The sequence below is a fragment of the Bombus vancouverensis genome, chromosome 8 (assembly GCF_051014615.1).
Source record: "Bombus vancouverensis nearcticus chromosome 8, iyBomVanc1_principal, whole genome shotgun sequence".
Classification (NCBI taxonomy): Eukaryota; Metazoa; Arthropoda; class Insecta; order Hymenoptera; family Apidae; genus Bombus; species Bombus vancouverensis.
The window spans coordinates 12,131,664-12,203,752 of NC_134918.1; the positions used below are offsets into that span (position 1 = coordinate 12,131,664).

Sequence of the window (72,089 nt, forward strand, 5' to 3'; positions counted from 1 at the left end):
TATAAATGTTTCTTACGTGATAGCTTAAACTTCCGTAAACTTATTTTCTGATATTTGTTTTTTATTAATTACTTATTTTATAGAGCTTAATATAATACCACAGAAAAAAAATAGAAATATTCAAAATGACAATATGAGAATAATACAAAGACGAGTATTCGAATAAAATCTTACGTAAAGTCTTAATTTCCTTTGTATTTTTCACTCTTATAGGAATAAATCGAAATCGATTCTCCACATAATTGCAAAGATAACATCATCAGAAAGGCGTGATGTTTAAATTCCGGAAGTATTAACTCTTACGTAAGCATGCCGCTAACGAGAAAATTCTATAAATAATTATGTATCGAGATGTAGTTTGCATGATATATGTTGTTGTAGCGCAACAGTGAGATCATAAAATCGAGTCTTTAGAAATAACTTAAGCGATCAACAACTGACGACGACCGTTTACAAACAGGAAAAACCCAGTGATGATCGAATTTTTTTTAATCAAAATGCCATTTCCTTCATTTCTTAAACTCAATGCAATTCATTATTTTATTGCCTACGAATCGCTAATCGGACATTTCAACGTCGCGCGTTACGCAGTAACCGATACGTAAGGGTTGGATCTTCTCTTTCCGCAAAATATGTGTTCATCACTTACTTATTTTCCGCACCTCCTCTATCTCGAGAAAATGCCAAGTCAGGAAATTCGAGTGTCTATCCCCAGCAACGTGCCTAACTTTAATCATTTCAACTACCAACTAAACACGAATTTTTAAGCAAATCTAAGTGCGCTCCTATTTTGTTTTTTTTTTTTTTTACGAAGTGTCGTTATATTTCGAAGTTCGTTTGCTGCATTAAGTTAGAGTTCGAAAGTTAGTCGATGGCGAGCGTGAACGATCGTACTGACACGAATGTGTATTGAATCAGCATGAATAATTTAATATGTAAAGCGTAGAGATTTGAATATTTATGCAGACAATTATAGGTATACAAATGGACTCCTGCTAATCGTCTTTATGTTCGTGTTCTTGTTCAAAATATGCGGACTTCTCAATTTTATCCGTTAATGCTCTCTTATCCAAAAAAGACATGATTCTCCGCTTTGAATTCTTTTATATATATTTTTTTTTATACCTACAAAATACATTACAAAAATTATATTGCATGTAATATATATAATAATAATATATATTATATATATATATATTTAAAATTATATTACCGCTCGAAAGTACCCAGAAAAATGTAATTAATATCGTTGCTTTTTATAAGATGTATTTTAATTATAGAACTACGGATAAATCAACTACAATAATTTAATTCCTTGTAACCATCACAGTTACACAGGATAACATGTTATGATCCGATTAAATTGTTTTTTGAAACTCAGTATGCTGTAATAAAACTATAGTTTGTAATCGTCAAAGCTCGTAGAAATATTTTATTGCTTGATAAATCTTTTATCTTCAACTTTTGATTTTCGATTTATAAATCAAAATTGCAGAATCTTTTAAACTGATAAAAACATTTCTACGACTTAAAAAGTTCTTTGATATCAATACAATCACTGATTTAAATAGTAACTACGTGTATATGTAACATGTACACATAATAAATAGTAAAATATGTTATTGTTATGCTATTTCGTGGATAATATAGGATTATAATTCGTAAAGCTTGAATAATAAAAACGAGGTTTCAGTGTGATTATTTTATCTAAATGTATATATTATGCGTCTGCTTAAAATGAATTTTATCTTTGTAATTTCATTATCTTTATTTTGTTTCAACATTCCAAGTTACGATTATAATTTCACCTGAACATATCTTAAGTGGAAGGAGAATTAATACCGTCTATATGAAATCATTATTGATTGTCGCAAACATACCTGATTGCTCCATTTTTTACCTTTAACTAACATACGAATAAGTGATAAAACAACTTATTCATTCGAAAAATGTTTTATCTATCGTATTTGTAAAAGAGACCCTATCACTGATAGAAAATATTTTCGAAAGGATTCATTGGTTGATTATAAAAAAAATGTAATTTAACTCGTAAGACAGTCGAAAAGTTCACTTTCAAATTTCACGCTATAGAAATAAATATATTTAATTGTGAGGCAAGAATAATTATTATTAATTAAAATTTATTGTAATTTAAATTATATTAATTACTGTTAATAGCACGCATACAATAAACATTTCTTTGTTTGAAATTTTGTTTCATTTAAAGTTTTTGTTTCGAGACGGTTGAGTTTAAACATACGTATTTATTTAAGAACTTGTCGAATTATTCGCATTCCACGAATTTTCATATTCGTCTTTAGGCCTTGAACGAAAAATTCTATTCTACATCTTCTTACGTATTTTTACACGTAGAATAACATCTCGTCCCATTTTACCATTCTTTGTATAACGTTATTAATCACTAATCATCATTATCTATCACTTAGTGTTAGCAATTAATTAATTTATTCTTAATGATTAAAAGTAGCCAAAATTTCTTTCATTTCTGAATGTAAATCAGTCTATTAATGTAATTACGTAAACACGATTATCGAGAGACAAAAATCTGAAGACAAATTTCTACTAATACCAATTTATGATATTATTGCCAATCCTAGTATTTCCTCATCACTAGTTTTACGTATAGTTACTTACGAATAACCATATAAATATTTAAACACTAACGAAGTCTATCTTTCATGAGGTGCTAAATTCCTGTAACTATTTGCCTGTAACTCGTAAATTAAAGTACATTGGGAAATTATTAAGTACATTGACGTTGACGAAATATTTCAACCCTATTAAAATCGGCAAGGTGTTCCCCATTCTAAATAATTACTAGGCTGCAAATATCTGATGTTCATGTAAATCTGAATTTTTGTGAACATAGTCAAAGAAATAGAATCTAAGTAGAAGGGTTTATTTAATCCAATAAATATTGTCACAAGTGCATATATTTTTATACTTATAAATTAAATTAAATATATCAATATCCGCAGTTTAGTAATTCCCAATTTTCCTTCTTCTAAGCAATTTCAAGACTATGGATATTTATGGAAATTCATGTTTCTATAAATATAATGTACAAAGTGGAAATTACGTGGAAAATTGTATTGTTTATTAAATATTGCAAAGCTTACTGTACTTCGTATATTTTATATATCTTCGCATGTTACGTGCATTCTGTGCATTTCTCTATCTTCAAATTTCCCATAAGTTCATAAAAATCCGCAGTCTAATAATGGGCAATCTTCTTCTCGCGAACTATCACTAATTACCCCATTTCCCCCATAAAGCAAATTCTTTGACATTCTCGCACGTCGAAACTGTATCAGTGCGGCGTGATTCATCCGCTTGAGCCACTTACGCAACGTTCGAAATCACGAAGTGGGTCGGCGAAGAGGTGACAGGAGGAAAAAGAGCGTCGCCAGGGAAAAGAGTTCAGGAGATCAGTGACATTAGAGAGGGTAGCTCGGTGGAGGGAATGATCGTTTCAATTGGGCGAAAAGACGAAGCTGATTTGAACGGAAGGAGATAGAAGGAAGGTGAAAGGGACGAGGCGAAATACAGACGATACGAGATCGGCTTGGTAGAGCAAGAGTCGATTCGCGTGGTTCCAGTGGCCCTCGGTACGCGCGATCGTCACGATGCTAAGGACGACTCGCTCGAACGACAACCGTCTTTTCGCGAGCACGTTCGATAGAACATATTAGGAGGACGGCCTCTATCTCCCCTCCCTCGAGTTACGACGTCAATTCTAGCGGGACACTAGCGAGTTGAATCGCGCGTCTCTGTCTCTATACACACCGGCTCGTATATATACCTGCGTAACGCCGAAAAAACCTGGCCAGTCGTGTACGACGCCTGTCACCGTTCCACGCGCGAGTTTTCCTGCGCCGCGTTTCCTCCTTGCTAATACGTTGACACTTTTTCAACGTTCGTGGACGATATCTTTCATTCTTCCTGCGAGAACCTCTCCAGCCAGATCATTGGAAAGAAGACGCTGATTAAAGAAACATCGAGGATTTCCTGTAATTTAGCAGGAATTTTGACAAATTCGAAGGAAAAAGATTTTTAGGGAGTCTACAGTTTACTAACAGTGTTAGTAAAAGTGGAATAGTTGGAAAGATTTTTTAAACGTAAGAATCAGAAAGTAAATTAAACTACGCTCGAAGAATTGGGGAATATAGAAAAAATTGAAGGTTATGGAATTGAGAGTTCCTGCGAGACGCATAAAAGGAAACGATAGAACAGATCGTTCACTGACAGTGGCGAAGTAAGTACAACGTCAGGACAACGTCTCGACGTTAACATCAACGCGGTCGCTTGAAAAGCCGAAATTCATCAGGTTTAACGCTTTCACGTTTCAAAATTTTCATCGAGCTGTACCCATCAACAACGCTGTCTTCTTCGTTGAATTGACAAATTTCTGCAGTTTTCTGTATACGTTTAACGCACGTTTCCTCGCAACGGTGACAGAGCGACTGCCGTATGAATTTTATTGCCCTTAAATCATCTTAAACCTAGAATAAACAAGTAATTAACGGTGATAATAAAATATCAATCATCGAAAGACGATCGAGAAGCTGGGTTGTGGAAACAGAAGCACACTTACAGTCGAGTTTCGTGTGTGAGGATCATCTAGCGCTGTATCAAAATAAATCATACTGCACGATAGTAGTCAAGACTCATCTAAGAATCGCCGATAAATCGTTATCTCCTACGAGATTACTATTGCGTGTTGAAAGATAAATAAGATACGGGAAGGAGGCCGAAATAATTCAAGTCTTCAGGAGGATCGAATCAGTGAAAAAACGATTCGAGGAAGAAGGATCTTTTCCAAGAGGCTCGTTCGAGAATGTGAATTGCAAGTTGATCAAAGATCGAACTTTTTTATTGATGTCCTTGACAGAACAATCGGAAGGCATCAGCAATTTCTCAAGAGAATTCGGAATTAACGACCGAGAATACAGGTAAGTACATTTATGTAGAATGTGTTAGCAACGTATTTCAAGCTAAAAAGAATCGTTTAAAGCAATATGTAAGTAGCTGTTGATAATTCGCGTTATGCGACGAAATAATCTCTGAACGAGCGATTCGTTTCGCGATTATCGAGAACGTTTATTGATAATCAGTGCGTTCCGATGGGCTGGATATCCCTAAATCGAAAATCAGACTTTCGAGCGTCACAATTTCGATAAGATTTGCCCCACACGAACGATTCGTTGTGCTTCCTATTCAAATCGTTTTTGAATCTTCACCTGAGGAGATTTTATGTAGAGATTACGACGAACGTATGTTAATTAATTTTCTATCGGTAGATCTCGAGATTTTTTTAATTTGTTTGTTTAAAGAGCCCAAGGTATATGAGATTGATCGAGAAAAAGATTGAATCCGTAGAGCTGAAGTACAATTATGTTTCTTTAAGTGTAATTGTTAAATGAGTTAAAAAGAGTAGGTTGTAAAGATAATATGTCTGTTCATTTACCATTTGAAAAGACAAGCGATTTTAGAGGGACATATTTAAGACTCTGGATTTATTTTTATGGATTCTGAAATGAATGCACGTTACGTAAACATTGCAACGTGTAGTCGTGAAATACATTTTCGCAATCGTTTGATATGGATTTTGAAGTGGCTTTGTTTATTTCCATAAGTTGGTATTCTTGTACACGTTTGAAATTTAACAAGAAAGATTAATTAAAATTGTTAAAAAAATCATTTCTACCTTTTCAATTATTTTCTAAAGTTTATATATAATATATCTATCACAAAGATTAGAATTTAAAATGAAATTATACATGCATTAATCTTTATCTGATGCAACTATCTTTAACGTACTAGAATTTAGAAAACCTCCAAATTATTTTAATTCTATTGAATATAAATATTAATTTGTTTTTTAGTAGAACGTATAGCTGCAATCGCCTGTTGAAATCTAAGTAAAATCGCTAATTATAAACTTGTATTTTATTAGGTATCTTTAAATGATAATTTGGAGAAAATGTTACAAATTTTTATTATTCCTTAAAAAATAGAAATATATATTATTATTATCATTATTATAAAATGCTAACATACTTTTTTTTTTATTAAAAATGCTAATATACTTTGCTTTAATATTACCAAGTTATTAGTTATTATATATGAGGTAAATTGCCTTAAAAACCAAAGTATCTCTTTTTCTAGAGACTATCGTTTTAGAGCATTTTTTATAGGAAATGTCTGTTTTTCGCCACAATGTGCGATAGAATATGTATCGCCGGAAGGCTCATTTTTGTGTTCATGTTAATTGCCGTAACAGAAATCTTGACGTTAACATGTTTTTCGCAATAATGTATGTAATTCAAAGTTCATCATCACGATTTCCTTAAACCACAAATCTTTTTGTTCACAATATACATGTGTGCATTTCCTGGAAACTACGCACCACATAAAATCGGGCAATTTCAGCGCTCGATACAAACGGCATTTAAAATTATGTAAAATTGTCGATAGTAGGAACGTATTATTTGTGAATTTTTGCAAATAATACATTACATCAAATGATATCTTGAATAATTGATGGCTTAATATGAAAAATATTTTGAATAAATAATTTAAGATAAATTCTATAACAACAAATAGAAAATTAATTAATTAATATAAACTATTTTTAATGACTCACAGTCTTCTTGCAGACTTATACATATGATTATTCTAACGTAACTAACTACAACTAACATAAATGAAATCTATATCTTCCAAGAAATGGTTAAGAATATTAAAAAAAATCTACTTTCTTCAAAAATAAGAAAAAGGTTGAAAGAACATAGTTTTCAATATACGTATAAAATGGTAAAAAAATGGCCATATTGCTTGATTATAGATTCATAAATTTTCAATTTGAGATACGAGTCGCGTGCCCGCCGTGTGTACCGGAAGTCAACTATCATTGCGTTCGTGCAATAGTGTATCAGGTGGACACTGAAATGTGAATTTATCGTGGAATGTGGTTAACAGGTGGAAAAATAGGAAACGATGTGTTCCAGGATAATTGAGATCTGCGCAATTACATATGTATATGCACGCGATAAGGACTTATGACGAGCAATTTTTAAATTTTATTACTACGCTGTGAGTTAACTCTTTCGCATAAGTGAACGAAATATCTTAACAGACTATGTCGTTCACGTGATACTTCGGACGAGATATCTCGGAGCCATACAATGTCATCTATATCATCGTACTGTCGGAAAATAATGGGATTTCATAAAAATGTTCAGAAATTTATAGATAATAAAAAAGAATAAGAAAAGATAACAATATTTTCTAAATAGAAAATTGTTACCTATTAATATTTTAACGAAAGGAGACAATTTCTTTCATATCCTTGCTTATAGATTCTCGCAAGCGCACACTACCACTTTCTATCATAAATCTGTAAGTGAAACTGTCCGCCTATAAATTTGCAATAAATAACGGAATATTCGTATGTAACAGCGTTACTAAAATATAATGAAAGTACTTTCGTACGAAATAGAACAGCTCTAAGCACAATAATAGCGCATTATGCAACATTTTACGACAAGAGGAAATCAATTCTAATGTGACCTTTCGTAAATCACGCTCGTGCGAATTTGCACAAAGCGGCCACGACAATTCGTGCAGACATTATCCTGAGATATCGACATTTTCAGTCCAGGATTCCAGATCTCATCGGATTAACCATACTCGTCGAACTCGGTATACCTAGAGCCTAATAGTAAGCATAATTTACGTTTAAGAAGCATTGTGGTTATTCGTGACTCCTTTCTGTCTCTTGCTCACATCTGAATATTTATTAGCTACATCGTGAACTGTTTTTGCATCCTTATGTTAGAAAATCCCACGTAGATTGTGTACCATGGAAGCATTCAAGGATATGTCTGAGTTGGAACGTTGTAATCGTACGTAGGATCGGTCGATTGCTTAACGAGTCTTGTCGATACCTCGATCTTGCGGGTTTAACGGATCACATCATTGTGATCACGGAAAAATAAATAGAAATAAATAGAAAAATGGATATTGTGAAATTCTCGTTACATTGTGGCATTCGTATCATCGTGGCATTAAAAAAGTGACCAGACAGATAAGAACGAAATAATTGCAAGGACTTGCGAAGTTTATGCTTCTTGTGCCTCGATTTTTCAACAACTGTCCTTCGTCGTAAAATTCTCTTTTCTTTTTCTGCTTTATTCAACCGACGATAATAATCGTTTACTAACCTTGCGCAAAGTAGGAAAAATGTTATCACAAATAATCTAAAATACGTAAATGCTGACATTAAGCTCTATTTTGTATCGAATGATCGAATTAAACCTTACGTCGTAGCATCGAATGTTATGCAACGCAATTCTGATCCATCTTATCCATTCTTATGGCATCTTAGCCATTTGCACCTGCTATTAACGCATATTAGTATGAGAAAAACGTGTATCTTTTTCTATAATACAATAACAATAAAAACCATTTTGTGAATGAATTATCTAATACAATGCGATAATAAATGTTGAATCATGTGTTATATTCACAATTCGCTTATGTTAATTGTTGTCGTTAATAAATGTAAATGTACGTTCTGCGATATTCAGATGCAAGTGTAACTATTGTGGAGCTGAGATATTGCGTCTAAAACATTTTGCAAATTTTTTTACATAATATCATGAAATTATTTTGTATAATGTTGATTCGAAATGGATAGCATACAATTTTCTTTCATTTAACTTTTAATCTATTTTCTCTCCTTTTCTCCGATTTATTTTGTAGCTGATCGTTGTTGATAACTTAACACTGTATGCAATTTCGTGTTTGTTGATACCGGTTCCTGAAACCAAGCCGAATTCTTTTGAATTTTTACAATTTTATAATCTTATCATGTCTATAATTATAATTAACATTTGTATATATTATACGTAATCGCATTTTTCAATGCCACTTCAAATATGCATTTTGAATTTGGTATCCACTTGAAGTCGCGTTACTTGAATCAATATAATTTTAAGTCGAATAGCTTGACTTATATGAACACAATTTTGAATTTAAATCACTTGAATTCAAGTCCCTTGAATCTAAGTAATTGGACTAATCTGAACAAACTATAGTTTTCAAGTTACATGAATTTTAGTAACTTTGAAATATATTATATTATTACTATTAAAATATTAAATAAATAAATAAATTTATTGAAATGCATTATAATATATCATAATAATGAATTCTTAATAAATATAATGGTGAATCCAAATATAAAAGTGAATAGTGAATCAGTAATGCAAAGTGAAATTCATACCAATAAAATTACTTGAAACCATATGGGTTCAAGCAACAAAGCGCTATGTGATATGAACGAGGCTTAAAGCTTTTTAAGATAATCGATCAGAGAATTAACAGACATAAATTTTTTTAAGTCATGGAAATAATCTAAATGATAAGTAAGAAATGGCGATCCATATCCGTATGGAAAATTTTTATCGATAAAAGTAAGACCTTCGCCGATTGCTACATTGGTGCCGTGCTTAAGTCTAACATAAGTACCTATGTACCACCTTAAAAATCATTTTGTTTTCAAACATCATCGTTATCAATGGCAATCAAATTAAACTTGAGACATTGTCATTGAGATCGTCATCATTTTTGATGTTGACATTTGTGACGTCATATGATAGGCAGTCGTATAGATTTTAATCATTGCTGGTTTGATTATCTATTTTAACGATATAAATATTGCTACCACGAAATTCAACTCACAGAGATTCTATCTTAATCACTCCTGTAGTATATGATCGATAAAATATCGAAGATTAGTAGCAAATGTATTAATTGTGATTCTAGAAAATACTTTTGGAAATCTGATGTGCTTTTTAATTAGGACAAATGCAGTAATGAGCGCAGATACATAAATATTGAAGTTAATTAATACGCGAAGTTTTAATCTATTTTATCGAAAGTATTATTTGCATAGTACTATGACGTATAATATATATAGTTAAGATTTTTAGATATTGGCACTGATATACTATGTATTATATAATGTTAAATATTTAATTTATCCTTTTGTACGGGTCATATGTGAACGCACTCCTAATCTTTTCGTGAAAGTTTTAGATAAAAATCTGCATACAGTTGAGGAAGTGTTCTTTCTCTTGTTTTATTCATGTTCGTTTTAGTTTTATAAGCATCTACAATATTCGTATACAAAAGGAGCACATATTTATACTATAGAATATAGTTTTTGGCGAATAGAATTCAAAAGTAGCAGTCTTAAGGTGCGGAGATCATTATTTTAAAAATTATGCGTGTATGTAGTAAAATGATATTGCGATATTAATCAGATAATTGTGTATATGTTGTTTTAGATTCACCATGGGGAAATGTACAAAGTCAGAACCTACAGAAAGTCCTATGCAGGAATTTAATAGCAGGTATGGATTAACTTTTATTCGCAATTTCATTCACGTTAATTAAATGTGCAATATCAAATTAAATTTATTTGTAGGTTTTATTAATTGTATCATTCCTATCGATAGACGTAGAACCTCTTTGATAATGTCATTAGTATTAATTTTCATTAAATTCATTAATTTCATAAGTGAATTTGAATTTTTATTGATAATTCTAATCTCAATAAAATTTTCGTTATCAATCATTATTAACGTAAGGCACTGTGTATTGTGTATGTTGCTACACGTTTATTTCTATATTTATGTCAATTATTTGTTGAAATTTGATGAAACCCTATTCTCCAATGATAAATAATCATTGATTAACTAGAATTAATTATAGAATCTTCATATTTAGATATTTCTTGCGTATGGTACTTGAAAAAAGAATTTACATTTACTTTCTTCTAATATATATAACCAAATATAAATAAATATAACCAAATTGAAAAATATAGGATCTTTCAAACAGATTATAAATGAGTAATGTACTCCAATTAGAATAAAAGGTTTTATTTGATAAATTTCTACGTCGTAAAATATTATACAATTGTCCACTTTAACCTCCCATGTTCTGAATTACTTTGAAAAATATATGATAGTATCAAGAGGCACGAAACAAGATAGTATCTTCGACACATAATGTAATGACGTATTTTTTCTGTGATTAGTACAAAAATAGCTACTGTCATGATCGGAGAATACAATGAGAAGGACGAACTATACAATCCCTTTGAACACCGTGATAAGAAAAATACCAATTCGTAAGTTATCTTTTCTTCATATCAGAACATAAAATCTAGTCATACTATTGACCAGTGAATTTCAAGATCGTTTACACTTCATTGTTACGATATAAGTAAATTCAATATATTTTATTTTAATTTAATTAGAGTATCTAATACTATACGAAATAGTACAAAATAACTGAAAAAGATAGTTTTATTAATTACCGTCTTGTTTGACTTCTTTTATAATGTCATTGGTTACTATTACTCTGGACCGGCAGTATACCGTTTAAGAAAAGAACTACCATTAGAAAAAGAAATCGCGAGAAATGTACAACATAATAAATATACAAATTGTTCTTGTTACAGAGACTTCGGTGCTCTAGCTCACCTATTAAAATCGTCTCTTGGCACCGGAATCCTTGCTATGCCAAATGCGGTTAAGAATGGCGGAGCGTTATTCGGTGGAATCGGTACTATAATAATCGGTATAATATGCGCGCATTGTGTCCACATACTGGTTCGTTCGTCCCACGTGCTATGCAAGAAAACGAAAACACCACAGATGACATTCGCCGAGACAGCGGAGGCTGCGTTTTTCAATGGACCGAAAACATTAAGGCCATTCGCGAACGCAAGTCGAATATTAGTAAATATTGCATTGTGTGCGACTTACTTGGGCGGTACGTGCGTCTATGTGGTATTCATATCGACCTCGATCAAACAGGTAAATCTTACACGCTGGTTTCCAACAGTTATTATAATAGCAGTCTGTTATATTGTGCAGTCGTAGAAAAAAACAATGGCAGTAGAAAACTATAAAACGAGTTTCCTTGTACTCACTTGTCATTCGTGATAGTTAAAGAAACAATAAGTACACAATACCCTGCTAACAAAGCAAATAATATACTTTGACCAAAGAGTCGTTCGATAAAAGATAGCCAGTTGTAGAAGTTCAGACAAATTTAAAACGCAAATAGACAGTAAAACACAATATTCCGCTAAAAATATTAATATGCCTCGATTATATTTCCGATATACAAATAGTTGAAGTGCTGGTGGAGCATTGATATCAATGAATTATATTTAAAAAATGCGACAGTTGAATCGAGTGTTGAAACAGCATGTCGGTGCTCGAAAGATACCGATAATTTGAATATCAGTCTGATAATGTCATTTCAGCGTTGAAACATTCGTTATCCACAATTTTAACTAACGAGTGGAAAATTCGCAACCTAACAATTTTATCTATCTACGTAAATTTGCTGCTGCGATCAATAGGATCTTCCTTTTTACTACTCATCTTTAACAAATTAATAAACGTGAAATTGTTCGTTCTTTTAATGAATAATGTTCATATTGGAGTATTTATTTATTAGCTCCGGCTATTATAATTTTGTCGTTTATTTCCCCAATTTGAAGAAATTTAAAATAATTTATTATGTTGGTATCGGTTATTGGCAACGTATACTATAAATAATTGGTTGTATCATAAAATAGTGTTATATTAATACATTTCCGCATTGATATATTAATATTATAGTAATTTTTTTTTGCAATGTAATTTTACATTAAAATATAGGAATTTGTTTATAGGAAAGGCGATATCAACAGTTGAATACTAACATGAAAAATTTTTTCGTGAATGCTGAGTTTCTGTTTTTAATATCTGCCAATTATACATGTACAGATTCAGGAAAGTATTTGAACAGTTAAAGAAACCTTATGAATTCCCTGTAAAAAGTATAAAATGCGACGTATCACGTTTCTTCCTTGTAATTTTCATATAGTTGATAGATATTTATTAAAAGTTTTCCATTCTATTTCCAAGTGGTCTGTGAATCACCGTATCGGTTACATTTACAAGCCATTAACGTGGAAGTTTACTTAAATATATGCACAATAATTCCTTGTTCAGACAACTAGTCATATTTCATTATTCATTGCCTAATAATTATTCATTGTGCTGTTTGTGAATATCTACGTATAAAAGCAATTCAAATTTTTGGTTTCAAAATATAATAGCAAAGATATTGCTATAATATATTGCTGTAATGGTTACTAAAAATTCCATTTTAGAATTCGAATTAACAAACATTATTTTTAACAACATAACATAGTAAGTACGATATTATGATTAAGTTATGTATCAAATTAATAATCTACCATTCTCTCTCTATGTTTACTGTTCTATAATCTACAAGCGAATAGAATCTGTAAATAATATTCATCTCCTTAACCACATCAAAATGTAGATTGTAAAACCACTCTAATCTGCGATCGTCTCGTTTCCTTTGTCCTCGTTCATCGTTGCACGTGCATCTTTCTCTTTTTTTCCTTGATCACAATTGAAAATCTGTGCCAACGCGTAGCCTCAAGACTCGTTCTGACTCGTTTAACCTGCAGGGTCCACCTTGTTTGCTTGTCCGTGAACAAAAATTACGGTCTGAATGGATTGTAACTAACTAATCGGATGATTCAACGCTAAATAAGACAGGACGTCCCATCAATTCTACTTTATCTGCAATATTTCATTTCTTTTCAGTTCAAATATCGTGATCCTCTTGTAAAATGTGAAATAAAAAACGAAAAGATTAATTACGAAAGCTCTATACGATCGTATAAAATAGTGACAATAGTTTATGCGAGTTACATTTTTTCCCTCAAACGATATGGAAATTTCTTATGGTAAAATTTGGATGAACAGCGGATTTTGAATGAAATATTTCTAGGATACAATTATCATAAAACTGAGTTTCTATTGAATTTTCGTATTTCCTAAATTTTATTACTTTTATAAGCTTTACACACATTTTAATTTGAATTTTCTATTTTAAATCATTTCAATTTTTATGAATGAATTTATTAAGATCTTAGTGCCTGACAAAATAGATGCTTCCTAGAAAAAATAAGTATTCTGAGCTCCAAGAGTCTCGAGACCTCACGAAGTTTCAAATTCGATTTTGACGAATTTGAAAATTCAATTTAAAATGACTCGTTTCTAATTTTTGCTCTTTGTAATAAAAGTTTTCTTACGAAATTATTGGTGGTTCTGTTTTAGGTTGTGGACTACCACACCGGCATGGACATATCTCTTCGCATGTACATACTCACGTTGATTCCTGCGGTGTTGCTGCTGGGACAAATTCGAAATTTGAAGTATCTGGTACCATTCTCCATTATGGCCAACCTTTCCATGTTGGTCGGTTTTGCGATAACTCTGTATTACATCTTCAGTGGAACTGAATCACCACAGAACATAAAGTTGATAGCACCGGTCGAACACTTGCCTATATTTTTCGCTACTGTGTTATTCGCCATCGAGGGCATCGGCGTTGTAAGTTTGAAACAATAACTAAACTCTAGTTGTTTGTTAAAATAGTCATAGCTGTAAATCATAGCATAAATATGAGATAGTATCGTTTGGAAAAATAAGTCTTTCCTTCTTATTACTATGTACGAAGGTTTTATGAATTAATTTCTAATTATACAAAATTTTAAAGATCCCATAGTTTAAACATTATTATATAATGAATAAAATATTTCTGCAACATTCTGGATATAATAATATTATTCTTATATGATATTTGCTCTTTTTGTTTTTAATACAGTTCAAAAATCTTAATACAGATTCGAAGTCCAGGACATTTAATTAAAATATGTAGCAAAGTTTTTTATCGTGATAAGTTAATTGAAATTGAAAGTTTTCAAATTTATTCATTTCATTTATAGTGGTATGAATTTTATAAATATAGAATTTTATAGATTTCGTAATGGTATAATAAAAAGATTAATTTCTTAGGTGATGCCTGTTGAAAACAGCATGCGGAATCCGCAACATTTTCTTGGTTGCCCGAGTGTCCTGAATATAACGATGACTATAGTGGTAGCTTTGTACGCTACACTGGGTGTATTCGGTTATTTGAAATACGGGGAAGCAGTTGACGCAACTATCACGCTGAACATACCAATAACAGAAATGTAAGTACGATTACGAATCAAATATTTATTAAGTTGCTTGTAATTGAATTCAAAAAGTAGATAACCTATTGTGTATACTGTATACGTATATGAAACATTACTATTTGTTATTTATCTTCAATTCAATAAAGATTTACGAATTAGAGTAAAATATTTAATTCTTAATAAAATAATCACGATTTTCTAAATTCAATTTAAAATTCACTTAATCAAATTTCTAAATAATTTTCAATTTATAAATGATTTATAACTGCTTCATGAAATATACGTAATTATTCACGAGGAAAGAATTTATGATTGTATTCTTGGAGTTTAATATTATACATATGGATAGCTTTCGAGGTATCTACAATTCGCAGAATTTTTCATAGAGGATACTTTATCATAATTTTATACACAATATTTAAATGTTCTTAAATGCTCTTAAATGGAAATAAAATTTGTATAAGCCAATATATTGTTTTACAGCCCAGGACAGATGGTGAAACTACTTATCGCTCTAGCGGTTTTGTTTACCTACGGATTGCAATTTACCGTGCCAATCGATATAATATGGAGATTAATGAAAGAGAAATTCAGTCATAAATATGAAAGAATATCTGAAACAGCGATAAGAATGTTCATAGCTTTGTTTACAAGTAAGTTGCTTTCATTTCCAAACAATTATAATCTGAGAAGACTCGAATTAATTTCCTACAAACGGATTTTGAGGAAAATGACGGAAACGATAATAAATTCTAAGGTCAATTGTTAAGAAAGAATATTTGTAACATTAGTTTCCTCTACTTTTCAATTTATTACGATACATATGTACACGATTTTTTACTAGTTATATAGTTACAAGACGCAATATGTTCTTCCTTCTCTTACTTATTTTTACTCGTAGAACATGTCGACACTGTTTGACAGGAAGAGCCTAAGATGCAATTAAATCACAAATTGCTGTCATTTTCCATGTGGTTTTTTCTCGCAACAAATTGTTCTTATTAAGCAGAGTCACGATAAAAGGATTAACGTTTTGATATTGCCGAGATAACAAGCTGTGATTACCCTTCTGGTTATTACCGGTTTACGCCACTGAGTGTGTACCAGACATGTGTGTTATTTTCCTAAGGAAGTAAGAGAGGAACGTGAATTGCAATAGAAAGACGTAGACCGGGTTAGGGGAATACTTGTTGGCTTCGTAACCGCATGACTCACTGTTAACCGTTCAATGACTCGTTCGCATTTAATTCATTGAGGATCTACCACTTTGATATTCACGTCCTTGCTGTTTACGTTGTTGATGTTTCGACTTTTCGACGCGATAACTCTGTCTCTTTATAATGCAAGCTGTGATTTCCCTCGGTTGTGATGTTACTTAATAAGCTTGTCAAACAACTGAATTTAAATATACTAGTTCACTGATTTCTACGTAGTATTCGCTACACGCAACTTTCTCGCAGCTTTTTTAAATTCCGATATATTTTTTCATAATACTTATAATATAATACCTAAAATCTTCTCTATGTTCGATATTTAAATTGAATGCATAGAATTTTCATATATATGAATTTGAATTTTTTAACGAATCATTCAATTTTTTTATTTTTGTTAGCTAATTTTTCTGCGACGACTATTATGTAAGAATTGCAAAATATAGAATGTTGCCTCCCTTCATAGATTATTCTTTTGGTTTGAAGAACGACAAGTGTATTTATAATAAACTTTGAAATATCAAGACGAACAAATTATACTTTTCTCTTATATATTTCAATAAGTACGTATTTTAAATGTTTCAGTGTATAGACTTTTGTTTATAGAATTTTATTTAACAATTTCTTTTCCTTTCAGTTGCTGTGGCATGTCTGGTTCCAAAACTCGAACCTTTTATTTCCCTAGTCGGTTCAGTATTTTTCTCCATCCTTGGCATCGCAATCCCAGCAACCGTGGAAACAGTTTCGTGCTGGGATGGCCACTTGGGTAAGTATAACTGGAGACTTTGGAAGAACAGTGTACTTTTAATATTTTCTCTCTTAGCGTTAGTATCCGGTTCATGGATCTCCATCATAGATATAATCAAATTGTATCAATAAAGTAATGACCTAAATCTATTTATAATTGCATATGCAAAAAGGACTTAATGTAAAATTAACACGTTCGCTATGTACGTCTCGTATCCGAGTCAACATATATACCGCCGTTCATAAGTATCAGAATACTGCTCGTTCCGTACGAAAATTAATATTTGATGTAGATTATCGAAAAAACAATTACTTCGTCTTTTTCAAATTCAAAGGACCGAATTTTGTATTCACGCAAGATAATGATCCAAGACACATAATGGGGCTGACAAAAACTAACTAAAAGCTCATTGAAAAAATTTGAAATGAAATTATTATAAGTAGGAAATTCTGGCCAAAATCTGATTTTAAGAACTATTTTAAGAACTAATTTTAAGAATATATAGTATTCATAGAATCAGATAACAATAAATGTAACAGGAAAAATGATGACACGAAAGAAATTTTTGAGATAATTGTCGAGGATATTATTTTAATGTTTCACATACGAGTTCCTTACGATGTAAGATTTTTAATGAGATAGTAATTCTTAACGGTTCTAATAATTTCTTTATAACTATTTAAGTTCTAGTTTTTCGTTAATGTTCTAATACTTATGAACTGTGATATAGTCTTACGATATACAATATATGTGATACCTACTTATCAGACGTAGAATACAAGTTAAAGATCGCGAAATTTGTAAAAGAAACTTTTATAATAATTTATGTAAAAAACGTGTACGTGTAAGTGTATACGATATAAAAATCGATTTTGTACAAAAATTATTTGTTAGCATAGATTATTAATAATAGAAATTCGATAAGAAGTGAATGTATTGAAATTATTAAGATTAGATCTTTTTTAAGACGCTGTCGAATATCTGTACAGTAATCGTGACATATTAGCTATCATTATTTATCATTAACGTAATTCACATTCCCATGGAGTATTTATTTTTAAGAGTGTTCGTGTACATTGTGTATTTATCTCTGCGTTATACTTAAGCATTTTTGTAATTTACGGATTTCTTGTAATTTAAAGAATATTGTAAAATCGTGAAGTATTACAATTAATTTGGTGATCATAGGATTAGATCGTAATGGAAGAAAAATCGAGAAAGCGTATCTAATTTTAAAGAGGATAAACAGATAGGTGTATTATATTCATTGTAAATATTTAAGCTAGAGATACAATATTTTTTAAACTATATAGTACGCTTTGAAATGAGTTTAGCAATAAAGTAGATTAGCGTTCGTGGACTTACTGTTAATGTAGTAGTGGTCGCATTTTAAAGTTATAGTAAATTTCTAAAAAAGAAGGTAACATACAGTTATTTATTTACTTGTATAAACGAAAAAGTAATTTTCTTGCCTATGTGTATAAATTTTAATAAACAATCTAATATTTCCAATTTAAGCGAACGGATGCGACTGTTACTACATTAAATTTGTAAGAGTAAATAGTATGCAACATCGTAAATTGTAAATTTATCACTGTATAAAACATTAAATCTATATGCATTTTTTAGAAATAATCAATTATTTTTAAACACTCTAGTGCGCTGTAACTTTCTTCGTTAGCATCGTGTTTACTGTTCAAAAATATCCGAACACTTGTTCAATATTTTAATCATAAAATTCCGGATAAATCAAACTGTAATGATTTTATTCTGTATAATCGACATGGCTGTGTATAATAGAATGTGATGATGCGATTAAATTTGCTTGTAAATGGTAACACGCAATAACAAAACTGACATTTGTAAATGTCAAACCTTTCAGAATTATTTTATTATTTGAGAAACTTTTTATTTTCAAATCAATTTTTGATTTGTAAGTCGGATTAACATGATTTTTCTAACTTGATAAAAAACCTTTGGATGTCAATACAAATAATGATTACATACATGTAATACGTATACATGTTTAATAACCAAATGAATATAGTATTGCTACGTTTGTTAATGGTTAAGCTGTAAAAAGAAACTAAACTAAACTAAACTAAATTTTCACAATACTTATGAACTGTAGTGTGCATTTATTGAAATGTCTCAAATGCTTGTGCACGTGAGGGTCTCTGTGCGATATTATTGGATCGTGAATTTGATGATATTAGTAACGATTCTGCAAATGTTGGTTGTGTTTTGCGTTTTGTACAATTACAATACATTACAGCGACGAAAGTCAAATGAATTCCAATCATCAAAGGAATTATGTTTATATACCGAAAAATTGTTATTAGACGAAGCGTTTGATATGTGAATCCTATAATCTCTAACGTTGGCGTGTTTCCCTGTAAAATATTTATTAGACAATTAGTTCGTCTATCGATATCTGAGAAAAATTGTAATTATATTTTGTACATTTTGATGTGATCTGGACTATGATGTAATGAAAGATTGTATTCATAAATTAACATCTGTTTGTAAAAATGTATAATGTTATTCAATTTCTTTGTCAGAATTTTCCAATGACGACGAAATATCAGACTTTCTTAAGAATGAATAGTGAATAAAATATATTGAATCAAATCAGCTTCGTTGCTATGAAATTAAATTCCCTGCCTACTGATGGATAAATGTTAATTCAATATTATTTTATTGCACAATATAATGATTGAACAAATATCAAGCACAACTATGAATCCGTCGAGGAGAATTAATTTTTTGGTCTCTAAGATTCCCGAATATTATTCCATTATATTTTTTACTCTTGTTTATCATACTTTCATTTTTAAAGAAAACGAACAAATACATACATAACATAATAAACTCAATTTTTAGTAAAGTTCTTTTCTTATTATCATTCGCGAAATACTTTGGTGCCAACTTTGAAATCGAAAAATCTACCACATTCGCTATTCATAATAAATGTAATATAATATAAGTATAATATCCATAATAAATTCATAATAAACGATATGTCTTGAGAATTGAACCGTATAATTTTAATCAATTGCATTTCGTAAGTGAAATCATATATGTTTAGTAAACAAGATAAAATGATAGGAACTGTCTTGAAAGATCTTACATTTCCGCACCACATAAGCGGAAAATATCCCTCGCTGACATTTGAAAGCAACTCTACTGACTGTTTTTCCAAATATAAATTTAGTTGTATCCTTTTCTGTCCAGAAAGAGGCGTTCCGGTATATGGTTCGATAATGATGTAAGTTTCATGCAGCCTTTCATCAGGGTTTAAACCACCTGCGTACTTTAACAGCTGTGGATCACCGTGTAAAAAGTGTGGCTCTGATAAGATTACCGGCAGTTTCTGTAATAATATTAAATCTTAAATTAAAGGAAGATATTTCTATTTTGTTATAATGTTACCTGACATTCCCAGACATCGATTAAGCCTTGTGGTAAACATTTTGGTATTTTATTTTCTAATAAACAATAGCACTGCGTCGTGTTTAAAAACCATGTCCTTTCCTTCATGACGAATCGTGAGCCAATTAAACCTCGTACCGAAATTTCATCTTTATAATCCGCTTCGATTGTTCTACACATACATCTTGATAACTGATACGGTATATTAACTTAAATAAAGTTATTTTTATTTAACAGTTAGCCAGTGTAATGAAGTAACAACAAATTTCAAGATAAAAGATTTGAATAATAATTATTTCTCTATTCTCAAGATTTCTTTCTTCCTGATATCAGATACAAAAAATACATGGTTTAAAAGTTTTATAAGAAATAATATTTCGTATTACATGAGAATGTGCATAAAGTTTTTAGTAATACTTTAAAAAATAATGTCGTACCTACATAAATCTGGTACAAACGTTGAAACAAAAGGCAATGGTTTTATTAATGGTGCCCAAATGATTGAGTCAGTTCCTCTTATTATATTACAATCTTCAGAGTTCCACATTGTTTGTTTTCTTTTTCCCATATAAGATGTTATATCTCCTAATCTCGTTATATCATTAACACCTCTGTTAACAGAAAATGGCCCACGAAAAGTAGCGTTCATCTACCAATTGGGAAAATTAGTATTATTTATATACGCATTTACTTAAATATTACTATGAATATTTTTCGAACACCTTAGAAACATGAAACATTTTGTTAGCTGTTATGAAAATATCTGAATAATTCCTGCATTCCTTGACATTATTGTCTAAATTTGAAAGTAGAAAATGTTGGAAACTTATTATTAAAATATGTAAAGAATTTTTAATAAAAATTTTTATGACAAAGTATTAAAAATACAAAAATATGTTGCAAAAATATGTTTTGTTTTTGCAAACAATTTTTACCCTCTGAAAGATACTGAGTAGATAATCATCTTGCTTGTCGGTTTTTCTCAACGCTTGTGGCAGATTACTGCCCAATGTTTTGCATATCACATCCAATTCAGGGAATTTTCTTAAATTGCACGAAACTTTAATTCCATTGAAAAGCAGATCGTTAGGATTAGCTTTCAGAAAAATGGAACTACGGTTTGGAAATATTTTCGGTATGTTATTACCATATTTTTCCATATATTCAGGAGGTAAGCTGGAGAGCTATACAAACATAATTAATTAAAATTATACATACCATTTACAGTTAAAGGTAATTAAATAATTCAGTATGCGAAAGGATAAAGGTTTAAATAAATCGTATGGACAATATTTTACATATTAGATTACTATAGATATTCTGTGTTAATATAATAATATTAAACTATTGAATAATTACGTAATCGATTATTGTCGAACTAAGAAGTTATTTTTTTTAACTTAAATAGAAGATGTCTAAAAAAACGAGTTATAGAGCTTTCATCTTCATATGCAATTATACTTGCCATCGACATGGTACCAATGTATGCAGGATTTAATATAGTGATTGTGTCATGTTTAGATAATTTCACACTCAAGTCTTTGTTAAAACTGTACATAGACTTTGTTGTATATGTAATTTCATCCATCACATCGTCCACATCTATAATTTGTTTCTCGAGTATTTCACTAAATGTATTATAATATACATGTTAAAAAACGAATTAACAAGGATTGATAAATATTTAAAAACTTATTAGATCCAAATATTTACGGTATATATGTATTCAAATAATTAACTAAAATTAAACGATAAACACATTTTTTAAAATATTACTCATCTAAAATATTCCAAGATATAATATCTTTACGATACTATAATATTTCCTAATTAATACACTAACTAGCAAACATAAATTAGAAATATAAAACATGACGTATGACAAAATAGCGTATTCGAAACAATATGTTAACAATAAATACAATTGCATTTCTAGAAAAATATAAATTTCATTAAAATTTAATACACGAGACGTACAACGTAAGTACTTTCGTTCAATTTAATCTCTTACTCATAAGTAAATGGACCAACTTCATTGAAATATGGATTACTTCCACTCATCACTTCATCGGGATTGGTAACATTGAAAAAATGACACGTAAAAGTTAACTGTATAGGTGACTTCCATACTTTGTATATTTCTGAATCTTCACGCAGTGATAATGCCTGTAAATTGTTATTTTACATGAGTAAATTTTGTGTAACTTATACGCATTATACAAATTTCTAATTTGAGCGAATTATATCATATCTTGAAAGAGTAATGTTTGAACTTTTATTATACTGAATTCAAATGTGTCATCGTTTTAAAAGGATGATTGAAAGGTAATTTTATTATAATTTGCAACTTTTCCAACGGTGTTCATACTATTCAATTTTCATTAAAACGAAGAACCATTTTTTGTAAAATACGAAAATTTATTTTTCATAGTAAATTCAGTCTCCAAGAAAAGAAAAATAACATCATCTCGAAAGAAACATTATACAAAAATTTAAATATCTATATTTAGATTAACATATTGATATAATGTATGGTTTCATAACAATGAAGAAGTTAATATTCTAATATCACGAATATAAATATTTAAATTAATATAACAGTTGGATCTTACCTCGGTTATTTTACTAATAAGTATGTTCGAGAATAGCTCGGTTTGAGACACGTATAAACCAAAAATAATCCATATAATTGCACAGCCGTAATAACACCACATTTTATAAAAATTACTGCGAACTTTTTCTTTAAAATTATCAGTTTGTCTAATATTAGGAGACATAATGCCAGTATTTTATTTCCGTATATGTATATTCTAATATTTATTTCAGTGTTCTCAATCTTGTGCACAAACCAAATCTCTTCGCAGAAATTAGTAGGAAAACTCTCATATATTCGATTTTTATACTGAACTTTGCAATGCTTGCAGCTTTCGTTATTAATAAATAATACATTCGTGCAATTATGGAATATGAATTCATGTTACGAACATAAACGGTTACATAAATTATTTATATATTATCTACTAAAATCTCAAATCAATATTCTTGTTTTAGATTATTTTATACTTATGATCAATGTTATTTGTACTCATTTTTTAGTAATATTATTTTTCCAAGTATGTACAAATACTTTTTAATATGTCTTTATATAAAAAAAAGTATTTGTGTAAATAAAAGTATATCAGTAAAATAAATAATCACAGTTTTTTAATTTTAGTCAAATAATTTATTTAAAAACTTTTGCTGCTCTCGTTGCTGTTTCTACCTGTTTTACCATCATACGCAACCCTTTGTTGTTACCTTCTCCACCCACCAGATGGTCAAGCTTCGCGCAATGTGGGATCAGGCATTCTGCACGCTGAACAACAGTGAAACGGCAGGAAAGAAATGGTGGCGTTACTTTAATTTTGTTAGAAACTTCTAGTTTTTTAATATTTAAAATTTTAACCAACTTTCATTTCTCGATACGTTCACGAATAATAATTCTGTGCCACTTTCTCGCTAACCTTCGTTGTCTCGAAAAAGTGCGTGGAAATACACCTCACAGACATTATAACCTAACAATTGTTCAGCGTTTGTGTTTAATCGTGAATCATAAGAATGGCAATGAACGAAGATTTCAGTTTCACTGAATTGTGTAGATTATGTTCGTTGAAGAGCAATCACCAGCTTCAAATCTTCGACAAAGAAGGCGAACAGAGACAATTACTTTTTAAAATACGTTCCTGCATTCCTGCTGTAGTAAGTCATATTTCTTGTTGTATTTGTAAAATTAGTTAAGATTTACTGTCTTTATTGCTAAATTTAACTAATATTTGTCTCTTTGGTAAACATTGTATTACAACGTTATGTTAAAACGAGTGCGTATAGGATATTGGAAATAGAGAACTGTAGAAACCTGCTACAATACGTTTTATCATTGCTCTAATTAGAAGTTTATGTCGTAAAAATATTGAATGAAATAGCAAGCAAAAGTGTTCACAAAATAATACGAACTTTCATTGATTATTTTGAAAAGAAGAATCGCAAACTAATTTTTAAATGGTCTGTCATAATAATTCTGTTTTTTAGTTTACAAATACAGAAATTTTCAACAATTACAACTTAGGCTATGTATCGATTTAATGATTTTACATTTTGACATTTATAATTATTACACGATTTTTGTACATATAATAATCAATATAAGTCACTTTTTAGGTTATTGTGATATTTCTTAATTGTAATACTAATAAGGGCAATTAAGAAGTAAAAGTTGATTATTTACAAAAAAGGGAGATATATAGTAACTCCGAAAACCTTTCAACAATTTAAAATTATTATTTATTTAAAAAATGTTAATTATGACAAGTCAAACATGTTAGGTTGTATATGCTTAAATTAGGTACTCATACGCTTTATAATATTTTGTTAAAGAAATATAAATATACTGTTGTAATTTTATTTCCTGAATTTCACTTCAATTACTATGTTATATATATATTTATTTATATTTATATTTCTTTAACAAAATATTATAATGCGTATGGATATCTACTTCAAACATATATAACCTAACATGTTTATATACATATTGGAGATTATATTTTCTACAAACAAAATATTCAACCAATAATATTATCACAGATAACGAAAGAGGACGCTTTGCCCAAAAATATTTGTCAGAGATGCGTATACAAATTGGATATGTTTTACGAGTTTCGGGTGAGCTGCATGACGACCGATACTGTGTTAAAAAATTACGCGGACAGTTTGAAGCACCTCGCTGCATCGGTAAACCAGGTAAGTCTAAATGTTTAAATTAATTTGTAATTCATTTAATTAACAATTAATAATTTAAGTCATTCGTGAATGAAAAGCTACAAATAAAATTTCTCCCATTGTGTAGTGTGAGAAAAGCATGAACGAACTTTAATTCTAATTTTGTTGAAATAATTTTAATTTTACATAAATCAGATTATTTAATATATGCATAAACGAGTTAAGCTAAATATGGGTGTTAATTGTTTACATACGAAATTTTCATTTTGATTTATAATGTTAGAAGCTAAGTAGATATAAATTTAGAATATAATATTTATTATAGAAATATTATTGCAAACAAATTTAGAAATATGCAGCATAATTATTTAAATTTTTATATAATAATTTAGATATTTTAAAAAATAAATAACAAATATAAGGTTTTTATATTACGTAGAAAATGAATAGGTAATAATCTATGTATGCTTTTATTTGTTTTACTGACATGTATTTATGTGTTTTACTGACAAAGGTTCAACAGGAATCTAAATTTATTTTATATATAAATTTATAGATGCATATAATAGTGCATGACTCAAAATAATAAACAAAAATGTTCTCAAAAATTAATTTCTCCAAAAACAAACATTCACTAATTTCTTGAAAGTTATACATTAAAACACATGTTACTGTTTCTTCAATATCTTTAATACCAAAACAATAATTATACATCCCATTATTATTTTCACATTATTCAACGACCAATGCTTATTATTATCTACGACATTAAATTATATAGTTAAAAATAACAGATTAAATTATATGTATAATATGACCCTTTTTTAATCTATAAAAAGAAAAATGTATATTCTGCTCGCATGAATGGTACGTCTGTATACTTCACTTAAACACAAGAAGTCTAGTTAAAAGTATATTTATAACGTTACCACTAAATATAGCAACAAACGAGCAACTCGTAGGAATACTTGTTTATGGAGCACCAGTTTATTTGCTCTTAATTGATTTCATGAGACACATCAGGCGCGTTTAATATCCTCGCGAGAGCACGTGGTTTACGACTGGGAGCAAGTGCCTTACAAATGGAGGAGACAGCGCGCTTAATAAAGGTAGATTAAAGGTCTGACATAAAGCTCATGGTATCTCGTGGAGGCAACGAGTAAGAGAAAAGAGGGAGAGAGAGCAAGAATTTTTTCCAGGGCAACATTGGAAAATTTATCGTTGTACGAGCCGGACACGAATAGCCAGAAGGAATCAGGCTATCCCCGTACGATGGGGGTCGTACGTATTCTAGGAAGTACCAGAGACTCTTTACAAGCTCGTAAACTCGGGTGGCAATTTCCGACATGACGCGTTAAAGTGACTTTATGCGTCGAATGGGTGGCCGACACGAGTTCCACATTTCGAGCGGCGTAAAAAGCCCTTTACGCGACACGCGCTCGCGTTCTACCACCTCTGCCCAGTGTTGTCTCTCCGTTCCACCTTCTTTCGTGCCGATTTCGCCTCTGTACTATGCTCGATAAGCGTACGAATGTGCGCGCGAGAAGAGACCGCAGCAGATGAAGAGGGTGAGAGAGGGCCATGCGAAACCGTGCAACCGACTAAAAGGAAGGAGAGGGAACGAGGGGCGTCGCTGATCGGTAGCTCGAGGTCCTTGATTCTCTCTCTGTTCCTCCTTCGCACCCCTTGCTTAGCCAACGAAGCATGATCCCAATAATTCCACCCTCACACACGCGACTCCTCGTGCAGAGAACCCAGCTGGAGGGGATAATATACAGATAAGCAGACACGGATGAACAGATAGGGCAAAAGAGAGACAGATCACGCGACCAGTCGGGATAGAGGGTTTGTAAAAGGCACGCATGTGTGTGCCTGTATGTGTATACGTGTGTGCAACCGTCGCGGCGCTATTGATCGACTCTCCATGGCTAGGCTGCGTCGCGCACAGAAAGCGAAAGTCAGTTCTCCTTTTCTTCGACGTCTCGCCTAGTTCCTTCTTTCTCACTCTTTTCCGTTCACGGGTACAACGTCTCCGTTCCCTTCTCTCCTTTACCTTCGTCTTCTTTTCTACCCTTCCCCTGTCCTTCTTTCACCAGCTCCTCTCTGTCTCTATTCCACTACGCGTCTCGTCGCTCCCCAATCCAAGATTGTTCGATCCCCTTCCCTTGCTAGTTGGCCCGTTGGATCTCCTTGTCCCGGGCACAGGTGCAACGAGGAGCAGACCTATACACCTCTGAAAACCTGTTTCGAGGTCTGGAATACCCCGTCGTAAACGGCCGACGAAGTCTCGTTACCCGGTTGATCGTTGATGCGGTCAACCGAGGAGAGCTAGGGAGCAAAGAAAGCAGAGGAAGCGAACGGTACTTATATACTGCTAGGTGGCTGCTCGCGTTTATGTATCGTGTTTAGTTTAGCCTAATCGCACATATGTACCATCCAATGATACGTCACTCCTTCTAGTCTCTCTCTGTCTCCTTATCTGTCTGTTTCTATTTGATTCTGTCCTCTCCTACTCTCTTTCAGTCGCTCGCTTAGTCAATGTCAGTGTCAAGGTCAGCGGGCCGACGCACTGCAGAGCGCCGCCGCCGACGCCGCCGTCGACTGGTGCTACGCTACTCTCTTCCGTCATTGTGTGTATCCGGCAAGCGAGTGACTCGGTAGTCTGTGTATACGACACAAGGTATACACGAAGGTCTCTTCGCGCGCATACTTGCCTCTCTAGGGCGTCCCTGCCTTTCTCTTTCTCTTTCCCTTCTTTCTTCCTCTCGTTCTCGCTCTCCGAATCTCCCCTTCTTTTTCGCTCTGTTTCTTTCTCTCTCTTTATCTCTGTCTCTCTCTCGCGTGTTCTCGTCGTCGCGCCAGCCACGATGCATTCCGCGGGGATCTCCACTCGATATCGTTGCACCGCGCCGTCTCGTCCGCATATCGCTTCTCCCGTGCCTATTCTTCTTTCCCTTCTACCGGTTCAGTATCGCTCGGTGCTTGTTCCCGCACCTAGTCGCGCCAATTTCGCTTGCTCACCGGGACGCGCTTAGTCTCACCGATCGAATAGAACCGTTTATACCAAGTTCGCGCATACTTGGCTCCATAACCCGAGTGTCGCCGTTCCATTTCCCTCCGCCTCTTCCTCCTTGTTTTGTCTTCGTCCGATCGGTGCACCCTGTGTGGTCTTGCTCTCCACAGCACATCGCCACGGTGCATTCCGTGGAGACCTCCACTCGATATCGTTACGCCGCGCTGCATCCGTGTGTCACCGGCTATCTCATCTCTCCCTTTCTCTCCCCCTCCCCTCTTTCTCTCTTACACACACATACACATTCTGTCCCTCTTTCTCTCCGGTTTTTTCTTTAGTCGCCTTCGTTTCCCTCGTTCCCTCTGAATATAGCTCGTTCTTTCTCCAGTCGACTGGTCGTTGCTCTCTTTCCTTCTTCTTACCCTCTCTGTTCTCCTTCCCTTCCTCACTCTCTCGCTAGAGGGTTATCCCCTCTGCTTCGACCAGACGTTTTTTCGTCTCTTTGTCCTTGCATCCTCCCGCGCCGGGAATCGGCGGCTAGCTCCGCGGGACACACTCTGGTTGCCCCGTAAAACGCGAGATTCTTTCGTGGCGTCGCGAAAAGAAGGAACGCGCGTGGTCATAGAGTTTCCGTTGTTCTTCTCAACGTCATTGTCGCGTTAAAAATTCTTCGTTATCGGAGTCTAAGGCTAACGTGTTCTGGTCTCTACCAGCCACCTCCGGTCTGGACGACGAGCCTCGTGGTCGCTCAATTTTTTTCACCCAGTTCGGAAACTCCCAGCAGAACGGGCGGCATGACGACGCGCGATGGACACTGATGTGATGTGCCGTTGAGTTGCTCGCCTTGTGACGGTGTCAGTGATATCTTTCCTCGAGGACATCCGACCCAGTGAGTCGATTGGGACCGTGCGGTTTTCCTCGGCCTCTGCAGGGGAACAAAGTGTGTGTAGGTACGTGAGCCGGGAGATCAGCCCGATAGCGTTTGCTCGTCTTTTGTGGGAACCTTCGTGTCTGCCTTTCTGTAAGCTAACTTCTTTCTCCGTCTCTCTTTTTCTTTCTTTCTTTCCCTTCTTTCGTCTTCCCGGTCGTTCTTCCCTCACTCTCGTTTCCTGTCTCTCTCGTTTCGGTCATCGTTCTTTCCCGGAGGACCTTGACGGAGCAGGCTACGCGAACAGATCTTTTCGGTTCCTTCGAAAGTCCCTGTCTTTTATGTATTCGATGTCGTCTCTGGGGGATACAGGCTTCTGTGATGCTTCTCGGCGATACGACCATTCTCTCCGGCTTGTTCCGATACCTTCGTGTCGCGAACCAGCGTCACGTGGACGAAATTTTGATTTCTCGACAGCTTCTTTTATAGTATATTAGAGTTTTCCCCGGTTTTTATGCAAATTTTTAATCACCAGCAATTTACACTAAATATTCAATATTCTTGTATTCCTACGAGTGGCTTTTAGAGATTATTGCACGATTTTCACTTTTTAATCAGCTTGTTGGATATCTATAACTTTTCCTTAGAATTCCTTTTACAAAACGTTTCAATTTTTGGAGAATTTACTACGTAAATTCTCGTCGAGATCGATTTCAATAATTGCTTCGGATAATTAGTGATTTTTGAACATTATTATGCAACTTGAATTTTCTTATCAGTTCGAAAAATATTTTTGAACTTTGTCTCTAAAATTCTCCTTAAAAAATTTTTACTTTTGAAAAGCTTAATGCTTCGTTATTAGGAGAACTTCATCAATTATCACGACAATTAGTGTTTTTTTAGAGGAAATTGCATGACCAATTTTTCCATCACTTTTTTTACTTAAAAAATATTCCTCCGAAGTTTTCATTTCTGGAAAGCGTTAATTATGTTTCACATCAGTTCACAAGGAATCGAATACGTTCCATTTAGCTGAAGAATTATTTGAAACTCAGTTTCTGGTAAATATCGATTATCGTTAATAGATATTTGGCACCGAGTGCGGCTTCGTGCATGCTCCGCTCAGCTCAGTTCCCGTGATTAATCGTTTTCCCATATCGGTTTCGAAGCTGTTACGCTTTTGTGCTCGAATTGATAGAAATGTCGCAAAATGCTGTTCATTCCTACAGATTTCCTTCAATTTTACAATCAAATAAACGCATTGTGTCGATAATTGTATTTTGCAAATATATTTTACTAATACAATGACCATTGTCCCAAACATTGTGACAAGTATCAGTTATTGAAAATCGTAATACATCTGTCCATTTTTCCCACTTACTTAGTTTCTCCATCGTTTATGATAAATTTAACCACAATCTCCTTTTTTATGATTTTACATAATCTTATATTTTATGATTGTTTTAATACGAATCGAGTTTATTAACCTAATTAATCTCGTATTTTTATACAACCAAGATATCTCTGGAAGCGTGATCCGCATGTTGCTCAACTAAGTTGATAATTCGTGATAGCAACATTTCTGAGAAAGTCCAGTTCGAAATTTGAAATAAATCGATCTCCTTGCATCAGTTCTTTCTAATCGCTTTAAGTTTTTAACAAAAAGCTTTATATATCTTATCTTGTAGCTGATATGATAGTTAAAGGTCCTTTTATCGCGTATCCACCATAACGGGATCTACAAATCGCTATAGAAATATTTAAAAAATAAAAATTTTATTAATTTAAGAAGTTGCTACTGTAGGTTATACTGTTAATTGTTGAAAAAATAGTTAAATTATATAAATATGCTTGTTAAGAGCTACTAATATGCAGAATACCTGATAGTAATTTTTCAAATTACCACAAAAGTAAAAATTGCTAAGGTCAGTTAATCTCTTATCATCTACGAATTAACATCTAATTTGCTCTGTTTCAATGACTAATCAAAGAAAAAATTTGATGAAAACTTAAGAAAGCGCCTGTCCTTCTCAAAAACGAATTATGCTGGTACAAAACATAATGCAACAATAAAACAATAATTAATAGGGCACTGATAAGGACAAGATGTCTAATGGTAGCCAGCAACAACAGCGATCGGCTTATGTGGAAGCGCATGCCGTGGCTCATGCTGCAGTACAGCAACACATGGCACAACAAGCTGCACAAGCGAGGCTTGCTGGCCCTGGTCCACCTGCGACACCTCAGACACCTAATCCAACCTTTACCTTACCCGACGATGGTTTGGGTTATGACGATGGTGTACGCGTACTCCGCTCTATCGGAACATGGTAAGTTTTCCTTTTATGCTAGTGTCAAATCTTACAAGAAGTGAGATTGTTATGCTATTCGTTGGAATGATTTTTTTTTTTATAATAAGAGGCACAGTAATTATTATCTGTCAGAATATAAATGTTAAAATATTGATTGCAAAATTCGAAATAGGTCTCCAGATTACTCAGCAGCAATGCGTCCTGGTGGTGTAATGCCTCCATTTCCTGGTGCAATGGATCAGCAGTTTGGGAGTAGAGCCCCTACAGTAAATCAGCCATTAAGAACTACAAACAATATAACGTCTCGCCCGGGATTTGCGTCAAAGGCCACAAATACAGGTGAACCGGCGACAAAGGCGTTCGCTTGCACCGTTTGTGGCAAAGGTCTTGCTCGTAAGGATAAACTCGTTATTCACATGCGTATTCATACAGGGGAGAAGCCGTATTCCTGCGAAGTTTGCGGTAAGTGTGTCTAAACTGTTGCTTTGCATTGCACGATAATTTATGTACTTGTTTGAGTTTAACTGATGTTACGGCTTTTGCTTCTAGGTAAAGCATTTGCCCGCAGAGATAAACTAGTTATTCATATGAACAAGTTGAGACACAGACCGGGAGTGGCGCCACTTTCTACACCTACAGCTCCGAATTCGGATCAACAGCAGCAACAACAGCAGCAACAGCAACAAGCTCAGCAACAGCAGCAACAAGCACAACAACCGCAGCAGCAGCAACAATCTCGGCAGGATACTATACACAAATTGAAGGAAGAACCAGTTAGTTGGGCGTGTGAATTATGCGGTCGAGCATTAGCCACAAGAGATGAATGGATGCAGCATGCTCGGTAATTTCTGTTTATGTTTACATCTGTAGTAGTAAATATAAATATTTAAAATTTTATTCTAGAACAACATTTTCACTGGAAAGAATATAAGAGAAATAATATTTATTAATAGAAGATACTTTTATTAAATACAATATTCATTAGCGTATAAGAAATTTTGAAAAATTTTTGTACGCAATTATTATAATAGCTTCAATATAGAAATTCATGGAATATATAAGTAATATAATTATATTATTTAGCAATATTTAATTCTCGATATGTTGGGAAAAATGTTATAAATAATTGAAAAGAAAATAGAAAGAACATATTTCTAACTGTTCGTAATGAACGTATTTATCTCAAAATACATACATCATCATTAATTGTTTGATAATTTATTGTTGTGTAATTGAACATCTTCTGTTACAGTTCTCACTTGGAAGCATCGGCTCCGCCACAACATGCAGCACCATATTTCCCGGGATCTACAGCTCCTCCGCAAGCGTACGCATCTGAGAGGCATTTCTGTCTTATGTGCCGTACAGATTTTACAGATAAGGCTGAATTTATGTTCCACGTACGTTCCCATTTCGAACCTCACGCGCAGCAAACGCCATCTCAGCATTCGAGTGGTAAACAAGGAAGCGATCCTGCAACGGCCGAATTGATCGCCCGTGGACTGGTCGATCCTTCGGGATTATGCAGCTAGAATTATCCTTCCTGTCATTATGCGCCATCGATTCGTGTCTTACCATAGTACAAGTTCTCTACTCCATTTTGACCAGAACTTCTGCATAGGATGTCATGCGTATTGTGATTGTAATGAATATGTACTGATTTATAACGAGAGATACACAGTAGTATATTTCTCTATAAATATTAACGGATACACACAGTTTATCGTTTGTTTCACGCTGCAAAGGAAACTAAATACAGCTTTTAAAAATTGTTGTACGAATCCTTTGAATATCGCATAATTCGTTTGTCCGATAGTTGATCACAAGTCAATAAACATAAAGTGCACTGCTTTCAGGAAATAACAGAGAACAATATTTTTTTGCATTGCACATATCACCGAAATTAAAGATTTCGAATTAACATAGGAGTACTACTGTGTATCCCGAATATTATATATAATAAATTGGGACATACATTATATTCGTCAGGTATTTAGGTATTGACGCGATACTGATTTATATGGTAAGAGATTATACTATTGCGCCAATATTTAAGTATGATTACTTAATAGTATACGTTCCTACATAGCTAGCTTTCCGCTATCTTTAGCCATTAGCAATATCTGCCATGTAATGTACAGGTTTGTTCTCAATGCTATTATAGTTCTTTTTACACATTTTACGGTCAACGACCTGTTTCGTATGTTTCACAATTTGAAGATTTTATTGTTTCGAAGTAATTATGTTTTTTAAATTATACGTTTCGGCGCTTTAAAACGGTGCGTATGTGGTGTTGCGTGTAATTGCTTTTGCGGGAATATTATTTGATTAAGAAATTCTTTTTAAATAGAAATTTTTTGTCTAGTTTAAAAATCATTTATTTGACTATCTGTTAAGGTTATATTCTAATTATATGATTATTTTTGTTCTTTTTTAAATGAAATTCATTGATCTTCCAAAGGCGATGTATTATTAGCCACATTATCGATTTATAATACCAAACGTGTAGTTTTTATTGTTGTGTAGCGTAAGTGTTGATACACAAATATTTTACCGGATACGACAAAACATACCCAGATGTTTTATATTCTATAATCTATTCTAGATCAAGCAGATTTCTTTTACTGTTTGCTTAAAAACTTGTTTATTGTTACGATTATCCTTGGTACCTGAAGTATGAATATGTACTTAACCAGGGAAGGGTTTATATTACATATACGACAGATTTTCGCTTTATTACAGTTAATGAGAACATGAAAAAACAAAAGTGTACTTATAAGTACGTGTACTTATAAGCTTGAGTATCTAATGCCTTTTAATCTTTCAACATTCTCTTATTACACTTTACCGATTTCCAATTCAATTTTAATCAATGGAAACCTCGTACGCTTTTTTTTTATTACTCAATGTAAAAATTAGCAGCAATATCGTTTCACAATATTAGTTCATCGAGTGCCCGCGAGAGACATGCATTGTGAACAAACTGTCTCTTCCAATAACTTCATAGGATTCGCTTCTACAGCGCTTTCTTCCTCTCGTCTTTAGAATAAAACATTATATAGTCAGCGAGAACATAATGTTGCTAAAACTGCCGTGCCTCCTGCCTCACGTACGACTCATTTCCGGCTTATTTTCGATCCAAATTACTTCCAGGATAACGGTGCCTAAAATGGTATACTTCAAAAAGAAAGAAAAAGAAAAAAGCTATACCTATACCGTTAGGTATATATTTTGTATAATTCTAACTAGTGCAATATAGTGTTAATCGTATCGACAATAGTTGCGATTGTTACGAAGAAAAGGAAGGACGAAGACGAAAAATGAAGACAAAATGTGAATGAAAAGACAGAAAAGGAGGTTCTGCGAGTAATTTTGATAGAAAACGTTCGCTGACACTCGCGCGATAAATATGCATAAACAATAACCGTTTATAGCGGCTTAATTAGTAACGATGTAAAGGAAATGGAGAAAAATAAGACAAAAATGCCGGCCTTTCTTCTAATGCAGTTAACGAGAAACATCTTTTACATAGTTTGTATGAATTTAGAATAGTTGGAGTTAGGTCGTTGAAAATTTGATACAAAGCTGAACGATTCGTGTAAGCGGATTTCCACTTTTCCCACGTCCGTCTATTGTGTCTGATGTCACAATGAATCAGTGATAGAAAATTGAAGAATTAAAAAGAGGTGATTAAAGGGATTAAATGGAGCGATTAAACGGAGTGTAACAACGACCGACACGAAGGTGCAAATATGAAAACTAATTTACGGTCTTGATTTTTACGAACGAAGAGTACCAGAAATCAGCATGACATAGTTCGAAAAATTACGCCTGCCATTTGCACGCCGTCGATGAAAATGTAAATTTGTAGAGATTGCAATAATATGTCTATCGAGGATCTAACGCGATCCAGCGTTTCTTCTAGAGTTTTTCTTTTTCTTGTTTCGAGGAGAATTGCATGCGGAAATGAAACGTTTATGCGATGTAAAGCGTAATGATTTATAATCGTGGTACTTTGTACGGTCGAGAGTGGAATATTATATTTAATAGACGTATAGTGCCTTTTCTCTGGGATTTATCCGATTTCGTTTTGATCATTTGAAATTGAAACGTGTTAAGGAGGCACATTGGCATATGAATTTCTAAATAAGTATAAGTTTAATATAGATAAGATGAGAGTTGTTCTTCTCGTTCTTTTATGTTTTTTTCTATTTTCTCTTTTATTACTCTTATTTTCTGTTTGTTTCTGTTGTGAGGAGTGAATGATTGATGCCACTGCCTCTAGCAGCTGTTTTTAGATTACTTTTATACTGTTGATGTCACGCGCAGCTAATCAGAGTCAGTATATTACTGCCATAATCATAAAACGAAATGTATAACCAATATACCTTTATAAATAAAAGACAACTGAAAAAGTAAAACATTGCCTTTCACATTACTGAAATATATTCGAATGATTCTGAATTAATATTGGAGAAACGCGTAATGTAATACATGGCATACTAGTTTTCCTATCTTGTTTGTTTTGTATAGCATAAGAATTTTAAAAACATTATTCATATTATAAATATTATTCAACAATATTTTTTGCGTTTCATTAAATTAATCAAGCTTCAGAAATTGATATTTGTTATAAATAAGCTATTTGATAACTAGATTGGGTATATTTATGTATTTATGGGAAATTTAAATCTCCAAAAATTTACAAAACGCGCATGATATACAAACATTTTCGAAGTAAGTCACTTATTATGATATTCAGTGAGTAAGACAAATTTCTTATACAAGTTGTCTCCATAAAAATACCTACGAATTTGAATAAAAATTCAGTATACGAGCAACTAATTTCTCTACGTTGAAACATACTAAAAGCTTAAAAGCTTGTCATAATTCTATCTATCAACTTATGACAGTAGAATGGAAAAAGAAAAAAATGGATGAAGTGACCAAATGTAACACGGATGCAGGGCATTCAAGTGGCTCGACAAGTATGTAACCGGTGCTCGCATGCTGCATCCAGCGTGAACTGCACCCGTTTGGCCATAAATTAACTCCGTGATCGACTTTCTTAAAGGACATCGACGTGACGCGAAACGTTACGGTATGCGTTTCTTTGGGTCCACTACTAAGGATATCGAGTTCCTGCTTCGATACGGCCGGTTTGCCTTGCCGCACCCGTATTGCCAATACTGATAAACGGACGCCCTGTTCAACTACATTTTTATTTTCGTTCCAACTGCACGGGTATTATTCACGAGCCAGCATAATAAGATAATTGTCCCTTTGTCTAAGTTTTCTTTGTCTTTGCCTAACTTTCCTTCCGTTTCGAGCTGGGCGTAGTTGACATGACGTGCCAGTTGCATTCGATGACGGATAGGTGAGAGCAAAAGTATGGCGTTTCAGGAGATGACTATTAAGAGACGAATATTGTACAAATTTCACGAGGTAAATTTGAACGGTTACGGTCTAAATATGTTTTTTGGAATAAGTATTTCTAATTTCTGTTTCTATTTGTATATGTACTTAGGTACGTTTCATTCTAAATGCACACTATTTTATGTGCTTATACTTATTTTGCTTGTGAGATTTCATTTACGTGATACGCTACTATAATATTTCGATTGAATTTTAAATTACTAGTTATTATTTAATAATATTTATCCGACATTTAATTTTCTTAATTGTTCATTTGTTCAACTACTGCCGTCTTTTATTAGAATTTCACACATTATTTCAGTATATCTTATTTATTACAATATTTTAATTATAACGAGCTGGAGATAATACCAGAGACGAAAAATGTAGTAATACAAGAATAATAAAAATAAGACATTATAACGAGGAAATGAGATCATGTACATTTTTATATCAGTTTATTAGATGTAGAAATTAGTTCGATCACTTCTATCCTATCTTAGTCTTCTGTTCCAATTACAGAAATAGATATAATACAATATAGTAGGATATGAAGCATAATTGAAATTATTGTAACCTACTGAAACCTGTTTCAAGAGGCGATGCCTTACACGTTCAACCTATATTTACAATAAGGTATGAATCACACCTAAAAGATCACGTATCCTCCCTCATGGATCGTGGGATCCCTCGTAGATCGTTGCAATAGCATGGGATACGTCAAAGGTTGTTCAATGAAAGTAACGTGACCCCAAAGTGCGCGGGATAGTGCTCGCATTTGTAAAGGGAATTGCTATGCGAAACGCAGGGCGTCGTCCAATCGAAGCGATTAAGAAAATTCGATGCAATGGAGTTTGTAAAATGCTGAATAGTTTACATGACGCCGCTGCTAATTTCACGCGAACTGTCCGATCTGTCGGAAATTCCTATCGACATTTCTTATTTAATGCTTCTCCTTTCTCTCCATTTAAATTCATTCCAACACTTCAGTGAGAAATTTTAATTGGTACTCTTCGCCTTACGCTGCTGAAACGCTACTCAAACTTATCGTCTACATTTTCCCTCTGAAGTATAGAATTTATAATTTCTTCGCTTTTTTAGGAGTTCTTCTAGGAGCCATAATGAAATGACACATCGATACACGAAGCATACTTTCTCCATTTCATGGTACACTTTGCGAATGTTATGAGGAAAATGCTTCCTTGTAATTGGAAATTTTTATTCTGGCTAATAGAATATTTGCGGATATAAATTATCGAACTAAAAGAAACTTTAAGTGAAAGAAGTCGATAGAACTTTCCAACTAATCTAATCTATTCTATCGCGAATATTTGCCTGACACTATACCCATAATTAGCGATAACGTAAGTGAACGAAGGAATCCTCCCTAATTGGCAAAATAAATATTGTATTCGTTTCCTCAAGAATTTATATAGATTGTATGCAGTGTTTCAGAGGAAGTTCAACTTGTTTCACGCTAGGTACCTTGCAGTAAGATCATGGACAAGGCTCTGGCTACCTACAATCTCCTAATTATGAATGCATGCTCTCACATTTAATTTATCGTTTGTTAATTTCCGCCTATGATATTTACGGATAGTAGATTTCTTAGAATTTTTCGAAAATTTTGTGATACGCTTGGTTTAATAGATTTTAGATAGGCTATCATTGAAAAACATTATGTTAACTATTAAACTAAGATATACAAAATAAAACGTGGAAATTCTTGAAAATATAGCTCTCTAAATTCAGAATAAATGATAATATGAGCAAATTAGCAAATATTCTAAGGTTAGTTCTACTCTAATAAATTACAAAAAGTACACAATATATTACACAATACACAGCGAAAATCTATATTATAATACACAGAAATCTCTTGCGTCATATAATTTCTATAATAGGATTCCAGAGACTTATTCACAAATTAATAGAATTATTCTAATTATTCTTTCCATTTTTCCTTTCCTCTTTAAGTATAATTTACACGATATTCAATTTTATCCTAATTTATAAGTACATTCTATTTCTGAACCCAGTAAGTTTTAAATATTAACCATACACCTCGAAGAAAATCGACAAAATGATAGATGCATACAAACTAACACATAATAATCAATTAATCAATTCTCTCTCGAGTTTAAAATAGATCGTTAAGAAAAAAGACGATTTTCTTTAAAATTTTAATATGAACGAATTTCGTCAGATGAAAGTTCTTTATCTTTCTAAATTTACCTTATAAAATGACAACCTGCGCCCCCTCGTACATTATTCCATTCTTCCATATTATTGGCCAAATTTTACGAGTGACAAATTACAAATTAGAAGTTACTCCCATTCCTAGTCACCTTTTTCTTAACTTTTATTAAACGTGTAGGAGTAGCCATCCGGAGTCCTATTGAAGTTCAACTTTCCAGGTGGGTAAAACCTTCGAGGTGGTGGCGTCGTTATAGCGTTGTACTGTGGTAATGGTCTAGCCGGAGGTTGATACTGTGGCGGTGGGTTGTAGGAAGGGATGGATTGAATTTCAGGTGGTGGTTGAGGTCTAGGTTGGTATTGTGGTTGAGATTGATACACTGGTTGAGGTGGAAGGTGAGGTTGAGGTTGAGGTTGGGGCTGAGGCGCTGGTTGTGCTTCATAAACTGGTTGACTCTGACGTTGATACGATTGCAAGGATGGGTTGTATCGCGGTGGTTGATAATCGGGTGGGTTGTATTGCGGTAGAGGTACGTACTCTGGTTGAGGTGGAACTTGCGGGGGTGGAACGGGAATGCCGTCGCCTGTGGCCTGTTCAAATAAAAGAGGAAAAGTGAATCGGAATAATATTTAAATGTTAAATAGTAAATATCAAAGCAACTATTGTAACGTTTACTATTTACTATTTAATGTCATAAACGAATCATTTCGCTAGTAACGAGGGAGTTTTGTTATATGAGTGTGATATTCAAATAGCTATTAATAATGTAGCTTATCGTGAGAAAAGTTATTCAAATTGTGTACTATTGTTAGAAGGTGTTTTGTCTTAATTGTGCTTCAATAAATTATCGTATCTTTGTAAACAAGTGTGTAGGAGTAACTAAATGTTCCTAAATATACGGAGGGTGAACGATGAATTGCAGTAGCGGAATTGCGATGATTTACGAAAAATATAGAAAGGGACAACTTTATTATTAATAACCATCAATCAATTAAAAAATTTCTTATACAATATTTACTTACAAATTTCTATCTCACCGAACGAGATATAAAACTAAGCTATAATAATTTTAGTTTTTCTAACTTCAAAATTTATATAAATTTCCATATTACTGTAATAGCTTAGCTCTTGTCAATATTGATATTTTATTTTTCATATGTAATAAAAGAAACATATGTTAAATGGAAAAAGAACTAGGATTTTCTGCCACATTCTAACGTACCTGAAAGCCATTTTTCCCAGCCGTATATGTCACTGTGCGTCTTTGACCCGTAGGATCGACGTAGGAGTAAGACCCACGACGATTCCCGTAAACGTCGCTTTCCTCTTTGAATTCCACACCATCTTCTTGTGAATAAGCGGCGCCAAAGGTTCCATCTCCAGCTAGATATCTTGCGTCACTCAAAATTGCTGCCTGTTGAGGTGACTGGTATTGTCTATTCGTCGATTGACACGAGACCAATGCAACCGTGTAGAATAGTAACGCCTGGAAATTTAAGTTCATGATTTTAGAAACGACAAAGTAGAGAAGAGCAAGATATGTAATTGTTGTCACAATGAATTATACAGTTCAATTAATTTGTATTCGATATCTTATTTTATTTTTTAAGTTATACTAAACATATTATATTTGCTACATGGTAGCAAGATGTCTAATATCAGTTAGCAATATTTGAAGATAGGAAATAATTATAGAAGCTTAAATAATAGATTTGAAATATTTAATAAAACAAAATGTTCATATGAAAATCATTTAATACAGTGTTCTGTCGAATAAATAAGCATCTCCTAAACAAAATTACTTATTCTTTGTATTTCCTTCGAATTAACGCTCGATGAGATATAAATGAACTGCTACAAAAGGGGGGCGAGTTAAAAAGTAACAACGATGAAACGAGTGACATATTTGTTACGTGGTATTACAAGTATACCACAGATGCAACGAAAAAGTAGTCGATTTTGTTGGATTTTGACAATGCGTGGTGAAAAGTTTCGAAGTAACATTGAAAACGAGTACTTACGAATATCGCATACATAATGGAGAAATAACGACAACGGGGCGACGAGAAGTACAACAGTGCTCGAAGGACCGTCGAGAGGGGCGTTTTATACGGCAGATTGGATCACGTTGACCTGAAGAGTCCTTGATGGCCGCCCGCGCGCCTCAGCTACAGAATAATGCAGATTGCACTCTGATCTTCTACCACGCCTTTCCACCGCCACTCGGCTTTCCTCTTTCTAACACGCTCTGACATTTCTTGAATCAGCATTTTCACTGTTACACTATAATATTCGATGTACAATAAATAATTATGGTTATAGATCGTAGATTTGAGTGAGAATTGAATTGAGAATCTTGTTGCAGAAAAGTCGGATGTCCATTAAAATTATAATTATTTTAATGTAACTTTATTGTAATGTAAATTAGTTTAATGTAACTTTAAGTGCAACAATGTTTAAAGAGCAAGAAATTTTGAACACTGCTTCCGTTGTATTGAATAATGTACTTTGATGAAAAAATCGACTATTTCCATTGATGTTTAATTTGCTATAATCAATTTTACATTGCATTTTGTTTTTCGTTTTATAGATAAATTTTTTGCCCATTTGCAATTTTTTTCAATGAAAAATGTTTCAATGAAAAAATTTTTCGTAATGTAATCAATTAATAATGTAGAATGTAAAATTGTAAGAATTTAAAATAAATTTGGAAATGGAAACAGCAAGATCATTAGCCCGTTTGATAAAAGAATAAAGATTAATTATCATTGTTAACGTTAAAATAATAGCGCAAGCCCTGACAAAATATAGGTGAGCACAGATGATCTATTGTTTGCAACTGTAGGTAGTGCAGTTCCGATTATATCAGAACCCTTACTTACCGACTTGTATATTATCTTATGAGCAGCGAGTAACTCGTACAAAAGGTTCGCGATTCTGCCGCTTTGCGCTAGTGTCGAAAATACAAAATAATTATAAAATAATATTTTAAATCGAACTTATAATAGAAAATTAATTAACGCAATATACGTATATCGATAGAAATCTTTCTTTATATTTAACTAAATAAGAGTCAATAATGTAAGATGGATTATCAAGGAAGTATATATATCTAAATTACATATGACATACATGGATTATACGTATACATATATATTATGATTTATTATACATACGTGCCTATATTAATTCCGAAATAATAGAAAAAGTAAATTGCAACTCTCTTTACTTTCGCTATAGCAGAACAAATAGTCAACCTATTTCTACTGAATTATAAGTAATCGACTTATATTTCTCACGTTTGCTTTGGAACCTGGATATAATGTTTTATGCATTTCTACAAATCAGAAAATTGAAATATGGCAATTGTTTCTTGAGAATATAAAACCTTCTTATTAATGTTAGCATCCCCTTGCAACATCTCACAAAGTCAGTTTCTTCGCTATAACGAAATAGTAGTCAAACTGGGTTACGAAAACTTGATTTATAAAGAATGTTTATTGCAATTCCGCATTACGATTAACTAATGAGTATTTCACCACCAATCTGAGGTCATTCTATCGCTACTTTTTGTTCCTAAATTCGACATCCGCTTCACAAGCGTTTCTCTGGATATAACGAAATGTATTTTTACGATAGCCTTCTATAAATTTGTTGCTTTATATTTACGTTTGTTTGAATATCATAAAGAGAGGATTTCAACGAATTTTGTTCATTATTTATTTGAATATAAAAGAGGAAGATATTCATAGATACGATTTTAACAAAACGGCAGAGTTTTAAAGAGAAGCGAAGGAATGAGAGAGAATAGAAGGTAACGTACTTTCAATTTTAGAATATCATAATGTATAGTTATTACGTTTTTTAATCTCGTTAGATAATTTGCCACGTTATGTATCTTTCTTGTAAGATGAAAAGTAGTTCCACTAATTTTCATCTTACAAGTCTCGTGTTCGATTACGTTTTTCGTAATAATATTTCATCATTTCATATGCATTTTTACATATACATTCTATACACGTAAAAGAAAACGATTAGTAGTTTTTCTTGTACAATATGAAATGAAATTAGATCATCAATTAATGGAATAATTTTTAAATTGAAATCAGTTTTCACTTCTAAAATTTCAATATTGATTAAAAAAGATTAGATAGAGATAGTGGTATTAAAATATATAAAATTATTCTAATTCTGATATTTTAATATTCAACTTTTTAAGAACCGTGACAGGGAAATATAATTTCTTTTCGATCGTACTTTATCTTTCTGCTAATACATTCATTTTATGAACTTACAAGAATCTCGGGATCCCCAATTCTAGTATGTAATCAGCGAATTTAGTATAATTTCTGGCAAAACGTTTCGCAAGCATCAACTGAAAACACCTGCATACTCGTGATATTGAAATAATTTTAAATTTATAGCGTGAAAAACGAAAGAAAAATTGCTTAGCTCCTTGTATTATTAATTAACTTTCTTACTATTACACAGCACACAACATAATATCCTGTTACTTTTTCTGGTATTTATGATCTATTGATTGCCAAGATATTCTCAATATTGCCACATACCTAGTGCACCTTGAATATATCACAACAGATAAAGATACCAAACTGCATAATAAAGAAATTTGAATGTAAGAAAACACGATTGTTTACATTTCATTTAGAAGATAGCACATGAAATATCTGGAAATTTATGTTGTAAATATAACATATACAGGGTGGTTAGTAACTGGTGGTACAAGCGGAAAGGGGGTAATTCTACGCGAAAAAAGAAGTCGAAAATATAGAATAAAAATTTTTCGTTCGAGGCTTTGTTTTCGAGAAAATCGACTTTGAATTTTCGCTCGGTACGCGTGCACTTTATCACTTCTCGTTATAACGGATCTTACTGTAGATCGTTGTCTCGATGGAAAAATTAAAAAAAACAAAAAAAAATTTTTTATTCTATATTTTTGACTTCTTTTTTCTCTGTAACCACCCTCAACCACCCTATATATTCTATTATACATGTTAAATATATTTACAGAAACCATTCCTTCTTTGTCCTATGAGCATTCGCTTTTAAGGAAGCGCGTGTTTAATGCAGTGTCCAAACGAGCCACTTTCCATTTCCTTATAGGCAATCTTTAAGAGCATTTACCTCGCATCAAACAAAAAGGAGACAAAGAGAGAAACTACAGGAACAAATTATCCTCTCAGAAGTTATCTATTTTCTATACATATTTGTTAATTTATAAACCTGTAGTAGTTGCAACGTGTGATCGATATCAATTTTATTCTATCGTTTCGCTACGAGCCAATGCCAACGTTTCACAGTAATAACTTCTGATTTCTGCAATTATCATAATTAACGTTCCTTCGGTTGCCGCGTCATTACTCTCCTTTCTTTCATTTCCATATTACTATACATCTTGGTGAGTCAGCCAGTCAACTTTTACAACATCATCGAATGAGATTTTGTTCGATTTGATCGACGCAATTATACGAAGCGTAGTGCTCAAAGTCTAAGAATCATTTAAATAAAATATTTGACAAATTATTATTTACTTAAATATATACATAATACGAAAATTGAAAATTATGAAAATTGTCTTTAAATTAAATCCATTATCCTATTCGAAATTACCGACTAAAATAAAAAACAATTTCAAGAAATGAAATCATTTCATTTAACTAGCCTTTACATAAGCTAAAGTTACGTCTCTTTAATTATTTTCAAAATAGAAAGATAATAACTTCACTAAAATTCTCATTATTTCAAACGAAATCTTGTACTTTAATTATTTCTTTTTAATTAGGAAACCTGCTAATGGCGATGTTCCATTGCATAACTTCACTTCAATCAAGTAAAAATGTAATTTCATCATGCACGTGGAATGAAAAGAATCGCCAATTGTTTTAATATCCAGCAGTGAACATCGAACAACCTTCTATTTTTGAGCAGTTCCGTGGAAACGTAGTTCTTACTTACGATGGACTTTCTCCGCCCATTTCCGCAGAATGTATCCTTTTTTCTCGTCAAGCCTTTCGAATATCATCGAAGAACTTTCCTCGCTGATGGTTCGTGCTGCATTTTTTGGTACGTTGTGGAACAAGGCATGCATGATTAATTAACTTCGCAAGAACAGTCTCTCTTCCATCTCGATCATTCGGCTTTGTAGCTCCACTTGTTCGCTGGATCTCTGTATCGTCGACTTTTTCAAACTCTACGGAACGCAGAAGATAATTAAACGGAGACGTCGAATAACATTCTAAAATATATTTATCACGTTTTAGGAAAAAATGATTTTTCAGTTACACTGTTCCATAAGTTTCCAACGTTCAACGTGCTTCTTGTGTTCAATATTATACACGTCGACTTTTAAAGAAATATCTGTCACTTGTATTCACTGAAACGATCAGAGGACTGTAGAACGTTGAACTTTAAACGTTCACCAAAATACGCTGTATAGATCGTTTTCGAGGTTTCCATACAACCGGTGAAAAGTTTGGGAAAGTAGCGACATTCACTGTGATAGTTTATCAATACAGCGGTTTGGCAATAAAATTATTGCGACTAAGAAATAATAGGTCTCATTTATATTTTATACGATTTTTGTGTGAACGGTGTATCTACAATTTTTATACTAATACCCGAGTTTTAGTGTTCTTATTTTAATAAAATAAAATCTTCTCAGGCTTTATATGCATAGAAAGCTTTTGGTCGTTGGGCTTCTCAGTTTTCTCGGTAGCAACTAATCTCTACTTAATCTCCGGTGAAATTAAGCAATTGAGGGTGAAAATACGCGGAGTATGTAATTTATTTCATTTTTTCTTCCTGGATTGTTTGTTACAAGTGCATTGTGCTGAAGGTTTTTCTGTTTTTACGTAATGCATTCTTTCAACCTACGTGTAAGGGAACAGAGATAGTTTTATGATAAAATAGTTATGAATCTGTTATAAAAACTTCATTATATTTCGAAGTTAATATTGATTAATTCCTGTATTTATATGTTTCTATCAAATATTATATCTAGATCGCGAAGCATATGCAAATTATGGTCTTAGGTAGAGATTACATAAATCTCTATTAAATGGCGATTAACTGCACCAAGTACATTAGTTTGGATATTCTACTATATATTTTAGCGTATCGTATACATTTTGTATACTTCTATCTATACTTTCAAATAAACGTAGAGACGTCTGTGCTCTAATCCTAACTGTATAAATATTACGAAATCAAATTTATAAATATATATAAGTACCATCTTTCTCAACTGAGTATTGCAAAATGATGTTGCAATCGGTCGACTTTTGTATAATGGGTGCAATAACACTTCATTGCCGTTTGAACGAGATACAACTGTTAGTATATTAATTACGAGCATGCTTGAAACTGAAATTGATGTAAAGGAAAAAGATTACGTTCTTGGAGTTCTTTGGGTTAAAGCAAAAACTTCCTGCTTTCGTGTTTCTGTTTCTCTTGAGAAGTACGTGTCGTAATGATGGTAACGAGGATCTGGTAATTTCGAAAATTACCGTGATTTTTCTGGTCCGATAAAAAAAGCCGAGGTTGCCCCCTTAGAAGTCTGGTTTATGAGGTTCTTAGAGTTCGTTTAGAACGTATTATGGTTCCCTTCTATAATGTCCACATAATATCCTCTAATTTTGCGCATTAGCTGACATTTTTTCACACTGATCGATTTAATAAATTTTCGCCTCGAAAACAAGTTCCGCGAATCGTGTTTTCGCAACGAGGGGGCAACGTTTCTGAAAATTGCGTTTAACAAGGTTGTCATCGAATATATTCGAATGCTGATAGGATAAGTACATGGAACGTTCTATACAGTGACTACTAAAAGCAGGAACTTTTTACTAATGATATATACCTAATAACATACGTAATAATAATATCAGTAATTTTACCAATTTGTAATTTTATTTTAATTTAAATTATACATTAACACGATTCTGCTATGTAGTATCTAAAAGATCTTAAAACGAGGCGATAAAAATGTAATACATGATAAAATGTATACATACGAGGATCTCAGAAGAGACTCGATAAAATCTTGTATTGAATGAAATCGATCGTACACGTATATTTTCATTGAGATGCACATACGTACACGAGAAGTGAGGATACAGCTGTAGATCTTACAAGTCTTACAATTTACGGTTTGCCCTGTCGTATTTTTATAGTTGAAAGTTCAGGGATACAGCAGATGGCATCTACCTTGGCTATAGCAAATATAAATTTTTACTTTACTTTAGTAAATATTTTTGCGGCCATTATTAGGCCCTGCCAATAAACGCTGTTCATACCAATTCTGGAAGATCGTTTGCACGTTATAAACATAGGTATGCACAATCTATATGCAAAGCAGTCGCTTACGACACGTATGACGGAATGGCTTTTGTTTTTCTATTGAATCATTGCATTCTGATTTGCAGATAAGGAGACTTTGAAAGTCTTTGGAACTGTATTCTCTTTTTTTTATCCCTTATAGAATGGCTCTATGTTTCTATCTATAATTAGAAACATTAGGTTTGTCGAAGAGGCATACGAATAACTTACATCTAAGTAGCTACATCGTTCATTTCTTTTTCTAATTCTTATCATATCCTTCGGAAGAGATTTTCTACAAATAGAAAAATATAACATATATAAATATATACAAATATAATATATAATATATTACATGCAAAATGACCAAAAGAACGCAACAGAGGGGTAAATTCTTAAAAATTAAGTTAAATTATTTTGCTCGCCATTATGGTTCTCTACCTTTCTTGGAAGTATCATCAATGACAGACTTTACCGTCGATCGTCGATACTCCATTATTGTTCCCCCTATTGTTGCAAATCTCGGTAACCTCGGACACCCCAGTGTCCGCAGCTTCTTAGATCGACTTTGTAACGAAGTTGCGCCAGCGACGCATTCTTGCAATCGGCCCAGATAATATCCCGAGGGCCTCGGTGGTTCGCTCGTTACCGGAGGCAGAATTACTTTAAAAGTAGGTAGTCACCGGCCGTCTGCTTAGCCGACCAATTACACCGGCTCGACTCCGAGTATATAGAAGAGCAACGGTAGCTCCGTCGACTGATTTCCGCTCGTAGACCCGCGAACCGAGCATCCACGTTCATCATTTTCTCGCAGCCAGCCATGAGACTTCGAGTGAGTGCATGAAACCCTTCGACTCTGCTCAAAATCGTATCATGGTGATCCTAGTTTTTTAACTTTATCTTCTATTTTCTATCGATGTTAGATACAGCATATCAAGTGTCGAATATTTATATTGTTCCTTTACGATAGTCTTTAGTGAGTGACACGTATAAGTTGCAGTGTATTTGTGCTGCAAGGGGTTGTCAGTGATGGATCGCGATTTTACCGATACGTTGAGTCGATGAGTCGAATGTTTACGAAAAGTGAATACTACTAGTTAGTGTTCAGGAACGAGTAGTTTCTTTTCTTGTTGCTTTTTATCGTGATAAGCTCGAGTAGGAAAAATAGCAGTGTCGGTATTATGGTACAAAATTGTGTTTTGTAGATGCTTGGCACAGTCACTTGAATTTTTCATGTTGTTATCATTTGTGTCATTCGTAGAACTTATTTGCACGGAGAAATTTATTTTAATTTAGTTTTATATCTGGTAGTTTGTTTTATGTAGAAAAGTTTGTTTAATGCCGAGAGCTTGGTTGATTTAGTTATTTCTTTTTACACATTTGTAGACTTTTTGATAATTTTAATTAATTTAATGAAACTAGTAAGTAAGCTAAATTAAAATTTTTTAGATGTTTCTTTAAGTACATGAATCCTCTCACGTAAATCAGAATTTGATTTATAGTTTAAAAGCTTTATTACTTTATCTGTTTAGGATCTTGTTAATTACAAATCTTCTAATAGTTGTAGGTTATTTGAAATTGAAAATTACAGTAAATCAGAGCAGTTTGAATTATATTTATGAAACATTTGTTACAACTAATTATTTCTAATTTATTTCACTAAAAATGTATTCTTCTAATTTCTTCTTGGCGGCTATTCTGTTCCATGCATGTAAACAGAACCGTGAACAGAAATCGTGAATTAATTATGTAGTGGCTTAGCATTACGCTAGTTCAAGGTTCGATTCACTCATGCATGTTTCATACTCTAAACTAGACGAATTCTCGTTTTTAGTATTAATAAAAGAAATAAAGATTGATTTTATATAATACTATGATATATATGATACATATAATATGATATACTATTATAAATGTTGTAATTTATTATACGTGTGCATGAAATATGATCGTGTTATAATATATACAAACTTCGTTTAGAAAAATTAATTTTAAAACATACAGAGAGAGATTCAATCTTGAATCATGATAATCTTGAATCGACCGTAGGATCTTCCGAACAGATTTCTTTTCTGAAATTACACAGTAGAATTTGATTTCAACGAAGTTAATTAGTTTTAGAAGAAAATAATTATTAGTGAAAATAATTTCTAAAAGAGTAATGAACTTCAGCTTTGAGCAAAATTCTTTGTACATATGTATATAATTTATCATTTAAATTTTAGATAAATATGTATATCAATTATTGACAAAAATCTTACATTTTACTTACATGAGATTTAATTCTATCAAACGTTCAATTATAGAAAAGGAACTGTTCAACATAAAACGAATAACAGGTAAGATTAAAAATCTGAAAAATTACAATTAACAATCTATATAGCTTTTGAAGCTGTCACAACCTAGAAACATTTAAAATTCCGTAACAACATCAACCGAACTACTCTAAACCACGAATATGCATAATTCATTCAAGCTAATCGGCGATCCAATATTCAAATCGATATTACGAAAGAAATCGTTTATTCGAGCCTAAACGTAGTCAGCCTTAATTTCCCACAGTTAAAAGTTATTAAACAGTCGTTCTGCGCGGTTCATAACGCTGGCGAACATAGTCTTAACTTTATGATAATTTCGAACGATTACAGAAGGAAGTGAAACTGTTTGACTGCAAAGACCCTCGCGTGGATCATTCTGTATAGCACAGAGTCAAGTTGATACAAAAGCGGTTGCGGGACAAAGGCGGAAACGTTTCTGCTAGTCAAATGTTTTATTGAACAAAACGATCGTACGAATTCGCTTCCGGGTGAGACGTCGTCGGTGGCGTTGATTTCCAATGAGCCGCGGAGAAAGACGACCGTCTAGGAAGACTTTACTTTCTAACGAATCCCATTACCTATTACAGCATCGCTGCGTTCGTCCTTAGAGAAATGGAGAACCTTCACAAAGGTGGGGAGCCTTCTCATAAGCAGTAATTTATAGGCGATTCAATCTGTTCGCAGATCCTCTTTATCGTTTTGGTTTCGACGACGGTGGCGCAAGAACAGAACGCGCAGCGTTCTGTTCGTACACCCCAGGCGCAAATTAAGTACCATGATCCAAATGGTGAGTAGAGCTAAGTTGAAAACTTGGACAATTAAATATTTTTTATGAATAATAGAGATCAGCTACTCAGAATCGGAATTATTTTTCCTGATTGAATGTACGAACTGATCGTGATTGAGTTGTTTAGACGATTGTCTTTGGTTCTCGAACAACTTAATTGGGTGTTACTAATGTACATATTGTACCGAGATAGAGTAATTGCTAGATAGTTGTGTAATTGTATATCGTTTGTTTGCCACGTGTATTGTATAATTGATGTAATGATTATGTAATTGTTTTCGTAAGAGGTTTAGAAAATTTTAGATTCAGGAAGTGTCTTTTATTAAAGATGATTTATGTATAAGGTTTTATTCGTTGCTAATGAAGATCTGAACATTAATTATGCATATATTATGTGTGTTAGATGTAGTATTAGATATATAGATATTTAGAATTTAGTTAGATGTAGTATTAGTATTAGCTATAAAGATATGCATTTGTGCGAATATCTGCAGATTGCTTATCACACAACCAAAAACCGGTTACTAATTATCACGCGCATCTTCCTTTACAGGCCTGAAGGTTGATTGGAAGTTCTTCGGCGCGCAGAACCAATTCCACTCTCGCCTAGAAAATTCCCAAATCCCTCAACAACAAGAATTAGCTCATCCTCAACAATCAGCTCATCCTCAACAATCAGCTCATCCTCAACAATCAGCTTATCCTCAACAATCAGCTTATCCTCGACAATCAGCTCATCCTCAACAGTCACACGTGAGTCAGCAACAATCTCAATCTGAACTCGTGCAAGTCGAATCCGACCATTTGGAACATAGATCGTACTTACAACATCAAACTCAACCGGAACCTCAGCAAATTCCCAACCAGATACAGTACAAGACATTCGCTCAACCTCAACCTGTACAAGAACTACCAGATCCAAACCAACTTCAATACAAAGTCTATCCACAATCTCAAGCTCCGGTGGGACCTCAATCTGATCTCAATCAAGTTCAATACAGATACTCAAATGCTCCGTCTCACGCGAAACAAGTGATTCTAGAAGACTTCAAGCCACAAAGTATCCATCCTGACTCAGCCTCTTTCGCTTATCCATCCAATGCTCCAATTGCTCAACAATACGATCAGCAACCAGCAAATGCTGGCATTTCTCAATACGAACAAGAGAATTATGAACAAGAGGAACAGCAGAAATCCAGAAGAGACTACGCAGATAGAAGTTTGCAAGGCAAAATAGTGTACAAAGAGGACTACGAGCAACGAGAGCAACAGGAGCCACAAGTGGAACATATATCAGTGCCAGTCGAGAGGCTACCGCCGCCAATTCCTCAAAAATTGGTCATCGACAAAAACATGCCAATGGAGATCCAACAATTGTTGCAGTATCAGGCACGGTTACCATACGAAGTTATCGCGAATAGTATTTCTTACAAACCAAAATCGTTGTTCGTACCGAAACCGTTTCCAGCTGAGACCAAAGGGCCATATCGGTATCGAAGCAAGGTTTATTACGTAAATAACGATCAGTACGAAGGCGACTATGGGACGGCTAAGCCTGTTGAAGAAAGTCAGAGGCATTGAGAGGACTGAAATATGAAACAGGTGGAGTTTATTTGGTTTATTTGGTGGATCGACGCGTTGAGATTGGCGGGTGGGGAGGATTGAGGGATTTGAGGAAAGGGTATCTGGGGATGGAATTTGGGGTTTAGAGCTACTTGTAGTTAGTATGTTGGATTTTGTGACTGTTTAGATTTAGTTTGAATTCAGTGTTGGAGGAAGTGAGGCAATAAATTATTTTATTTTATTTTCGCATCTATTTCATTATTTTAGATTTTATTCATTTAAAATCTGGAATAAAATTGGATATTTTGTTGAATTTAGCATGAAACGAATATTCGGAAATCTTATTTTTCTGTCGGTATACAGTGAATTTGAATAACTCAGTTCATTTTTGTTACAGTTCTACTTTAAATTATTCTTCATCGCTAAAAATTTTTAGAAATAATTATTTATCACTTTTATAAATTTACTTACAATCTCATTTTAGAATTTTCATGAACACATTCAGAACAAATGTTTGTATTAATGAAACGTTTTGTATTTTTTACATAATCATTACATAGAGTTATGAGAAGATATTGTTCTGAAAAGATTACAGAATATCTTTGATCACGCTTGTTTTTAAAGTTATTAGTTACTTGTGATAAAATAAGTTGCCAAATTAAATTAAAATATTTTCCTCAAACCTTCGATTTTCTCCGTCGCACAGAAAAACTGCTGAAGATTAATATTCTTCGTCTTGACGCGTTAAAAAACAGACAGGTTTACACTTCCTGGCTAAATAACGAAGTGTACTCTGGTAATTCCAACTTTCAACTTTAACATCTTTTCTTGTTCTTTTCTATAGCTTTAAATAGATACGATTATTTGTTAATCTTTCGATTTGGATAATAACTGAATTTATAAAATTCAATTTTATAAATTTTATTGTACGTTTAGAACAAGAAACATAACCATAAGTAGAATGTATAAAATTAATTACTTTTAGAAGTAAATACTTTTTCAGACCTTCTTTACATTCCAACTAAAAGAATTAATCTCTACATAATTTATGTCGCTATACAATTCACACTAATTTAACAACTATAATTCATTAATTACAATTGATTGTAAACAGAAAATAACAAGTACAATCTTACTTTTATACAAAAACTGTATGTTTGTTAACCTTACCGTAGTCCTCGAATCTTTTAATTCTAAAACAACCTCTCGTGTACAGTTGAAACAAAAAACCCGAAAACGCAGAAATATTTTTTCATATTTTCCTGACATTTAATAAACCATTTAACTATAGAAAAACGCGATCTAAGTGATCTAAAGGATGTAGCAGGGTTAAAATAAAAGAAAGCAACTTTGCTCGGATACTTTCTATCCCACCAAGTCCTTCGCTTTATCGTGCTGGAACGTTTTCCCATACTGAAGTGGAAATCATTCTTCGTTTCCATGAAAACGTTTCTCGCGTGTCCGCGCGAACGAATGGACGTGGCGTGAACGGAACTTCCGGCGTAAAAGTAACTCGACCGTGATTACGAAATGGTTATCGATCTCTCGAGAACCGCTTCCGAGCGGAATTTATTAAGATCGTAGCTCAAGGAAGAATATTTTCGCGGGTATTGCCGATCTGCTCGGCTACTCGTTAATAAATCTGCTCTCATTAAGTGTAACGTAGAAAGTCAGATGGTTTCCACCTTTCTAATAAAGACGCGTGCTCGAACCACGATTATAGAAAGCGATACGTGATATCGAACATTGATCGGCAGATGGAAAATAAATACAAACGATTTGTTTGCATCGATGATCATAGGATCTATCGTACCGATATTCCTTGAGATATCAGATGATATCTGGATAGAAACTTGGACTTCAAGCTTCTGGAGCTTATGAACAGTATAAGGAAGTAATGATACGTAATTCTTGGCCTCGATGTCGGTTCGTTAATTAGATAAAGAAGTGGAAATATCTGCGCGTAACGAATGTTCTAATTAGAAGACTTTTCTTTTTCCGATTGGAATTTGGTGAAATCACGTAGAATTGCAATGGTTTTTTTTTTTTTGATTAAGAAAGCAATTGAAATTTTTGTATCGTAGATTCTCTGACGGAATATATTAATTGTTTTCTTAGATTTCTGTATGTTGTGTTTTATGTTATTGTATCTATTTTACACTATTTGAAGTGGAGTGTAAATTTTTCCAAACATAAGGAATATGATACTCTGTGGCTTCGTACGTGTCGTAATTAAAGTGATAATCGAAAGCTGAATTTATTTCATTAGATTTCGCAAGTAAAATACAATTGAATTGCAGAAGAGATAAGTAACAGAAACGTAACCAATAATTCTATAATAATATTTCTGAAAGTTTCACGTTTGAACGTTTTCTACTGTTAATAATTCACATATAATAATTTGTAACATATCTCAGAGGCTCTTTTTTTATTATCACTCGTAAAATAATACTAGTGCTTTCAGTAATTTAATCAATTTTGATCTTCAAATTCTTGTTAATTAAAGTTTCAATGAATTTCAAATTATTTAAAAGTAAATATTTAAATCTGAATTTAATTACGACACTTCATGTTCGTTCGAGTTTCAAATAGAGACTAACTTTAACAAATGTTTTCGTGTAATAAATAATTTTCGATGTGATAATAGAAGAATAGAAACAAACCATTTCTCTAAATTATAAACATTTGTTATGCATTGTTGTATACAAATAAAATGACGATTGAAGATTTGGTGATAACAATAAGTCAAGAATATGTCGCAAAATTTTCATGACATGCAAATACAATATACAATCAAGTATAATATTTTCATTATTGATCGAACACCTCCTAGAAGAAAAGCTGCAAACATATAATTAACTTAAAACATATAATGAAGTACACCACGTAACCATCGACCTCGATGTTGAATAAATCCTCTCATCACTCAGCAAATTATAATTTATCTATCTGTTACCCTCGTTATTTGTTACACGGACGAAATTATAATGATTATAATTTCATCGACCTTTTCTCAGATCGACGAACTCGAAGACATGCTGGTGAATTATGCATTTGTGTCTGTGGTCAGTGGAAAAACGAAAGTTGCAGCGCAGCAAAGTACATTGAACGCGTATATGAGTGTAATCGCAATTGTCGAGAGCAACGCGAATCCGTTCACGAAGCGTGAAGGCCGCGAGACCGATTTACATGCTCTTCCTTGTTCAGAGAAATGCTGTCACTTTCATTATGAAACCTAGCAACACAAGTTTTTCGTAAAATTCTCAACGTACGAGAAAATATATGAACTGAGGAGAACGATGTCATGAGTTCGGTTCTGTTTAGTCCAGGCTACCTGTAATTAAAAAGGTCTCACCTCGTTTGCAAGTGGTGCAATACCGTAAGACCGGAAGTTTTGCAACGGACAGAGACATGGCAATTAATCCCTTCGCCTAATTGATTCATTCGATGAAGTAGAAAATATATTTAATAAATTAGAAGTTATTTTAGTGATGTGCGAAAGGATAATCGTTTTCAGTTTTTGCACTTTCTTAGAGTGCGCAATTTGCATTTTTTCTCTGAATGATTTATCAACTAATAATATTGGAGAATTGACAGATCACAAATAATAAATGGTAGATTTCTCTTTTATAACTTTACAACTTCAAATGAAGTAGAGGAATCAACTGATTTGTGATTGATAAAATATAGTTTTAGAATTTCATGTGTTTTACTACCAAGCTGTTTATTGTTGTGTAAGAGAATTTATTGGTACTACAGTAACGTGTATCTTGCAGCTTGTACGATTTCACTAATAATAATATTTTTTAATAATCTGCTAATGTTTCAATAGTTTAGTAAAACATTAATTTCAAATTGTTCAAATAGATGTGCGTTTAATTTACAAGAAACTACAGGCAACCGTGAATCATGAGATATTTGGTTTCATTCTAGATCCTGCGAGAACAGGAAATCGATGGGATCAGCGTGACTTGATACGTGAAACGTGATTGTATTATGCTTTCCTTTTGCTTTTCGTATTTTGTTCGGATCCTTCCATTCTCTTCCGGCAAGATTGAATAAGGAGAATAAAATCTTCGATATGATACGATACACTTTAACAAGATTGCAATACATTGTTCGAAACGTAAAAACCATGCTGCACGGAATATCTTGTACTAGTACGTGATCATGCTGAGTTGGTAATTTGTGACTTTACGACTTCCTTAAGTACTTTCTCATTCATTTTATGCCGTGAAGGTTTATTTATTTCTTATTTAATCTGATGCAAATACGTTCACATATATCTTACGATCGTGTTTCAATGAAATTGATCCGAAGAAGAGTTTTACTATAATTGCATGTTGGTTATTTTCATGAATATCTAATGAGTAAGTTAGAATAGTAGGATAAACGAATTGTCAGAGTTAGTCACAGATTCACTACAGAAGCTAATAGTCAATATAGAGGCTGGAATTTATTCTTGAATACGAAGATAAATACCTGCTGTCATGCGTTACGTAAGGTCTTATGGCAACTGCTTGTCGCATCAACTTTTCGAATAATTTGTTTAACGAAGTGTTTAATAAAACGGGGACTCTACTACATGAAGCAATAATACAGTAAATATAGAATTCTAAATAGAATCCTGTTCTTCATGGGTGACTTATAAGAGCACTTATACATATATGAGAACATTATGTGAATATAGAATTTGAGCAGACGTCCTATATCGTTAATTGCATAAAAAGATACATAAATTTCAGATTTTAAGATTTTATGTGCTTTGTGATAGCAATTGTGGTAGATGCTTCTAATCTGTTTCTAAATAAAAATTCTTTTGGACAATTAACTTGTATTCTACCAGTCTTGCTTAATATTCGTTCTTTATCTTTTTCGATGCGTTGAGATTCCATTTACGACCTTATTCTGCTATTTCTTTTTGCCTTTCGTAGTTTCTAGTATGGAGAGAAGGTGAATTTCTTTTGGACTGCTGAATGTGAGACACATATGGAGACTATACTGAAAAGGCACGAGTCTGTTTTTGTTGATTTTCCATTTTTTATTTGATGGTTAAAGAAGCGTACTTTAATACGACTTAATTGAAATGGGCAATGACTTGTTAGTTTAGCTACTTTAAGAGGTATAAGTCTGTTATAGTAAAAAATAAATGGTAAATTCATAAAGTTATATAGAAAATAGGGTGTTATTTATATTTTAACAATGAATATTTTTGAGATATTTCGGAGGATATCAGACATACATATTTAATCCTGAAGTTCAGAAAGAAATAGATTTGATAACAAGGAGTTGCTTAATGGTACACTGAATTTTAAGATTGTTCTTCTATAAAGAACAAAAATGATGCGTATTTGTCTTATTTTTCTTATTGTTGCTTGTTGTCTTATTTTCTTTGTTTGCAATGATTACTTAAGTTACATAGTAACCTTTGAGTGGTCGCTATCTGGGAAACGTGTCTTTAAATTCCATTCCTTGTCGACAGCTTCAGCATTTTCTAACTATGCAATCGAGTACTCCTTCACTAGAAACGAGAAACCATGTAAATGTACTTACGACGATGCGAGCTTCGTAACACTTGTTAGTTGTTGAAGTGCACATGGCTTAGGAATGCAACAGTTCAATGTAATTTCTTAAAGTGTTAGGGAAAAAATAAACATTGATGAAAGATGTAATCAAAATGCACAATTTTGTTATCACGTCTGAAGAAATATGGTAGAATTACAAGGAAGTTAACAGATGAAAGATAAACTTTTAACATGATCGGTAATGACCACATAATCTTCTTTTGTATCTTGATATAGATTAGTATAGTTGATATAGTAAGAAGGATGAAAAGAATATAATTACAATTTTAATTAAATTATTTACACGTGTTAAACTAGTATTTTATCTAAATCTGCGGCTAAAATGATTTTAAAAAATAATTAATTATTCATTGTTATTATTAAGCTATTTCAGAGAATTAATGATAATAAAGCAAAATTATATTCTCAATATATTGCATGGAAGTAGCAAAAATCTGTATCTCTATAGATTTTAACATGTATGTGTAATGAAAGTGAAGTAAAAGAAATCTCTTCCGTGTTATAATTAATTTATGATTTTGCTTTGTTTATCCACATCATCATTATTTATATCAATATTATAAATCCTACACTTTTTTAAAATTTCATATATTCTATGTATTTAAAAATGTATTAAAAAAATATTTATTATTGTATTCAATATAAATCCATTATAAATGCAATTCATAATAATAAATAAATTATAAATCCATTTATAATTGGATTGCATGTTTATGCATTTCTGGCAAATTTAAAGATACAAAAATGCTTATTGTTAGTATGCATCAAATATGCAAAACACTCAAACTATAGTACCTAATCATTCTAATATTTGACAGCTGGAGCGAATCTTTCCAGAGTAATTAAAACATTTCCTGTTACAATATTTCCGGTATCACAACAATATATCAATAGTGAAATATGTAGTAGTCGACCATAACTGTTGTCCTGTTTTGCATAGAGGAACCATCGCTGTTGGTAGTGAGACTAGTTGATGGGAACCGCGGGAAAAGGTAGTAGGCGAATTGAAAAGCCAGTTCCGTGGAACGGTAATCCAAAGAGGCGATAAAACCAGGGGCTGGTGGAGGTGGCACGAGAAGTCACATCCCCGTCGCCGAAAGGCGCCTTTTACGTAGCCGCATATAAAGTTGTTCCGGTGACCGCGCGGCCGCCTCAGATACACTCCACCCTTGAACGCATCGAGCAGCTTGCTTTCTCGCCATGAATTTGCTCGTAAGTAACTCTTTTCCGTATCTTTTATACGCTTACTAACCATCTAAACCAATTCCGTTTCATTTCAATTTTCTTTAAAATTGAAAATAAGATGAATTTAATTTCTTGATGATAGAACTTTTGCTCTTTGATTAGTGAATTCTCATTCGGACGAAGGGAATTATTTAATGCGTGATTTTATTTTATCCCTCCACCTCACTTTATTTTGTGGTTCATATTCGAAGTATGTAATATGCGAAGGAAAATTTAGACGTACGTGTAATAGGTGTCTAGGATTTGAAAATTGGAATGTAGCAGAACTAAACGTGTCGCGTGCGGTTAATTACCACGAGATGTCCCACATCGACGCGCGTTTCCGTAACACGTTCGTAAAACGGTATACGAGTTTACGCACCGTGGATTAATTATACTGAGCACGGGTTGTTTGTCGAAAGGAAAGTCGTCGCGTTTGTGCCGTGAACGTAGCATGAAATTGATCGTGAAATTATTTCGGGGTGAAATTACCTTTGTATTACGTTTACGTGATGCTGAAGATAAGAATTGAATTTAATGTAGTAATAATAATTTTATGATCATTCTGGGAGCAAAGCAGATAGGATAGAAATTAGATGCAAGAGATGCAGATCTTAATTGCAATTATGGTGTAGATTATGGGTCACTTAGAAATTATAATATAATCTAGAATATAGATAACCATATAGTTAATGCTTTAGGGGAGTATTTTTATGAATTTAGGGCACTAGTGTGTTAAAGACAAGTTTGACTTCAAAATTTCTTTGACTAGGAGCTTTGTAATATTTTACAGTGATATTGATTTTACAGTAATAAATCTGATTTCATTTTATTAAATAATAAGGAACATTAATCATTTCATTTTGAAGAAAAGATATTATTTTACATCTTTATACAATAATTAAAACTATAATTGTGTCATGTAAAACTATGCCGTCAAAAATATGACAAACTAAGTTTATATTAAAATACATAACAACTGGAATGTATGCTTCTGCGGCAGATTCACAATCTGTCATTATAATTACATTGTAAGTAATTTCTCAGACAAGAAATGAGTACATAAATTTATTTATCGATGGTTAAGAAGACATGGTTCTCTTCGAAATGTCACGCTTTCCCATTTTACGAGTACAACGGCTGAACGTGACCGTAATATTATTTATGTTGCGCCGACAATTGTTGTAATAATCGGTTTAAGATAATCGAATAAGATAATTATTTTGATGTTTATCGAGAAAATCTGAGATACCTAGAAAAAAATAGACAATGAGAATTTTTTGGAGCATAAATTTCCACTTATTACTATTATTATTACTACTATTATTAAAACTAAAAATGGGGTTATTCGTAATATTATGTTGAATTTATGAATAAGCATTTCTTTGTTTATTGTTTATTTACAGCTTGCCGCTGTATATCATATGTTTCTAATTTAATATTTCTTAAATAATACTTCAAAAGATTGATTTGTCGTTAAATTAATTGCTTGTCGGAATATAAACAACATATTGCATTCATTTATCTTAATAAATAAGTAAGTATTGAAATTAAAAAATTTACATAAAAGTTTTAATTCTGTGCAATAAAAGGTATGCATGGTTTAGATATTATTTCGTTAACGAAGATTGATTTTATAAATTTCACAGTTAATTTGCTTCGAATGATAGTTCGAAGAAAGCCAAAAAGATAATGATAGTAAACTTGAAAGATAATCTTGTTCGCATTTGTACTGTTTTTAGTTTCCTGCTCACAGTCACTATTTAAAACGTGCAGAATGAAAGTTCCATAAGAAGTAACTACAGTTCTGTATCTTATACCATTTGTAGTTTTAATTCTTTTGTTTGCTTCACTAGATACCATGTCTTACAGTTACATGACAATTAGGACAAAAACAGAGCACATACATATTTTAATGTCATTAGTAAAAGTGAAAAGACTTTCTCCCATTCTAAATTGAAGATCGAGAAATGCTCGATACAACATCTCCCAGTTTATTTAAAATATTACGTGCCGATTTTTAGAAAATAAAAAAAAGTTTATAAAACATGTGCAATAATCCTAGATAATAATAATAATAATAATAATCCCTTATCTTTGTTTGTTACATATTACATTTATTATTCTATATTTTCTACAATTCTATTATTTTATATTTACTATTCTATCTTATTTTATAATTATATTATATTATCGGTATTTGACTATCCTATTTAAAGTTGAAAATATTCTGCACGATACTGATAATTGATTTTAAAAACTTAATTCGTTTTCTTATTATGGCTTATATAGAACATTAAGGAAGAAACAATAAAATGGAACAAAAACTTGTATCAATTGTTTCAATTAAAATTAAACGAGGAAAGTAATAAGCTTGATCAAACCAAATTTTAAAGGGAACGATAAAGAAAACGATCTAAACATACAGCAGAATGTTGACCTGGAAAATTTAATATTCTGTGTCGCGTTCGACTTTTTAATATTGGTTTGACACGGAGTCGCTTCTAGACTCTAGACAAGTTGAACTCGTAGCGCAGATCCTTTTTTCTTGCACGGATAATCGAAGCAGGCGTGTCCTGCCGGTTAATTTATATTTCACTTTCTACCGGCGAGCGTGTAATTCTTGCAATGCTGTGCTCGATAGTTGCACGCTGTACTGCCTTAGTCCCGGTTTCCAGATAGATTTCGTTCCTTTTTCTTGCGAGTGGAATGCTCGAAGGAAAGGTATAGCAACTCGTCGCCTTTTCCCGATTACGGAAATTGCTGTTGCTAATCGAAGACACGCAAAACTTTCCCCTCTGGAAACTGGCATTTTATCGGGTTCAGAGCTAATTAAACTGATAATTACCAAAATTCACCTTTCTCCAGAAACTTTAACTACAGATAGTAGAAATATTGAAAAATCTGCTTTGGTACCGTGAAGACCATTTATGACTGGCGTAGTAAAGTTCTTCAAGATAGAACATTTTATGGAAACGATGCACACTATAATATGTGCTTGGAAATTTTCTAAAACCTTGGACATTCGATACTTATTTATTCATCGTGCTTTCAAAATATTAATAAAATAATTTTTATCGATTATAATTCCTATAGTTATTATTTAACTTTCAGTAGAATTTTATTCTTTTGCCGAATCCCTAAAAAAACTAGAATTATTTGAATAAATAGAAAAATTGTAAAATTCTAATTTTAATCGATTTCTTTCTAATTGAATTTAAAATGCAACTACTGATCGTGCAGATAGTCTGTTCTCTTAAAATAGATTTCAATGATACAAAGCTACTTATCAAAGTCGTTGTATATCGTTATTTATAGAATTGTACAAAAAATTAATTGTTTAGTGTATAAAAAAGAATTTATTGTTAAACGCTTTGACAGTTTCGATAATTGTTGGAATTACCATCGAAAAATAATATTTTAATCCAAATTTATTTATAATATTTTCTTGAAGTGTTTTTTGTTTATTTAGGACGTTAATTATAAAAGAAAATAGTTAACATAACTGTTAACATAATTAGATGACAATGCATGTATACATGTATACATTTTCATGTATAAAATATCATTACAGGAGATGCTGTGAAATTAGATAAATCATTCGACACGTAACTTGACTAATCTTGATTTAGCTCGTTTAATTAACTTAATGAGCTCTAATGAATGTATTAACCTTATCCGATGGTTGTAGGTAAGAGGCAATAGTATGTATATGTATATGTGCGTACGTACATTATTGTACGTTTGGGACATTTGCATAGTTTGAATGAGAGTAATCGTTGCTTGAATCATTCAAATGTATCAATTTTCATTATAGTCCTGAAATGTGTTATTATTAGCTTGATCACGAAGAATCTGGTCTTGAAGTTACCACTTTCCCTCGCAGTCACGTTGCCCCGCTCTCGAAATGCAATTCCATATAAACGTACAGGACATGAACTAGTGCGTAATCGTAGCTGTCACTGAACCAAGCTCCACCATATTAGATAATACTATGATTAGAACTTCGTGTTACACAATCGAATTATTTCGATTTTTTTTTATTATTATTGCTCCTTTCAATATTACTGCGTCAATGAGAATATTTGTAGAACAAAACACTTCACTGCCAAGGATACTTGCATCTTGCGAATAATCTACGAATTATCTACGAATTCCTCGAAGTTCCTTTTCGAATCGCTCGAGTTGAAAGTTATCTACGATAATTTTGGCAATAATTACACTCGGTACAAATCATTATCAATAAGGAAATTTATTTATTTCTTCCAATGAATATATCTATTAATAATAATATTATAATTAACTGATGTATACCGGTGAAAGAATGAAAAACTCAATATTGCGTTGGTATGTCGTTTGAACTTTGTTTAGAATACCTTAAACACTGTAATTAGAAAGTATACGGCTCTTGAATCATTGTGTAATACAACCCTCTTTTGGATAGCAGGAAACGCTTAATAAACGCTTAATTAATGGGTTGCTACTCAATACGTTCAATTAGCACTTCCTGATATTTAGAAGTATTTTCATATTACAATAAAATAAAATTAAAAATAGATGAAATTCAATAAAGAAATAAATGTTGACCATACAAAGACGAAATAATTAACTTGTATTTATAATCTTTTTGTAGGTTCTTTTGTTACTAACAGTTCCAGCGTGCTTGGCACAATTCTCGATACAAGGACCCAGTGACGGGAATCGAGTCGCCCAGGGTTTACGAATAGAGGAAGGGAAAGGAATCCAATACACAGATCAAAACGGTAGAAAGCAGATAAGATATCGATACCTACTACTACCACGAGAATAAAAATCTTTCTGCATAATTCATTGCTCTATTTTTCCGGCTGATACAAATTTACGATCAGATTTGCCCAACATCGTTTGTTAAAGCCTTGTCGAAGTACTTTAACATTTGTATTACAGTTTGGACATATTTCGCAAATTAAACTCTATAGTGTTTCAAATAAGCTGTTTTTTAATTAATATGCTCTTCTAATTTTTAATGAAACGAACATCTTTACATATTTGAATTAAAAGCGTACGTACATATATTGATTCAATTTAATAATTATTATTACTATAAATCTTTCTGGAAAATTCAAGAAGAGTTTGGCAATATATCTGTAAAAATAATCTGCGAAAGTAATTGTCTTACTTTTTATCTTTCTTTGTTTGGAATTATTCGTATAAAAATGTACTGAAATAATTTCGTAAAATAATATCTCATTGAATTTTAAAATATTAACTAAAGACTCACTTTATAAGAATACAAATTTTCAAGTTGATAATGAAGACATACACAAGTATTAAGTACTTTTCTAATAATATTCGTGCAACAATATTACATGTATGAAGCAAGTAATGATCTCTCTAACTTAATTTATTTAAATTTTAACATATAATTTACCATGTTTAACCTTTTTATTTTACAGAATCAAACGAAGGTGGCTTTAGTATTACAGGCGCAACAGACGGTAACGCTCAAATACAAGGTGCTAGCGATGGTCATTCTAATTTTCAAATTCATGGTGCCAGTCGCGGCCCAGCGGAAAGTTACAATGTACAAGGACCTAGTGCAGGGTCATACAACATCCAAGGATCAACGGATGGACATAGTCATTCAATTATTCAAGGCTCCTACGATGGTAATTCAGGGTCTGCGAAATCTCTTCAGTATAATGATCCCAGTGGTAAGTGAATCCATAGCGTTTTACCTCCATATTTATACTTGATAATTACTGTATTCATTTTCACTGTCACAATAATTAAAACATAAACGTAAAATATCAATTTTATGAAAGTAGTCTTTTATAATGTATTGAAAATCTGTGGAATGCTTTTTCCCGGAATAAGTTAATTTCAATCTAACACGCGGAAGCAACAATGCGTAATGTCTTCTGAATAAGTCAAAAATTAAATTCCTTTTCTGCTTGAAAGGACTAAGAGTGAACTGGAGATCATTTGATCGACAACCACAGCCAAGAGCGCAGCAGACAGCACAATACTCGGAAGCTGCAATTGCAAGTGCACCAAGAGCGCCACATCGGCAAAGGGCTCATGCACCAAGGCAACCGCAACCACCACCACAACCCGAACCATTTGCTTTACAACAATCGAGGCCTTTGGATAATGCACCTACGCAAATCAAGCAACTTCTCCAATTGCAAGCACAACTTCCATACGTTAATATCATTCCTGAACCATATAGGTAATGTTTATATTACATAATAAGATAATACTTTTTAATTTCTCCAACTTCATTTTCGTATTTAGTTGTTTTAAAAGATCTAGAACTAGTACTGTGAATATTAAACACTGTTATATAAAGTATTATCAGTTGCTAGATGACGTAATAAGGATAGCTATCTTACATGTAATGTAATTATGTAATAGTATGTTAATGTGACATAATAGTGTCTCAATGTAATACAATGATATAATATTATTTATCTCAATCCAGTTTGATGATATAATAGAACCTTAACAGTATCTTAGTAGAATGATTTCTAGTATTATTTGTTGACGTATTGAATTTGGTATAACCAAAACATTTTATTTAATTTTTTTTAAACACGAAATAAATAAGAAGATGAAATAAACAAAGGAAAGTTGTGATCTATATACATATAATACATTGTAAATTTTTTTGTAGATATGAAAATTTGTTAGCATCACAAGGTAATCAACGACCTGAATATCAACCTGAATATCAACCTGAGTATCAACCTCGGTATCAACCCGAAGCCCAAGAGGAACCGGCCCCTTCACCACGACGACCAGCTTATCGTGGAAAACCACGTGGTCCGCCTAGACAGAGGCGACAGGCGCCACAATACAGACCGGAAGCTCCTGCTGCACAGCAACAGCAACACCGCAGACTTCCGCAACCACCGGCTGAACCTCAAATTAAATATAATCCCAATCTTCCGCCTCAGCTACAACAACTATTGAAATACCAGGCCGAAACTCCGTATATCAACTTAATTCCTGAACAATACAGGTAAATTGAATATTTAACGAGTAAAATTATCCATGTTACTTAATACTAGGATTCATTGATTACCCTTGTATATCATTGTATTGTATATAGGATAATTATGCAAAGAAATGTCAGTTAGCCTAGTAATACCATATTATCCTACATTTAACTGGACTAGTTGACTAATGTGAAGTTCTAACCGGTACCTATAGTCACCCTTTTCAATGGCGAATAAATTCAATTGATTACCTCTCGTTCAAAATTTTAGTTAATAATTACAAATTAAATTATGTTGAATTTTTATATACTTTCTTATTCTAAATTTTTTCGTATACTTGCCACTATACATCCAGCTCTTGATATTGCATTGCTATAATTACTCTTGAATAATAACTCTGAATTTAATCACCCTTAAATTAAACCAGTAATAAAAGAATTAATAGTTTTACGAAAGAATTAACTTTTAGATTTAATCCTGAGCCAGCCGCCCAAATGCAGGTAGAGCAGGTCCGTAACTACTACCAAGATCTTTTAAGACAGCAACCAACATCTCCTACCGTACACACAGTACCGCCAGTGGTCGCGCCTGCCCCACAACGAATACGAGGTCCACCACAAGATCCGCAATCAGGTTCGGCATATTCTAGACCAAGAAGACAAGCTCCACATCAACGACAGCTACGACCGCAACAACTACCAGCTGAACCAGTACCACAATATTCCACCAATGTTCCTGGTCAAATTCAGAGTTTATTGAAATACCAAGCACAAATTCCTTATAACATTATCGCTAATCAAATCGATTATCGTCTTGACAAGCCATACGTGCCTCAACCAATTAAACCTACTGGCGCTCCAGAAGTTCAATATCAACCTCCAAATCAATATCAAAGTCAAAGTCAATATCAAGGACAGAGTCAATATCAAGAACAAAATCAATATCAAAGTCAAAATCAGTATCCAAATCAAAACCAATATCAAAGCCAGATTCAATCACCAGACGCGTACCAAGGTCAATCAAGTGGATATAGCCAAGTCTATGCATCGCAGTCACAGTATACTCAGGCTCAATTTGGAGCACAAGAACCTGAGCATGGAGTTCGTCCTGTTACCGAAAGACAATATTGAAGATAATCGTTGGTTCAATTAAGTTGTATCTTCTATATTTGCTTTTGATTCGATATTCCGTTTTATTTTTAATTGGTCGTTTCAATTATTTGGATCGATGTCTTTACGTTTCGCACGTTGGAAAAGATTGTCGCCGATGGGTTCTAGATTTTCGGTGCGATTACAAAGATAGAGTTAAGGTACTTGATATCAATTTATTTGTTATTCCGTTGAAGTTTCATTATTAATTTCGAATTTACGTTGAAAGAATGAAAACGTTTATTCTGTTGATTTAAATGTTAGTTGTTTGATAACAGTTATTATAAAAATTGGAATTGTTGGAATTGATATTTTCGATTGACTCAGAATTGAATTTTAAATTGAATTGCAATTGAACTTTAAATTAAACGTTTTTAATTCTTTGGTTGTATAAGAAAAGTGTATTTTGCCGCGACAATATTTTTATCAATGTCAGATTCGTTTCACGTGGTATGCAATTACAGAGAAATCAACGCTGTCGCTGCGATTGCATTTTATTTTATATACTTAAGTTACTCGTGAACTGAAATACTCAAATAATATTATATTCTACATGTTAAGAAGTAATTCGTTTTTGTTTCAGAAAAGTTTTCTTCTATACTCATTGAAAATAGCATATCTTTAATTATTTTTAATAATTAAAAAGTTACAGTATTTATACTAACATTTTCTGTCAAATTTTGTTTAATTAGACATTTATAACAATAGCAGCGATGAATACATATTTACTCGTCGAAGGAAGGAGTTTTTTGCTTGCTTTTACAGTTTGCTATACTCGAAGTAATATTTATTTCAACATACGATATTGTTTTCTATTTTGTTACTTATGTCATTAGTTGCTTGTTTATGTAAATTTATATTTTTATGACCACATCTGAGTAAACGAAACATAGATACAGTTCTGTTCCATCTTTCAAATAATATTTTAATGAATATTGTATATTTTTTAAATATTTGTATATTTTTTCGCATAATATTCTCTCCATTTTTGGATTTTTAAATTCTCGTAAATGTATAAATATCCGCAGTTAGTAATTGTGGTCGGTGATATGTATTTTTAACATATTGTATTGAAATTTTAGATGTATCTAAATTTCACCTATAGAAATCGAACACTGCATCACAAAATATTCGACGTTTCTCTTTCGTTTAACGATGTCAGAACACTCAATAGTAATTTGTAACAACCATGAAATGGAATGAAAGAAAAGTATTGCTATAACGGAAGTCATTTGGTGCTCCATCAATTTTTACATACGGAAATATAAGCGGAATATACCCAGTTCCCTGTTATATGCAATTTCCGGTGAAAGAAGAAAAAATGAAAGTAGAGCGCCATATTGTGAATTCCTTTAAGGACCTATTGCATTGCGATTTAACGCATAAATACGTGGTCTTCGATTAACGACAATTATTGTGATTAAATTCAACGATCATTATTCAATAAGCTTGTCTGTTTTTATAGTTTTTATATTTCAGCGTTTTCTAATAAAACATTTTTCACTCAAACGTATTTCAATTAATTGTTTCAATCGATGTGACTGGCCAATTATTTAGATTATAATTGTACGCGAATGAAACGAATGAAATGAATTTCGTGGTCAAGTTTACAAACATGAATCCTTGTAAGTTTAATTATACTATAAGACATAAGTACATATAATTAAAATCATGGACAGATAGTTATTCAATCGTCTATCATAATATTATACTTACGAATGTATAATGTAACGCATTTTAAAGATTACTTTAAATAATGATGATCAAGTTTACCACAGGAATTATATTTCGATGCGCTAAATCGCACGAGGTTTCATATATCCGGTTTCGCATATGATCCACTTTCACTCGAAGATTTTCCTTCGAACGTGTAATCTAGTTAACCCAATCATCCTCGCGATTTAATCAAGTTAATCTTTTTGACCTCCAATTTTTAAGAATGAAACAGACACAAAGTAGCAGATTTATTATTCACGAGTATATACATAATGATGTTTAATTATTAGCGAATAAAATTGCAGCGTTTTGCATAGTGTTAGATTAGACAAGAAGTAGAACGGTGAATGTAGAACATTAAGGTCAATTGTTTCCGCGAGCAAGTTGTTCAGTCATCGATTAAATCGTGGCTTTTTTTATCGAATATAAAGTGTCTCCGTAGAAACGGTTCACTTTATACGAGATATTAATACGGTCGACTTAGGAATACGGAAGTGACCGATGCATATGCTTCCTGCAATCGGTAGCTTTACCGTTACGTGACTAGAAATACGTCTTTTACCTACCACGTACATGTTTTATTCATTTGTGACTTATATTTACGTCGATGTTAACTTTTGGTTTATTGGAAATAGATTTTATTCGATTTCGTCTTAATCCTATGTTTAATAAGATATACTAAGATATAGAAGTATGTGTTATTGTTAAAATAAGAGAAAAATAGGAAAGAATAGGTACAAATTAGAAGTTGGTAAAGCACTTAAAGAATAATAAATTAAACTCAAACAGAAAACAAAAATAGAGGCAAAAAGTGCATAAAAATTTGTACGTAGTGTTTTATTAAATTAAAAGTAGATACACAATCATATATTCACAATCTTTACATTAATATAAATTATATGTGACACTTATGTAGATGAAAAAATTCAGTTTTTAAATATCATAATTAATATCTCTTTAATAGCTCTATTTTCATCAAAGGGTACCCATGGACAATTTTTGAATGTCTATTTTTGAGCTTCCTTACTATTAATGTTGTAAGTAGGAACTGAACATTAAAAGTCTTGTATTATTCCATAAATTGTGTACTCTGTTTTAAGTTAGCAATTTAATTCTTATTCCAGTCGATTTGATTTCTTGACTTTTCTGCCAAATCAAGTCCCCTTTATTATTTTTTCTTTTTACAGTTCGGTTAATCACCGTCAAGTAAATTCCAAAGTACAGTAAAGTCAATCACGTTCGAAGAGAAAAGCCGATCAAACGACTTTTACGTAACTTTAAATTAACCTCTGATATACTACGCACTCAAGAAAAGCAGTTCTGGTTTCCTAGCGGTGTAACGAAGGTTTTCCAGGAAAAGTTCATTTAAGGGAGCTGACATTTTGATAATGTAACCTAAATTGAAAGCTTGCATGTGGTTGAGGAATATATATCTATATAGTGGCAGACAAAAGAAAGTTTAAAAAGCAAATAGTGCGATAAAACAACGTTATTCTACACTTGGAAGGGAATGCTGATTGACAAAATTTAATATTGACGATATTGACACATCAAATTTAAACATAACGATACTCATAAATACAAGTAACTTTCTTTAGCTTGCCATAGAATCTAGTTTAATTCAAGTAATCTAATTTGTTGCTGTTTAATAATCTTACTTTTTCTATAATGTTATAATTAGAACACGGTATAGATCTCATTTATTAAAGACTAGCTGTTCATATTAATATCCACGTACTATCCATAAAAGTACCCACGGCATGTTCAAATAGCACTACAAAATGCGAAAACAACAGCCACACAATTTGTGTTACGGGCGAAATGCTAATAATAATAATTAACTATATATGACTTTTACATTTTAATGGCAGCAACTTTCTCGTGACTCTAGATTTTTATGAACGAACGACTGATAGATATTACTTTGGACACAACACGATTACGGACACTATTTCCCAGTATAATGGTGCGCGAAATAATAATTAATACTAAAATTGTTGAAAGCACTACAAAAAGAGCTTTATTAACATCATACTTTTCTTAAGAAGATCGTATAATAATTTTATACATATGTATTTAAAAAAAAATTTTTTTATAGTTGATACAACACTAATAAGAAAAAGCAGAATTCTTGAGAAATAGATACTTTGTACATTGAATCAATATGATTGGAAAAAGTGAGCATCTAATTTCCTCTTTGAGAATGCGTAATTGTCGCCGGAAAAACTTTTCGTAACGCATTTTAATAATAGTTGGCAGGTATATATTAGAAAAGAGAGATACTAGTTCCTCATCATAAATCACATAGTAAAGTAAACTACATCGTATAATACTAATTAATACTGATTTTAATTACTACTAACAATTCAGCCATTCAAAAGTCACATTGGTCAGTTGCATAATTTAAAAAGTAGAGAAAAATGAAGACACGACAAATACTGCTTTTCCAAACCTACCTTGCAATTTACTATTATTTATATCATCTCCTGATTATAAATAAATTTTTGGAAATAAATCATTAATTTTTGAAAAATTGAATATTGATCGTGTACGTAAGTAACGATATTGCAAAAACGTATAAGAAATGAAATTGTTCACTTTGTCTTCTGAGAAATTTAATTATTAACATTTTGTGGCAAATAAACATTGCAGAAGAAAAAAAATAAATTATACACAATCTTCGATTCTTTTACTTTTAATAAAATTTTCAATGACCTTTGACACAGTATCTGTGACACAGTAACAAGTAATTATCCCTCTGCCATCACACTTCAATAACTTCAATGAAATACCTAGTGATCCTTGACCAAGTGGAAAATAATCGATTTAAATGGACAATAACCCATCATTAAGCGAGGCATAATTTCAAATGGAATCGTCACAGTTCCAGGTTTTCTGGTACACCTAGTCGAATTACTTCCTGGGTAACGGCGACAGAAATACTGCATACCGTTCATATGAGCCGCGTTTGTTACGTGACGAACGGGCGGGAGACCTGTACGATGGAGAAAAAAATTTCAGTCGAAACCAACCAACCGTGAAAGTTAGTGGTTGGCCGGACCATTTACCCTGGAAACGGTCGCCCATATAGAAGTGCGTCGCGTTGCGGCCGCCAGTTTCGTTCAGCTCCTATCCCGAATTCGCCTACACCTTCGACATGAAGTTCCTTGTGAGTACAAATTGATCTTTTGTATCTTTTCCTTTCTAATTTAAGATATTCTTCTCTATGTTTAGTAAAATTTTATGCTTTCTTAGTAAATATACTTTCTTACATATATTTTTTTGTATTGATAAAGATAAATTGGAAGCTTAAAGATAAATTTAAT

General features: G+C 32.6%; 7 protein-coding genes across 13 annotated transcripts in view; 5 read left to right on the plus strand and 2 right to left on the minus strand.

The window, feature by feature from the left end:
* The first annotated feature begins 3,659 nt into the window (after positions 1-3,659).
* Positions 3,660-19,744, plus strand: LOC117155899 (proton-coupled amino acid transporter-like protein pathetic). Of its 3 annotated transcripts, XM_076621183.1 has the most exons (9): positions 3,660-4,973; positions 10,377-10,442; positions 11,132-11,224; positions 11,558-11,915; positions 14,250-14,525; positions 14,991-15,169; positions 15,638-15,807; positions 17,003-17,131; positions 17,189-19,744. In XM_076621183.1, exons 1-9 carry the CDS (start codon positions 4,900-4,902, stop codon positions 17,242-17,244), a joined length of 1,401 nt encoding a protein of 466 aa, XP_076477298.1. In that variant the 5' UTR covers positions 3,660-4,899; the 3' UTR covers positions 17,245-19,744. The 3 variants fall into 3 exon arrangements, with proteins under 3 accessions (XP_076477298.1, XP_033188277.1, XP_076477300.1); XM_033332386.2 differs by having other exon boundaries at positions 3,661-4,973; positions 17,003-19,744; XM_076621185.1 differs by lacking the exon at positions 3,660-4,973 and adding an exon at positions 10,174-10,286 and having other exon boundaries at positions 17,003-19,744.
* A 271-nt stretch (positions 19,745-20,015) lies between these two features.
* LOC117155884 (sensory neuron membrane protein 2) lies at positions 20,016-23,322 on the minus strand. Its single transcript, XM_076621163.1, has 7 exons — positions 23,158-23,322; positions 22,557-22,711; positions 22,011-22,173; positions 21,481-21,729; positions 20,983-21,194; positions 20,546-20,717; positions 20,016-20,486 (listed from the first exon to the last, which is right to left on the minus strand). The coding sequence occupies exons 1-7, from the start codon at positions 23,320-23,322 to the stop codon at positions 20,016-20,018; spliced, it is 1,587 nt and encodes a 528-aa protein (XP_076477278.1).
* Positions 23,323-23,880: 558 nt separating this feature from the next.
* On the plus strand, positions 23,881-35,917 carry LOC117155871 (uncharacterized). Its single transcript, XM_033332344.2, has 6 exons — positions 23,881-24,283; positions 25,169-25,324; positions 31,273-31,514; positions 31,669-31,958; positions 32,046-32,337; positions 32,749-35,917. The coding sequence occupies exons 1-6, from the start codon at positions 24,143-24,145 to the stop codon at positions 33,026-33,028; spliced, it is 1,401 nt and encodes a 466-aa protein (XP_033188235.1). The 5' UTR covers positions 23,881-24,142; the 3' UTR covers positions 33,029-35,917.
* On the minus strand, positions 32,699-41,238 carry CPR19 (cuticular protein 19). 5 transcript variants are annotated; one of them, XM_076620510.1, is made up of 4 exons: positions 41,130-41,238; positions 40,331-40,594; positions 39,260-39,698; positions 32,699-33,024 (listed from the first exon to the last, which is right to left on the minus strand). In XM_076620510.1, the coding sequence occupies exons 1-3, from the start codon at positions 41,142-41,144 to the stop codon at positions 39,267-39,269; spliced, it is 711 nt and encodes a 236-aa protein (XP_076476625.1). In that variant the 5' UTR covers positions 41,145-41,238; the 3' UTR covers positions 32,699-33,024; positions 39,260-39,266. The 5 variants fall into 5 exon arrangements, with proteins under 5 accessions (XP_076476625.1, XP_076476623.1, XP_076476624.1 ...); XM_076620508.1 differs by lacking the exon at positions 32,699-33,024 and adding an exon at positions 33,985-34,660; XM_076620509.1 differs by lacking the exon at positions 32,699-33,024 and adding an exon at positions 33,985-34,673.
* A 6,909-nt stretch (positions 41,239-48,147) lies between these two features.
* Positions 48,148-53,158, plus strand: LOC117155896 (uncharacterized). The gene is made up of 3 exons (XM_033332380.2): positions 48,148-48,274; positions 50,445-50,547; positions 51,101-53,158. Exons 1-3 carry the CDS (start codon positions 48,263-48,265, stop codon positions 52,126-52,128), a joined length of 1,143 nt encoding a protein of 380 aa, XP_033188271.2. The 5' UTR covers positions 48,148-48,262; the 3' UTR covers positions 52,129-53,158.
* A 5,658-nt stretch (positions 53,159-58,816) lies between these two features.
* LOC117155888 (uncharacterized) lies at positions 58,817-68,556 on the plus strand. The gene is made up of 6 exons (XM_076620884.1): positions 58,817-58,907; positions 63,553-63,682; positions 64,355-64,612; positions 64,860-65,130; positions 65,575-65,922; positions 66,369-68,556. Exons 1-6 carry the CDS (start codon positions 58,896-58,898, stop codon positions 67,027-67,029), a joined length of 1,680 nt encoding a protein of 559 aa, XP_076476999.1. The 5' UTR covers positions 58,817-58,895; the 3' UTR covers positions 67,030-68,556.
* Positions 68,557-71,807: 3,251 nt separating this feature from the next.
* The window catches only part of LOC117155897 (uncharacterized), a 3,518-nt gene continuing 3,236 nt past the window's right edge, over positions 71,808-72,089 (plus strand). Inside the window, exon 1 of the mRNA XM_033332381.2 lies at positions 71,808-71,932. Coding sequence (XP_033188272.2) covers positions 71,921-71,932 — 12 coding nt within the window. The 5' untranslated portion in view covers positions 71,808-71,920. The remainder of the gene's footprint in view (positions 71,933-72,089) is intronic.

What these genes read in the sequence shown, in the direction of transcription:
- LOC117155899 (XM_033332386.2), top strand. Translation starts at nt 4,900, where the DNA reads ATGTCCTTGACAGAACAATCGGAAGGCATCAGCAATTTCTCAAGAGAA. An exon ending in GATAAGAAAAATACCAATTC is followed by an intron (nt 11,225 to 11,557) that starts GTAAGTTATCTT and finishes TTCTTGTTACAG; the next exon opens with AGACTTCGGTGCTCTAGCTC. An exon ending in GTTCATAGCTTTGTTTACAA is followed by an intron (nt 15,808 to 17,002) that starts GTAAGTTGCTTT and finishes TTTTCCTTTCAG; the next exon opens with TTGCTGTGGCATGTCTGGTT.
- LOC117155884 (XM_076621163.1), bottom strand. Translation starts at nt 23,322, where the DNA reads ATGTCTCCTAATATTAGACAAACTGATAATTTTAAAGAAAAAGTTCGC. An exon ending in TACTCAGTATCTTTCAGAGG is followed by an intron (nt 21,195 to 21,480) that starts GTAAAAATTGTT and finishes CCCAATTGGTAG; the next exon opens with ATGAACGCTACTTTTCGTGG. An exon ending in TTTGTACCAGATTTATGTAG is followed by an intron (nt 20,718 to 20,982) that starts GTACGACATTAT and finishes ATGTATGTGTAG; the next exon opens with AACAATCGAAGCGGATTATA.
- LOC117155871 (XM_033332344.2), top strand. Translation starts at nt 24,143, where the DNA reads ATGGCAATGAACGAAGATTTCAGTTTCACTGAATTGTGTAGATTATGT. An exon ending in TCGCTGCATCGGTAAACCAG is followed by an intron (nt 25,325 to 31,272) that starts GTAAGTCTAAAT and finishes AATAATTAATAG; the next exon opens with GGCACTGATAAGGACAAGAT. An exon ending in GAATGGATGCAGCATGCTCG is followed by an intron (nt 32,338 to 32,748) that starts GTAATTTCTGTT and finishes CTTCTGTTACAG; the next exon opens with TTCTCACTTGGAAGCATCGG.
- CPR19 (XM_076620510.1), bottom strand. An exon ending in CTGGGAAAAATGGCTTTCAG is followed by an intron (nt 39,699 to 40,330) that starts GTACGTTAGAAT and finishes TTATTTGAACAG; the next exon opens with GCCACAGGCGACGGCATTCC.
- LOC117155896 (XM_033332380.2), top strand. An exon ending in TAAGTACCATGATCCAAATG is followed by an intron (nt 50,548 to 51,100) that starts GTGAGTAGAGCT and finishes CTTCCTTTACAG; the next exon opens with GCCTGAAGGTTGATTGGAAG.
- LOC117155888 (XM_076620884.1), top strand. An exon ending in CCAATACACAGATCAAAACG is followed by an intron (nt 63,683 to 64,354) that starts GTAGAAAGCAGA and finishes TTTATTTTACAG; the next exon opens with AATCAAACGAAGGTGGCTTT. An exon ending in TTAATTCCTGAACAATACAG is followed by an intron (nt 65,923 to 66,368) that starts GTAAATTGAATA and finishes ATTAACTTTTAG; the next exon opens with ATTTAATCCTGAGCCAGCCG.